The sequence below is a fragment of the Mustela lutreola genome, chromosome 14 (assembly GCF_030435805.1).
Source record: "Mustela lutreola isolate mMusLut2 chromosome 14, mMusLut2.pri, whole genome shotgun sequence".
Lineage (NCBI taxonomy): Eukaryota > Metazoa > Chordata > Mammalia > Carnivora > Mustelidae > Mustela > Mustela lutreola.
The window spans coordinates 72,850,712-72,921,217 of NC_081303.1; the positions used below are offsets into that span (position 1 = coordinate 72,850,712).

Consider the following 70,506-nt stretch of genomic DNA (forward strand, 5'->3'; position numbering starts at 1 on the left):
TGCACGGTGGTGGAGGACGTGGTGAGCTCAGAGCCCGACAAGACACTCATTCAGTGGCCGGCCGGGTCAGCATTCCTGCTGTCATCACGACCCGACGGCCAGACCACGGCGTGCTAACGTGGGGTGCTCGGAGCGCTCACTGCCCGACTTCCCCCCATCCTTGCTCGGGGGAGCTCTGTAGCTGCAAAGGTCCCTGCTGAGGCTTGGGTCGCAGAGCTCCTCTGTCTCTCCTGACACAGCCTCTGCCTGCAAGTGCCCTCCCAAGCCTCCTAGAATCTTCCACTTGGCTCAAACAAGCGGCTTGTTGGGGTCCGGAGGCTGGCCTGCTGGAGTGCCCCAACATTTTGCTCTTGAACTGGTGACCCTTCGTTACTCCTGGGTGGACGACGCTTGCCCACAGCTGGTGGGTCACAGAGCCTGGGGGTGAGCTGCCAGGAAAGGCCGCCGGCGACCGCCTCCCACGCCACACTCTGGTGTGCTGGGGCCGGACGCAGCTGCTCGCTGAATAGCCAGGAACTTGGCGAGCCACTGGTTAAACTACTGATAGTTTGGAATCCGCTGTGGCTGCAGTATGTGCACCCCGGAAGCTGGCAGGCGCTGCTCAGAACGTCCTCTTCTCCCGCAGTCGGTGGCCCACCAGCGCGCCCCGGAGCACACCCGTCTCCTGAGACTTGCTCACTGGTGGGGAGGCTACGGGATTCTGAGCTAGACGTGTTGGTTAACGTGTCTGCATTTTTAGAAAATTAATTCTTTAAATTAGAGAGTAGCACGAGGCTGTTAGGAAAACTTTGAATGACTTAAGATGCGTGAAAATGGGTCTTTCTCCCTTTGTGCCTCCAGCTGCAGAGGCAGCCACTGTGCCGGCCGGTCCCTCCGGAACTCTCCTGTGCGCAGAGAGGGGCAGCTGCCGCATATACGTAGGGCTTAGAAACAGATTGGTCTTGAAGCAAGACACCGCCTCGTCTTCTTCCCACCTCTGCTCTGACCTGGCCCCTGAGGACTGCCTTGGGCAGACACAGTAGCTTTCTGGTCACTTCCAGACATTAAAAACATGCTCTTGTCCATTTAGCTTCAACTTAAATGTCACATCCAGTTCAAAGCTCCTCTCACCCCACGTAGAGCACTGGCCTGTGGCTCAGAAGCCAGTGGTGGGCGAGGGGGAGTCTTTCTCCCTCTGCCCACGCTTCTGCGGACACAGGAAGAGGAGTAAAGTTCTTCTCACTCAGTGGTGGCCTTGCAGTTGTCTGTGGCTGAGGCTGACCGATACGTCCTTGGAGGGGGCTGTCACAGGGCGGCTGTCACTGTGCAGTTCCCTGCTGGCTGGTTTCCAGGGTCCCTCACTCCACTCCTGCCCCTCCAGGTACCGGTGCAGCCCCTTGGCTCTGGCGGGCAGCCTTCTTGGGTGGATCTTGTCAAACTGGTCGCAGTAGGGTGACTCTCCGGAGTGTCCACTGAGCTGCTAGGAAACCGGAGGAAACACGGTCACCCCCACTGAGGGGCAGAGATGGGCCTGCCCACTGCCAACCCCTCTCCTGGACCCCCCACCCGCCCTCATCCAGCCCCAGCCAGCACGGAGCAGTCACAGTCTTGGGGAGCTGGCGTGCTTAAGCTGCATGCACCCAGGCAAGCCTGCGGGGGGCCGCGTTCAGCCAGTACTCAGCAAGGGGGTGAGTAGCCAGGCTGCATGTCCTGGGGGAAGCCCCAATCTTTGTGAGTTTATCCTCTTGGGTCTTTCATTTGTTGGCTTCTAATGGTGGAAAGAGAAACATGACAGGACCCTACTCCTGTGAGTAACCTGAAACTCCCCGTCAGGAGCTGGTCTGTTCCTTTCTAGGCTATGGTTGGGCAGGTCTGGGCTGCAGGGCAGGTGTGGCTAGAGCTGGGCAGATATGAAGCCAGGGCGCGTGTGGCCATAGCTGGGCAGGTGTAGACTGCAGGACAGGTATAGCTACAGCTGGGCAGGTGTGCACTGCAGGACAGGTGTGGCTACAGCTGGACAGGTGTGCGCTGCAAGACAGGTGTGGCTAGAGCTGGGCAGGTGAGGGCTGCAGGACAGGTGCGGCTACAGCTGGGCAGGTGGGGGCTGCAGGACAGGTTTTGCCATCTTCTCCTCAGTTCTGCAAACTGAGTTGGCACCTCGTCTTAGAATGTAGGATCTTCACCACCTACTGTTCTCAGTTCTGGGGCTCAAGCTGAAGCCTAAAGACGACATCTATCATTTAATTAAGCAAATGGGCTTGTTCCAGACATATTGTGCTACCATTTGCTTTCCTTACCAGGCAAAACATTATATCGTGGGCATATTTCTTCATCATTACGCACAGATCTAACTTTGTTGTTGTTGTTTAAATGTATCTTATATTTCCTCACACATTTCTCTTTTTGTTCTCTTACGTGAGCAAGCGGGTCTGAAACCAGGGTTTTTAGAACTGCTTAGTATAGCAACAGTGCTGCTGCTTCTTCCTTTTTAAGATTTTGCATTTCTTTATTGCTGCTGAGAGTCTTAAGAAAGGTTGGGGAACCTGAATGTGCCTGTGTTCCTTATCCTGCCGTAACATAAACCCCTTTATCCCAAGCAGTGTAGATATTTAGGAGGAATTGTCTAAGTGACTGTATCGGTGTGCGGCGAAGTATTTAATGAGGCCCCTCGTGGACATTTCACTGTTTCGGGCTCTTCCCTGTTATAGACAATACTGCACTGAACAGCCGTCTTATGTTCTTATGTACGAACTCGTTGGTTTTAAGTAAACAAGGCATCCCAACAGCAGACCCTCTCCCTTAGAACACTTTTTCAGAAACCTCATTCAGCCAGAGGCAGACAGAAGGCTGGAACCAGGGCTGGAGACGACCCGTGAAATTTCTGGACTCTGTTAACTTTCCCTTTTAGCAGCATCCTGCTTGAGTGGCACCCAGTGGACTTGAAGCCCAGGCCACAGTCCACTGATCCGAAGCCGAAACGAGGCGCGTGGCACTGAGCGCCCAGGGCCGGGCCCACAGCAGGGGCCCCCTACCTGTCTGTGTACCCTGACGCGCGTGACCCGCCCTCGTGCCATGGCAGCCGAGACGCAGCTGAGCGCGTGATAGTCGGACGGACGTGATCGCACCTCGCAGACCAGACTTCAGCAGGACACTGGTCACCGAGGTAGGTCTCCGCAGCTGAGCGCACCTGGTGTGACGGTGGGACCCACGGTTCTCAGGGAGCCCTCGGGGCACAAGGGAGGAGGGGGCCACCCAAAATGTGACCGAATGTCACTCTGGGCCAAGTCCCACCTCAAGAAACAGCAGGCTGCTAGAACAACGCGGCTGACGCGTCTCAGACGCCAGCCGGGGGCACGTGTCCCTCCGGGGCGGCCTCCTCTGGGCCTCCCTTGCCGGGCACTGGGTCCGTGACTCCTTCCTTCCTTCTCTCTCTGCTCCACAGCCCTCGCTTTCCGCCTGTGTCTGCGGGGCTCGCCTCTGCTCTTCTCTGCCCCTTTAGGCCTCTCCTGACTGGTTCCCCCGGCCCGTCTCTCACACACACCCCTGCAGGCTCATGACCTTGTGCCCCGGGAGGCAGAGCTCCATGGGCACCTTTGGCAATTCTAGGGGATAAAATTCCCCATTGCCTTACACAATAGAGTGAATAGTAACGGCCCCTTCTCCAGGCGGTCACAGCCCAGCTCTCCTGTCAGCCCGGGTGGCCGACACTCTCACTGGGTACAAGAACCAGAGACGCAGAAAGGCAACATCTTCGGACGTCCTGAGACCACGGCTCGGTGGTGCCCGTCCAGGATCAGCAGTGCCCCTGCCGTGCTCACTGGCTGCAGCTGCCCGGGGAGGGGGCACAGGTTCCGTCGACAAGGGGTCCTGGAGGTGCTGCAGTGGGAGGCTGCTCACTGACCGCCCCCTGGCCGGGGTGTCTCCTAAAGGGACGCTTGGCAGCGCCCCTCATGGCTGTCACAGGACCCCTGGCCAGCACACAGGAGGCCAGGAGACCTGCCCTCCCTGGCAGGCTACGATGCTGGTTCTGCAGCTGCATGCGAGCCTCATTCACCAGAGACCCTAGCTGCCCCTCTGACAAGCAGGCCATTGTCTCCGGGGACAATGATGTTCAACACCAGGTGATGCGATCTATGTGGGGTGCGTTTGACACAGACCTGGTAGTGGGAGGAGAAGGAGGAGGCGGCCGGTGGCCAAGGGGACACCTGAGCCAGAGGAGACGCAGGGTAAGGTGCTCCCTGCTTAGGCCTCTGTGCTCACCGGGCTCTGCCTTGAACTTGATCCGCGTTCCACGTAGCCACGGGAGAAGTGTTAGCATTCCACGTAGCCACGGGAGCCTGTAGGGACCGAGTGCCCCCTGCTGACAGGGTCGGGGGGGGGGCCCTTGCTCAGTGTTGCAGGAACAGCAGAGAGAAGGGGTCGCCGGCGCCAGTGAAAGGTTTAATAAGCAAAGAAGACCTCCTTGTGAGGCTTGTCCTGGGCAACAGGAAGATGAGGGGATCCCTGCACCTGCCTGGCAGCATCTTGGAAGTTTATATAGAGGCCCTGGCGGGGTCGGTCACATACACCCGCAGGTGCTCTCAGAGCCACGTCACTCTCCCAAGGCTGTGTCCTCGGGGCAGCCTCTGGGATCAGGGATGGCAAGCAGAACCCACATTCCTGGGACAGAGGAGGGGATGGAGGGCCTCGATCACCTGGTCCTGCCCGGGGGTCAACCGGCACTATACCGGTGTGATGGCATTCCCCAACGCTCTACCCCTCGTGACCAGTGCTTATTTCATTTTATTATGCTTTATTTTACTTTATTTATTAAAATTCAAATTTAGTTAGCCAACAGATAGTACATTCCTTAGTTTCAGATCAGATGTGGTGCAATGATTCATCCGTTGCCTGGAACCCCCAGTGCTCACCGTTCATTTGTTTCCCAGAGTCCAAAGTCTCTCATGGTTGTCTCCCTTTCATTTCTTCCCACCCAGTTTTTCCTCCCTTCCCCCGGGATCCTCTGCTCTGTTTCTTAAATTGCATGTGTGAGTGAGATCATATGATAATTGCCTTTCTTTGACTGACTTATGTCGGTCAGCTCAGTCCCCTCCGGTTCATCCACGTGGCTGTGAGTGGTAGGCATTCATCCCTTCTGGTGGCTCCGTGATGGTCCATGGCCAGGGCTCTTAATCTCACACTGTCCCTCCTTCTGCAAGGGGCCCTGAGGCATCAGCAAGGGGTTTCACTGGCCTGGAGGTGGCTCCTTTGGTGGTTCCCTGGATACAGCGGGGACAGATGCTTCAGGAACAGCACAGGCATATGCAAGAGAAAACACTGATTAAGACAATAATGGCCAAAATCAGGGCAACTTTCTCCACCAAGAGCGCCAGGATCTGAACTATTGATTTGTCGTGTCCCCTAGACTGGGCGTTGGGTCACTCAGGGTGTTCATGTGTGTCTTCATGCCTCTCAATAAAGCTGAAACATTAGCTCAATCATCAGGTATAAACACACAACATTCTGCTTAGATAATGGCCCAGGGGCCTCCCTGCAAGGCAGCAATATTGTCTAAGGCCATCTTACTTGGAAGGCAGCCTTTCTCCTTAGAGTCATCTCAGTGTTCAGTAAGGACAGAGTTTATTGGTTATCATTTAAGGCTTGCTGGGCAAATTTAGGAAGGGCTTCTATGTGGGCTACAGTGTCCTCCAGGTCAATGGAGGGAACAAAGATGGTGGACAAATAATCGAATCACTAGTAAACAGAACACTCCCCCAAAAGTGGCCTTGAGGAAAGGGAAGTTGGCTGTTGTAGGAAGTTGACCTGGTTGTATATACTGTGCGTGTTGGCTGGAGGAGGTAGCACTGTCAAGCATGAGGAGGACTGGGGTGTGGATATGGCAGACCAGGACCCCCACCTGCTCCTTTCTTCAGCGTATGCATGCTCCGTTCTAGGTAGGGTCCATTTCAACGGTCTGGCTTATGACAAGGCAATGGGATCCCAGGGAGCCTGAATGACTCTCCCTTGCCCAGGAGTGGGCAGAAGCTCGCCCATCCCAGTAGGATGTCTGCTGGCAAATTCCAGCAGAGGACTCCGTTCCCAGGTGAGATGGGGCTTGGTGCTCTCACCAGCTTGGCACACTGATGCATGGTGGCAGTGGGGGCAACAGCTGTATCCTGTGACTTCAACACCTTCATGCTGTTGGGTGTCCTGGCATGGGTCTGGCATGCGGGGGGGCGATCGGTCCTTCTGGTTGATCATTCAAATGTGTTAAAGCCTTGACAGCACTGTAGTCCCTCCTGCCAAGGTGGTTTTACCTATTGCTAATTTAAGCTGCTGCATTAATGTTCCATTCTTCCTTTCCATTAGCCCTGCTGCTGCTTCTGGTTTATAGGTGAGATGGTCCTCCATTCAAAGTCAAGTTTGTTTGCCCAGCTTGCACATCATGACCTTGGAAATGCACCCTCATCACTGTCTACTTGACAAGGACATCCATACGTGGTGCTCAGCTTCTCTAATCTCCTGATGATGATGGAGACGTGGAGACGTGGAGATGACGAAGCTTGGCGAGGCCAGAAGTGTTGTCCTCACAAACCAAGGCATATCTAGAACACTCATGCAGAGGGAGGCAGCTGCCGTAATCAATCTGCCAGTCCCTCACAGGTTGGGAACTCCAGTGAGTGGCCCCAGACCCCTCTGACAGTGGCCTTGGGTGATGTTTAGCACACATAGAACATGCTCTTACCACATTAACCAGGTCCTCCTCTTTCAAGGGCAGATGGCGTCTTTGGATATAAGTCACCCACCTGGGTACCAAGGTGACCACTTCCTGGGCATCCAGTCTGCTGTGTCTACTAAACGGTCAGTTGCTAGGGCTCATCCCGAAGCTAGGGCATCACCTTCCTGATTGCTTGGGGTGCCCGCGGCTTATGAACCAGACATGGAAGACAGCAGGACCACCTGAAGCCCTTGCAGGCAAACTCAAATGTCCCCCACACATCCTGATCCCGTAAGGGTCCACTCAGGATTAATCCCCCTTCATCTTCCCATTGTCCAAGCCACGGGGCTCATCTCTCTAGAACAGCCCAACTGTCTGGGCGAAGGAAGGGCTCATGGCCAGCGCTCACGAGTGATCACCAGCCAGACCCGCTCTGAGCTCAGCCCTCGGGCAACTATGGTTTGTTCCTGTTTTTATCCAGACGGTGTCAGTGTTGGGCTGAATAGTGGCCACAGCCCTTGTGGATGGATCGCTCAACTAGACAGTCGACACACCAGGCGTCGGCCGGAATCTCCCCCCTCCCGGGTTATAGGCTGTGATGGCCAGCGCAGGAATGGGGTGGGGGCATCCGGGGATCTGCACTCTCACGGGACCCAGTAGCGCCGAATTTCTAGAGACCGTGAACTGGTGCACAGGGCCCTCTTCTGCTGCAAACAGGAGTGTTGCTTAGTCAGAGAGGGGATTTGAGCCATGGCAGAGGTGCGGGGCTGGAACGCTCCACCCTACCCCTGACGGGCAGGCAAGTTCTCACCATGATACGCTGCCCTTTAGAGAGAAGCTCCAGCTGGAGGAGCGCTGGCCCACTGGTTGGAACGGCTGTCCTATGGGGTATATTGGGCTTCTGCCCCTTCCAGAGCTGGGACAAAAGTCCTGGGGCTCCGTCCCCTTCATTGTCTCTGCCTCACTGCCAAACCCAGGCCTTCCAGAGTCACAAACACTTCTAACTCTAATGGCAGCTCTGCTTGGAAGATGCAGGGAAGGAAGGGGCAGAGGGGCAGGTGAGAACTGTTGTTCAGGTTTTAAGGCTTTCCGCAGGCTGACCAACACAGGGCTAGGCTGTCAGTCTATCTGTTTAGGTGGGGCTCCCACCTACATGAGGCTAAACCACATTGACTTCCAGTTTATTTTTCCCAGACACTTAGTAGCCTCTTGGCTTTCTGAGCTCACTCTCTGAGCTCCCTCTCTGTCATGATCTTTCCCACAGCCCACATCCATTCCTGGCATTCGTCAGTTGTGCCCAGATCAGCAGAGATTGCCCAACATTGTAAGTGTCCTACCCCAGGATTGGGCTCAGCATGGGTATCAGTGTCCCACAGCAGGTGCTGGGACGGACTGGAGAATCTCGGCTTTCTTCACTGCAGAGTATGTACCCCATCAGGGGCCCAAGACGGATTGCAGATGTCCCGCCCCACTCCCAACTCCGTAAGAATTTGTTGTGCCTCCTCTACAGATGGGCCGGAAAGTGCTGCTCATTGGACCAAGCCTCCCTGCAGGACAGAAGAATCGAGTCCGTTAGGAACTGAGCACCTTGACCACCTGAGCACCACACAGGTGTTTCCAGAGGGCCAGGCGGGGAGAGATGTTGCTCATTCTTTCTGCCTCCTGCCCGCTCACAGAAAAGCCATCACCTCCACACTGCCACTCCCCGAAAGTCAACCAGGGGAGTGCTCTGTGGTCAGAGAGAGGTTGAAGGATGCTCCCCCATGAGATGCTGCCACACTCCACAGAGTGACGTGCTTGTCATACAGGATTGTGCGAGACCCTCTTTAGGCCTTGTGGTGGGGCTCTACTATATCCCCTGTGTCATTCTGGATGTCAGAAGCCCTGAGGGTTATGACAGAATGTGACCTTGGCCATGACAGAGACAAAGGAGCCATCAAAGGAGGTCCCTGCTGCTTCTACAAATACAGTGTCCATCTCTCTACCTGCCTAATAGGGATAGGCTAGGTCAGCAGTCGGCTTTTAATATACAACATCCCACAGTCCTGACTTTGCACCCAGAAGGATCACCCCTAGGCTTTTTGGGAAGAACTTCAGACACCATTCTTCTATACAATCATCCTGAGTCCTGAATGTCCATAGCTTCCACACGGCAGTCTTCCCGGAGCCTTCAGTACCTTCCGTGCTGTCACCATACCCAACAGCAGTAGCACCAAGGAGCGATCCTTTCACAAGGCCACCACAACAAGTAGCTAACTGAGATCCATAGGACCAGTCTCCGGGTCCTCACTGAAATGATCTTATGACCCTCTGGGGACGCTGACCCTGGTTTGGGAATTACTGGTTGAGATGAACAAATGGGAGTGGACTTCTCATGGTGTTATGTACCCACCCACTAAAATTAGGGCGGTTGGATGCACCACATCATTCTCCCTCTTAACAGGGATCAATGGTTCACCCTCTAGAAATATGGGGTGCTCCTTCCCAGAACTTCTGTCTGCTGCTCTGAACAAGGAACATGTGTCATTTCCTGAGACCACAGCCAAATTTCCCCTGCTCTGGGGAGGGGACCTTAGAGAATGGTTGTGGGGGGAGGACACAGAGATCACATGGGGATCACAGATTGAGTACAAGATGTCCCAGGTTGGGTCTCCAGTGCAGCAGTCCCTCACATGGAAAGTAGCATGTAGGAAATTTATTAGGGAGTGGTCTCAGCATCGAGAATCATCATGGGAAGGGAACAAGCTCATGCAGAGGGAGGAGCAGATGGTCAGCTTGGAAGCATCTCTGTGAAGATCTCAGCCAATCCCAGAGACAACCTGAGGCTGGGACAATCTCTCAGAGTGGCCTTGAGTCGTGTGAAGGAGCCTTGCTCTCATGCCCCATGTTCTCCAGCCTTTGGACGCACTGCTGTGGAAAAGGACAGTGATCCTGAATGACACGGTCAAGGCACGTTCCAAAGAGGGCTGATGACTGAGCACTCTGCAGGTGGAAACCTCAGCCACGGGGGAGATCAATCCTGCATTCTGACACAGGAGTTGGGTGGCTCATCCCAGCATCCGCTGCAATTTTGAGCACATTTCTGTGGAAGGGGCAGAACCTTGCCTCCCTCCTTAGGAACATGTGGCCTCCAGATTTCAGAAACTCCAATTTCCCCAGGAGAGTGAGTGTGGGCAACTGTGGTGGGCATCATCGGGCATGTGCCTGGGGCTCACTGGGTAGACATGGCAGGGAGGATACTGTAGGATACTAACCCTCATGTGAAGGACACCCCTGAGGGTCTTCAATCCCTCTTTCTTCTCATGTTTCCATACTTATCTCAAGCCCAAATGCATCTCCATGACACTGTCTCCTTTCTGCCCTAGTCTTTCTCCTGTAGTCCTCCTGTTTTGTGAACTATGGCTCCCAGCTGTTCTCCGCATGGTGTTGGGGACCACTCCTTGTAGCCTCTGTGGTCAGCTGATGGGCCTCTGTGGGCCAGTATGATGCCCTATGGAACAGAGAAGGTGACCATGTGTCCTGTTGGTTTGGATCTGAGGTAGGACAGTGAGCAACCCCTGCAGATGTTTCTGGTGGCCTCCCCCAAGAGGAGCAAAGGATCGTGTGCCAGAATCATGTGCCAGGTTGAAAGCTACCAGGGCAGGTACAAAGAGTAAGTTTACCTGCTCTATCTACCAAACAGGCCAGATACCTAAGATGACTGGGGATGTGGGAGGGCTCGCCACCCTTGCCTCTCTCCAATTAATTTATAAATTCAGTAAAATCCCCATAAAAATCCCATTGGACAATTTGAGCAATTTAATATACCTACTCTATCATTTTTATAGAATAATAAAAATCTATAAAAGACTTTGGTAAACATTTTTGGACACAAAGATAATTTTGACAAAGAAAAACAAGGAGGGGTCTTATGTCATCAGATATTGGAAGAGCAATAAAGATATTGCCAGAACAATAAAGGTGGTATAATGTATGTGTAAAATCAAGCAAAACAAGGAACAAAACAGAGAGATCCTAAGCAGGCCCCATGTACATATGGAAACGGAAAGTTGACCCCACCAGATAATGGGGATGGATGACCTCTTTAGTACATAATGTTGGGCCTACTCTCCAGAGGGAAAAAAGTCAGACCTATACTTAATATCAAATGTAAAGTTGGACTCTGGTAGACCTGATCCATGAAAAACAAAAGACTATAAAATCAAGGGAAGATACTCTAGGAGATTTTCGTCATGACTTTGGGGTTGGGAAGGGCTTCTTACACAAACACAAATTAAAAGATGAAAAAACAGGGGCACCCGGGTGGCTCAGTGGGTTAAGCCTCTGCCTTCAACTCAGGTCATGATCCCAGAGTCCTGGGTTTGAGCCCCACATCAGGCTCTTTGCTCAGTGGGGAGCCTGCTTCCTCCTCTCTCTCTGCCTGCCTCTCTGCCTACTTGTGATCTCTGTCTGTCCAATAAATAAATAAAAATCTTTAAAAAAATAAAGATGAAAAAACTAATGAATTTGCATGAAAACAAAAAATCCTGCTCAGTGAAAGACCATTTGGACAAAGCCCAAGGCAACAGAATGGAAGGTAACATTCGCAAAGTATGGAACAAGCAAAGGGCTTATTTAAGGAAAGCAGTAACTCGTGGATATCAACTAGAAAAAGACAAAAATAACATTAAGGAAACGGGTAAATGGTTATTTCATAGAAGAGGAAACCCCCCAAATACTTAGTTACTGATAATTATGGAACAAGAAAAATGGAAGAAGAACACCGAGAGATCTCTCTTTAGGTCCATTAAGTTGGCAAAATGAAAACACTAAATAACACCAAGTTTTGCCTGGAATGTCGGGCTAGGGAACGTGCTTACACTGTTGGCAGCCGTCACGATTCGGATGACCCCCTAGCTTTCTTTATTGCTTAAGGTCCACTCCTGGGTATGTATCCAGAGAAATTCTTCCATGGTCCAAGACAGGACAGGAAAGAGGGGTTTGTTGGAGGTTGTCAGAGTCTGAAGTCGTGACAAGTTGGGGGTAAGGTAGGTGTCCATGTCTGGGGGACCAGAGAAGGAGACAGTGGGGAGCCAATGTGCAGAAGTTAGGAGCAGCAGACGAGAGGTACACACAGCCACATGGATAGACCAAAAGAGAGCACCCAGTGAAAAACAGCGCCATTCCTTACGTAAATAAAAAATCTAGGTTCACAGAACATCATACATTTAAATGAAGGGAACTCCCCAAACCCATCAGAATATCTGGATGCTGAGGCATGGGTGGGGGGATAGAAACTAGAGATCCAGACTATAAACAAAGAAAACTGGAGAAAGTCGGTGTGGCCGCCACTGGGAGTGAGCCATGAGGGATGAACTCTGCCCCTGAGCTGCCCAGTGAAGAGGGAGGAAAATAAAACACAACAAAAAAGGAAAGAAGCTTTAGGAAGAGAAAATGTAATATAGAATAAACAAGCCATATAAAAAAGAGAGAATTTTGTATTTGGTGCAAAACCAAAGCTCAGCCCTGAATTCTGAACATCACATGCCAGGGACTTGCACAGAGGGAAGTGGCTTGGAAAGTCAGAAGTGGAAGAATTACAGAGGCTCGTGGAGGCAGGAGCCTGAGGGCCAGGGAAGAGCCTGCCATGATGGGGAAGCTCTGAGCTCACCCCCGTTGGAGCCACAGACCATGGCGACCACGCGCTGACCCGCGGACCGCAGGGCGTGGAAACAGACCGGTGCAGGGAGACCTTGAGGGTCCACGGCCGACCAGCGCTAAGGATGCGTGAGACCCGAATGGTGGGTTGAGGAGGGAGACCCCAAGGAGAACATGCCGAACTCTCGATCTTGGGGACAGAGAACCCACTCTCTGTTCAGTCCTTGTAGATGATCCATAAAACCTGATCATGTCTGAGGTCCCAAAGGACACTTTAAAAATCATGAATACTATTTATTTTACAAATCACAAAATAAGGGGGACAATCCTTTCATGATGTACTTTTTTTTCCTTAAAAACCCTGCTTTAATTCAGCTTTGAGGTCAAAGAAGAACATAAAACTGATGTTGCAGACCAGCCAGTAACAGTCATCGAAACACAGAGCAAGAAACCGGCACAGCATTGCCAGGAAAGCTTTCCACGGAAAGAATCAAAAGCTACAACCCAACCCTCATTATGAATACCTATGCAAAATCCCCCATAGGAAGCCATCACGTGGATTTCGGCAGGGAATTAAGACACACCACGGGCAAGGAGAGTTGTGAGAACTGATCGTTATTAGAGCGTCTGCTAAAGTAATTCATCACATTAAGTTAAAGAGTAACAGAGAGATAGTTTAAAAATTCAACATCTACTTCGGATTAAACAGTAAATAAAATTTTTACTAATTTCGGGCAGAAGGTAATTTCTTGATGTTGTAAGTGTGTATATCCTAAATTAAATCCAGCCCCACGGCTGATGGTGAAACTCACACAGCACAGTGGTAACATTTGGGAACAAAGCAAGGGCGCCTCGTACCCTCACGGTACTTAATGTTGTTCTGGACAGTGCTTCCGGGGGTAGAGGGAGACGTGTGCCCAGCGTAAGCAGAAGGAAGCAGGGTGTCCCCTCTGCCGACAGGACGGCACACCCGGAGACCCGAGGAGAGTAAATGGCAGGGTGAGCGATGACAAAAGAATTCTGTGCGAGTCGGGTCCACAACCAGCTGGTAAAACCCAATAATTCACGGCATATTAAAATACACATCTGGGGGGGTATCGAGGGGGCTCCATCTATTAAACGTCTGACTCTTAATTTCAACTCAGTTCACGGTCTCAGGGCTGTGGCATCGAGCCCCGCGTTCGGCTCTGCATTCAGCCAGAAATTTGCTTGAGATTCTGTCTGTCCCTCTCTCTATGCCCCTCCCACTGCTCGTGCTCTCTCTCTCTCTCTAAAATAAATAAATGTATTTTTAAAAAAATAAAACAAACCTCTCTCAAATATGATAGGATAAAAATTCTAGATAATGGGCCCAGTAGTTTAAAAAATCAAAAAATAAAATTGACAAGAAATAGGTAGAACTTAAAGGATTAAAAAAATTTTTTTGACTCTACGGATAGATCTAAACAATGATGTGACAGAGCTTGGCCTTTGGCTGGAAGATTACTCTGTAAAAATGCCAAATCCTCCTAAAGGTAACTTACTATTTCAACACAAACCTAATGCAACCACAGTTAAAATACCAATATATCCTCTGAGGCTCTACTAACAATATAAGGAAATAACACGCCAAATCCAGCCCATATTATGGGCTCAGTAAATTACTTATCAACACAGACATCTAGTCTGGAATATATGTATTTTACGCCCAATATTCTTCTCCACATATCCACCCAGATTCAAAACTCAGTTACTCATTTCTAAAAACAACCAGCCACTCAAATATGTGTTGAGACTCGGACATTAGCAAAGTTGAGGGACAGGGAGGGCCAGTCCCCGCCTGGAGCATGTGGTTTCTTCCTACCTTCACTCTGTGCACCCAGACCCAACCCCGATCGAGGTCCACAGCAGAACAAAGGGTATTTTTGAATCGGGATTGTCCTTCGTGAGAGGGCCGTCTTAGTTTAAAACCTGTGACACACACACACACACGCACGTGTATAAAATGTCTGTTAACACAGCAATGTTCAATTTAATAAGCAGTATCGTGATGTGTAGTTTACAGTACAGTAAACTCAGAAGTGTACGTCACTCAAATATATTCATATATTCATAAAAATGCTTTAGAGGAATCAGCATATTAACAGCAGTTGCTTCCAAATATTAGAATCCTGCTGATTTTTCTTTTCTTTTTTGGTCAATGTGTTTTATATTTGTACCTTGAGAAAGTGTTTCAAGAAGAAAACTTTTAAAAGCTAGTTCCTTCCCAGGATGCTTAGAATAGAAAGGATGGGGCGCCTGGTTGGCTCAGTCGGTTGTGTCTGACTCTCAGGTCACGATCTCAGGGCCGTGAGAGCGAGCCCCGCATCAGGCTCCAGAGCGAGCCCCGCATCAGGCTCCTTGGTCGGCACGGGATCGTTTTGAGATTCTCTCCCTTTACTGCATCCCTTTCCCCGCTTGCTCTCTCTTTCTCTCTAAAATAAATGAATCTTTAAAAAAAAAAGAATAGAAAGAAAAGTCCCACATTTCTAGCAGAGGTAGGGCCCGTCTCCATTCATTCCTCGTTGTTCTGTCCTCGGGAGCCGCTACGTCTCTCCAAGGAGACTGTGATCCCCAAAGATCTTTGGGAAGATGCTGGAAAACCTGGCATCTGGGCCAGGGTGTCACCAAGTTTGGTTCCTCTGGGAGCTGGGTGTGGCCTGGGAGCAGGTGGGGTGGAGTCCCTAGTGTAGGTGGTGCTTCGGAGTCCTGCTGAGCGGCCTTGGGGGCCACTGGTGCAGGGTTCGGGTCCGTCCAGCGCTGAGGCCCAAAGGGAAAAAAACTTGCCAGTCTTCAAGAATAAACGAGGCAAGAATGCTGCAGAGAAAAGTAAAAAGGTGGTAAGGAGGGGGTGATCTGAGGAGGGGTTGTCCAGACAGGTCAGGGGGTCTCCCCCGAGAAGTGAGGCCCAGGGGAAGGAAGAAGGCCAGCCAGAGCCCCAGACCCCCCCTTCCAGGAAAGACCGTCCCACATACGCCGTCTGGACATGCCCGGGATTCCTTCTAGCAGGCAGGTCTGCACGAGGGGTGAGAGTTTGATGGTCCTAATGCTGGTCCTAATGCTGAGAGATCGCAAGTGTCAGAGAAGTTTGCTACGGGTATGGCTGGTGAGTGGGGGCGGGGCATGCCTGAAGCCCCACACAGCTGACCCCAAATCCTGGATCCCTCCCATACCCAGTGCTGACGCCATGTCCCTGAATGAGCCACAGGCCTTCACATGCTCCTGGCGCTGGGCCTCAGTCACTGCTCCTGAGACTTCCCTCCACAGGGCTCCCTGCTCCCCGACCCCCGGACGAGGGGCTGGGCTGCTCCAGCAGAGTGGGGGCTGGGACTGGGCCAGTCTGGGTCCTCCAGCCTCCACCTAGTCACAAGCTCTGTGGAGGTTTTGGGCTCAGCGCCCAGTTTTCTTTAACCTCAGGGAGCTCTGTCCTTGACGGATTGTGGCCTGGTTTCCTCGATGGCCCCAGAGTCTTTCCGACTCCCCTCCGGCCTCCCCAGGCCCGTGTCCCATCGGAATCCCGGGTCGGAAACAGCACCCGGCTCAGCCCCAGCCGGCAGGCCTCCGACTCCGGGACTGATTCTGAGGAGCAGGGTTGTTTGGGGAGCGGCCTCCGAACCCGCGACGGGATCACAGAGCAGTATGGGCGGTGTGGCCGGGCTGAAGTCTCTCACACGCTGACATTCGGGGGCCTCGTGCCCTGTCCCAGTACGGCGCCCCGACTCACAGCCATGAAGCATCCGTGTTCGGCCTCCAGACGCAGATTCGGGCTAACAACGGAACGCACGGGAGAGCCCGCGTGACCTGGACTAGCCTCCGTCCGGCCTGACCACGGCCCCACGGAGAGCGGGTGAGGGGCCGGGAAGGAGGGGCGGCTGCGGCGGACCGTGGGGTGGCCCGGAGCTGGCGCGGACAGTGGAGTGGAGGCTCTCAGGGCCGGATGGCCTGATCCCAGCCCAGGCCCGGCCCTCACGCACCTTCGCACACGGCCCCCGCGGCCCCGCGGTGGTCGCAGTGGAAGGTCTCCACCTGCTCACACTCAGCCAGGGCCGCCTGCATGAGCACCGGCGGGTCCTCGCCCACCAACGGCGGGTACAGCGCGCCTGCGGGGGTGTGATGGCCGCTCCGCAGCCCAGCTCCCGGCACAGCACGGCCACGTCCGCATGTCCCAGCTGCTGTCACACACGGTGCCCCCAGCCGCTGCCCGTTCCCCCCCACCTGCCCTCCGCAGCGGTGGGCGCCGTTTGCCAAGCGGATTCTGGGCGGAGGCTCTGCAAACGCGGGGTCGGAGCACATCAGAAATGCGGGAGGCAAACGGGAGAGGCTGTTTGGTGGGGGGGGGCTTGCTGACGTGGGGGTGCATCTTCCAAGGGCAGCCCCCGCCTACAGACCCCTGGGAAGAGCATTCTGAGCATTCTGAAGATCACGGAAGGTAGGACACAGGGGTTTGTGTTTGATTCTCCAGAGCTCAGAAAGGTCTTGGAAAAACAGAATGAAGGCTAGAACTAGGTCTTCCCTACAGAGGGAGCCTGGGGACGCCAGTATTCCGGTGGCTGAGCTGCCCCAGTTCTTCTGAGAGCAGCTTCAGGCCCCGCGGGTGTCCTCACCCACCCCAAGCCCGCTCCTTCTGCAGCGGAGGACGAACAGGCCACAAGGTTAACCCACACTCTGCCCATCTCTTTGCTTGTTTTTCCAAACTGGAGCGACCTGTAAGGAGGCCTTTTCTGGAGGGTTTGCAGCAGAGAGGAAGGATGGAGCCCAGCGCTGTCAGGGAGCAGCCCCCTTTCTGAAGACAAAAACGGTGGAGAGACAGAACAGGAAGACGGGGCATAGGAGCCAGCCCCGCACTCGGCCGCGTCCGGTCCCCACTCTCTTGCCTGCGGCCCTCGTGGTTTTTCTGGCCCAAGCCCGTTTGTATAGCGTCTCTATCCTTTGCAACCAAAGTGCCCATCTGACACGGCCGGTTACCAGACTCACGGCGGAGGCCCTGCAGGATCAGTAAACCTGGGGAATTACAGGTACCGTGTGAACGAGATTCTCAGAGACTCACAGACTGAAAAGACAGAGCGTATGTAAGGCGCCGTGAAGACGGACGACATAACAGGCTTCATCCAGTAGAAAAATAAACAGCGAACTTTGTATATCCCAAACAGAACATTCATGTTCTTCTCAAATTCCGCATAGAGAAACGCCTGAGTGGTTCGGTCGGGGAAGCATCTGACTCTTGGTTTCGGCTCAGGTCGTGGTCTTGGAGTGATGGGATCGAACCCCGGGCCGGACGCTGTGCTCAGTGGGGATCTGCCTGAGGATTCACTCTCCCCCTCTGTGCCTCCTCTCCTTGCTCTCTCTCTCAAATAAATAAATACATAAATAAATAAAATAAAGTCAAATTCTGTATATAACATCCACAAAAATGACAACTGTGTGTGAAGCCGTGAAGACATCTTAGTTCCCCAAAGTAAATGTCGTGCAACCCCTGTTGTTCAATCAAGTTTAACCACGAGGACAAAGAAGAAATCTATTGAGAAATCAATGAACTAAAGGATAAAAATGAAATCTATTCGTTGTTTTAAGTCCCGAGTTATAAGAGAAATGAAAACCCATATTCCACATACTTTAGAAATTAAGTGAAAATGTTAGACATCAACACTTGTAAGGGGTAATGAAAGAAGTACTTGGAAGAAACATATGTTTTAGATGCATTTACGACATGCAAATAAAGAGGAGTAAATAATTATTTCCTTGAGAACTTAGCAAAGGAGCAACAGGAAATAAGCCTAAAGCCCCCAGGAGGAGGATATGCGGAAGGTGGGGGAGAAGATGAACCAGACCTGAAGGAACTAGAAAACCAGAACCCACATAGATCTGAGTCACAAAAGTGCCCCCGAGTCTTGAAAACGAGCCATTACATAGACCCTCGTGGGCCGGTCCCATCAGGAAGGAAGTAGCTCAAACGTATCAGAAGTAAGGGGACGCGATCTCGCGAACCTGGAGGCCGTCTGAAAAGTGCGTGAGAGGAGCGGCCGACAGCATGTGATGACTTTGAAGATCTAGACAAAGCGCCCATCTCGTTGGGTGAAACCATCCAGATTAGAAAATTGGGAAAGACTGGTAGGAAAGCACATCTGACACTGGGGTCAAGATCTCCCAGGCTCGGGAAGTCCCTGCCGCTGGTTCTAGACCCGTCTCCAGCAGTAGGTGAGTCCAACACAAAACAGTTGAAAACAAAACTGCCACAGCACGGTGACCACGCAGAGCTTCTGAAATCACGCCTCTGTGGCTAACCTCTCCCGGATGCCAAAACCAGACAGTCGGGTCACTTCTGCCCACGAGGACCCGGTGACTAAGAAGGACTCGGCAGGAACCCGATGACTTCCCAGAGCAGGACCGCCGCCGTGCACGTCTCCACAGTGATGCGTTAGAGGGGACACATCCCGTGACCACCGCTCTGCTTCCTGACCCTGTCCTCCAGATCCCCCTGGGCACCCAGCGGCCAAGCGACCTGGGAAAGTTACCAGATCTAAAGCCCATTTCCTCGTCAGTGAATAGAGCATCATTACAGAGACCGAGTGACATAAGCCTGCTGAAGGTTTGGATCCCAGAGTCTGTTTGTTCACGGTTTTTCCACAGTTTCCTGAGTACTGAAGAGGCGAGTTGAACCTCCCGCTCTCCGCGGGCTGTGTGCGTGCAGGGCTCCTGTCCCCTGCGGGCCCCGCATTCCCCGAGACCAGCGCAGCCGGTCCAGCACAGAGCCCTGCAGACAGGGACTAGCCCCGCTCCCGCGGGAGCATCAGGCCCGGGTTGGGGTGCGGACGGTTATGTCCCGTGCAAAGCAGAGCCCAAGAGCTGAACACCAGCTTCCCGACAACAGGATCGTCCAGCAGAAAGGATGCTTGGCATGACCACCCCATGTCCTCTAGGACACAGAGACAAGTCCCACCTGTGACGCTGAGTGTCACCGCCTCGCTGCACTGGGCCCCCAGGCCGTTGTCAGCCTCACAGGAGTAGTTTCCAGAATGTTCTGCGGTCAGAGAGAGGTTGAAGGACGCTCCTCCTCCAGAGGGAGCCGAGCTGCTCCCCAGGATGACGTCCTCGAGGTAAAACCGGTACCGGATCGGGAAGGAGCCACTCTGGGCCTCACAGCGAAGCTCCACCATGTCCCCCACCACGGCCCGGGTCCCGGGGGCCCTGAGGGTGAGGACAGAGTGGGATGCTGGGTCTGAGGGAGGCAGGGGCCACCGTCAGAGAGGGTCTCTCCTGCTGCACAGACTTACAGCCCGTGCCGTCCTTGCCCCAAGTCCTCACAGGGTCCATCCAGCCCCTGAGGGACGCCTCTTGTCCCTTTGTCCCCTCCTGGAGCTCGCCTGCCACTGCCCCGCCACCTCACAGATAGCCGGCCGCGTTCAGGTGGTTTCTTAACCTCCTCATGGCCTGTCCCTCGTCATCCTTGGTACAGCCTCACTGCCACAGAAGGAGACTGCTCAGTCACTGGCTAATCAGGAGAGCGACACTCACCTGTGACGGTGACGTTCAGGGCCCCGCTGCGGGCGAGGCCGAGGCCGTTGTCCGCTGTGCAGTAGTACCACCCTGTGTGACTCCCCTCGGCAGCAGGGATCTCCAGCTCTGCTCTCTGGGAACGCTGACGTGTGCTCCCCAGACGCTCCCCCGTGTCCTCTCTATGCCAGGAGAACGTGGTGTCCCCTGTGCCTTCAGCCACAGAGCAGACGAGGACCAGACGCTCCCCTGCAAGCACGTGGCCCCCCTGGGGCAGGGTCTCCAGGAGCACGGCAGACACTGGGACACCTGCGTGATCACGAGAGGACAGGTGAGGGCAGGTGAGGGCCTGGGGTGGAGGTAACGTCCCCTGCTGGGCACCCAGGCGGTGGCACTGCTGGAAGCCAAGTGTAAGCAGAAGAGCGTTTGGTGAGGAGGGTTCACGCTGAGGCCCCTGCGGCAGGACACCTGAGACCCCACACCCTAAACTGTGGCCCCACTCTTCCTTCACACTCACCAGCCCTTGATAATGACAGGCCATAGTGACCTTGCTTCTCCCTCATTCCCAAGGCACTGGGACGGCGGGAGAGGGGGACCACAGGACAGTGGCACAGGGAGACAGAGGGACAGGAGGACGGTGGGACAGGGGGATGGCAGGACAGTGGGAGAGAGGGACAGGGGGATGGCAGGACAGTGGGACAGCAGGAGAGGGAGACAGCGGGACAGGGGGACGGTGGGACAGGGAGACGACAGGACAGCGGGACAGGGGGACAGTGGGACAGGGGGACAGCAGGACAGGGGGACATCAGGAAAGGGCACGGCAGGAGGAGCACGGGCTGGCTCTGCCACTTACTCACCGCGTGATCTCAGCGGGTCAGTGCACCTGTCCGACCCCGCGTTTCCTCCAAGAAGCAGTGTGGAGCCCCGTCCCAGCCTGACAGAGCTCTGCTGGTGATGAAGGGAGAGCCCCATCCTGCGGCTGTCTCAGGGTCCGGCACCCGGCAGCCGTCGGCAGCACTGCTGTCCCCCACACGGCGTGGGGCAGGGGCGGACGCTGGCGCGGTGTGCCTGCGTTCCTGTTCCAGCTGGGTGACCCCGGGCAGGTCACGTGGCTGCTCTGGGCTTTCAGTCGCCGGGTGTGTGACATGGGGACACTGATGAACCACATTACAGATTCCCCAGGGCTCTGCGGGGCCCCCAGACCTGCTCGGAGCAAGGCCTGCACTTGGAACACCTCCTGCAAGTCCTCCCTGTCCTGGGGTTCCTGGAACCGAGCCCAGCAGCCCATCAGGCCTGGCATTTGGGAGTGCTTTTCGGGGCTGGGGCTCTTCCTGCCATTGCTGCTGTTGCCCCCCACCCCGGGCTCTCCCAGGGCAGGGTGTTCGCGGCTGGGGCAGCTCCCTACAGACGGACGCCACCATTATTTACCTCTTGTTCTCGGAGTGTGACACAAGGTGCTCCAGGAGAGCTTACGATGGTCGCTTTGCAGACCGGAAGAGCAGGGCCAGGGAGACCGGGCCCCCGTGGCCACTGACAGCAGAGTCCAGGGGAGTCCCTGAGACCCTGTACCCACCACGCCCGCAGGGACAGGGGAGGCACAGCTGGCGTCTCCAGGGAGCCCTGCTCCTCTCCGTGTGACCCAGGGCCCCGCCAGCAGCCCCGCCCCTGGGCTCACTCGGCACAAGCCCATAGGACCGAGGACTCAGCTTCAAGACGCTGTGGGACGCCGTGGCCACCGCACACCAGTAGTATCCTGGTCCTCCCTCCATATGGCCAAGATCTGAAACTCCGATGCGTTTCCGTCCGATCTCAGGGTGTGTTCATCCCTGAAGAAGGAGGCGCGAAGCTGCGTCCCCGACCTGTCCCTGGGAAGCTGGGTGTCACAGGACAGGGTCACTGAGCTTCCCTCGGTGGGCTGCGAGGGCCTGACGGTCAGTGTGGGAGCCGGAAACAGCTCTGGAGGGAGAGACGGGACAGAGCAGCTGTCGCGGAGGCTGCGGGTCCTGCGGGAGGTGCCCTGTCTCCTCAGCCCCACCGAACAGGACACACAGACACGGACTCAAGGTCACACAGCCACCACCGCCAGGACACACAGACACGGACTCAAGGTCACACAGCCACCACCGCCGTCCCCTCCCTGGGTAATGCGCCACACCCCGGTTCCCACCTCATAGGCCCTAGAACAGCGAAGCCTCACCTTGGACCGTGAGCCGTACAGACCTCGTCCTCTCTGTCGTCAATCTGTAGAAGACCAGCTGGCGGACCTCACGCGACAAGGAGCCGCTGTCACTGGGGCTCGCGTTTGGGGTGGTGTAGCCTGAGGCGTGGTAGTGAGTGGCCGGCAGAGACTCATCCTTGTAGTACATCACCTCCCCTGTCATGCTGCCGCTCACCCCAGAGCACCGCACCACGACCTCGTCTCCTTCGTAGACATCGTGGGGCAGGTCAGTGCTCAGCTGGTCTGCAAGACGCCAGACGCCGGCAGGGCCAGCCGCACCCCTGGCCCTGGCCGCACGCCCAACTCCCGCTCTTGTGGGGCAAGGGTGACGCACACACACGCACACGCACACGTACACACACGCACACGCATGCACGCACAGCCCAGATCCCCTGGAGCCCTTCCTGACATCGTGCGTCTCCCATGATCCTGTGAGTGTCATGTCTGTTTAAAAAGTTTCAATCCCATTTCTGGACCAAATACTGATTTTTAAACCGTAGTTAGATCTCTGTATCCACTCAAGGTGACCTCCTGTCCCTGTGACAGTCAGGATCAGCTTCCTCTGCATCTCTCCTTCCTCGGAGGCTCAGCCCAGTGGGTACAATTCAAAGACCTTCCTGTCGTCTTCTCCCTGATGAAACAGTCCAGCCGTCGGGACACTAGCCCCGGGGCTGGCGTCTCAGTCTCTGCAATGAGCCCATCCCGAATGCCTTTTCCAGAGGCTTCTGAGAATCCTTTGCTGGACGGCCCCTGTAAGAAGGGGTGGGCTTCTCTGCTTGCTCAGGTCCGTGCCTCCCCTTGGAGGACAGTGGTCCCCAGAGCTCAGGGTGGCTTGGTGTTTGCCTCTGCCCCAGCAAGGGCAGGAAACGCATAGGGGGACGGGCTGGACGTCGGAGCTGGAAGTTTGTGCAGAGGAAAGGGCCAGCCTTGCAGCCGCGGGCTTTAGGGGGCAATATTTCAGCCGACCACTGAGCTAGAAATTCAATTTATATACTTATAAATCAATTTGTATTTGTTCAAGTACCAATTTAGAACCGTACTCCTAGGGCTGGCTTGCAGACACGTTTGCCATTCTCATAAAAAGTCTAATCCCAGGGCTGACCTTGGCCTGTGCGTTCCCCGTCGGTGGAAAGAGGAGCAGAGCTGGACATGGAGGAATTGGACGGAGAAAGAAAGGAGGCCGGGAGTGTGTGTTTCGTCTGCGGGCTCTGCCCTGTGGCTGTGAGTTTACGGGAGACGGACGGCGTCCTGGCCTCAGGGAGCTGCCTCAGAAGTCAGACCACCCTCGCGGGGGCCCTGGGTCCAATCTCCAAAGTGGGACAAGTGGGACCCGTAGAGAGAGGGGACTCCCACATTCTATGAGACATTTTTTCATCTTTTGCATTTTCTGTTCTTGCACATGCGTTGCAACACTCGCAGTATTTCCCTCCAGGGATCCCTGTCTGTCTGACACGTTGAGGGCGCAGGCGCAGAATTTTTGTACTTAAGAAGCTCAGAGCCCGCTCGGCCGTTTGAGAGTCTCACCGTGGGACCAGGAGGCGGGCGTGGCGGCGGGTCAGAAACACTGACAAAAAGAGACACGTCTTAAGCCCTCCTGGAGGCCAAAAGTTTTCTTCCTCCACATGGAGCTTGGGCACGGTTTTCAGTGATGATGACAGAGATGAAACCAGTCTGATTAAGGAGCGTTTGAGGAAGAAAGACGCGGGTGACGGAGCTGCCAGTAATGACAGAGCTAGAGGCTGGGCGAGAGGGGGCTCTGGAGCTTCTGGGGTCTGGAAACGGGATCCGGCTGTGAGACACTTGGGAGCGGGGCCTGGACTTCAACGTGTGACTGACAGACGCTCCCCAGAACCAGGCACAGTCCCCACGCACGCACCTCCCCGGGTCCTACGAGGCGGAGCCAGAGAACACTCTTGCTTAAAATCACCGCAGACGCGATACAGTTTGTATCATCAAATACACAATCATCGGGTATGTACGGATGCCCTCCACCTCCCCACCGTGTAGGAGGGTGAACACGTCTTCCAAGGAGGAGTTACAGGGAAAGTGTAACTGTCTAATAATAGAAGACAAGTTAGGCATGGTTCGTTTGCAGTCCGAGGGGACATTCAGGGGACGGCCCTGTGTTAGGCACAGCCTCTCCCTAGCATCCAGTTGCCTCTCTGTGGTCAGTGTGTCTCCCACCGTGGCCTCTGGTGCTGCTGGGGGTCGGGCCCAGGAGATGTGCAGAATGTTTACTCAACAGTAACTGCGAACGGTTCGCTTGCCCTTCCCGGGCACCTTTCTTCCGGTCCTAGGGCTCAACAGCAAGGAGAAAGGAATCCATTGCCTTGACGGGGTCCGGGGTGTAGCCCATTCAGCAGGCAGATAGCAGCTCAGAGACTAGGGACACCGGACTGCTCCTGCCCAGTGGGGTCCAGCCCCCACTCGCCCCACCCCAGTCCTGACCCCCGTCCCCACCGCCCCAGCTGAGAGGCCAGACTGGCGGCCCCTGCCTGGCCTACAGAGTGGGCCTCCCAGAGACTGGAGAGAGCAGAGAGAGGGTGACTCAGCAGACTGGGCGTCCAGAGCCGCTGCAAGGGAAGAGGCAGACCTCACCGCCGGTCAGGGCCTGCACGCTTCCTAAACCCTCCGCCCCCTCCCCACCCGGCCTCTCCGCCCCCTCCTCACCCGTGCCTTCTTCCCTCTGCCCCTCATCTCCTCCCCGCGCTCCTCTACTGGTTTTCCTCCGGCCTGGTCTGTTTCCTTCCTTCCCTCACTCACAAACAGCCTCCCCTGGAACCGACGGCTCAAGACCCAAACGCTTCACAGATGTCCTCCCCGAGCAGTTATTGCACGGAAGCTCCATGCCGTCTCTGCTCCTCTTGCAACTTCTCCGGTGAAGACTGACTCGCGCTGGAAACAGATCGTCCGCCTGCTGGCGACACAGAGGCCAGGCAGAGCCCGGGAGGAAACGAGGCGTCCGCTCACCTCCCGTGTGTGCTTCCCTGTTCTTGACCCGGCTCTGCATTTGTGCCCGTGTGCAAGGATCAGGCCCGGCTCTGCCTTTGTGCCCGTGCGCAAAGGTCGGGCGTAGCAGCAGGAGCCACGGGCGGATCTACAGCTGGCGGGACTCGAAGCCACTCCACAGGGAAAGTCAAGGAAAGGAAGACATCAGCCCCAGGCGTGGCGGCTGGTGTGGGCGTGGGGCTGGGACAGAGCAGGATTTCAGCGGGCTGCAAATAGAGTTTACCCTAAAAGAACATTCCTCTGATGTCCTGTTAAGAAGTGTTCCAATTTTCCAAGAGATCAACACCGAAATGAATGTTTTAAAGAGAGCAAAGGGCATGAGTCTTTGCAAAAGAGATGCAGAGTCCTTTGTCCTCCTGGGAACCTGCTCTGCCCAGTACTGGCCTGCGTGGTACCTCCTGGTGCTCAGCTAGAAAGTGGGCCCATCCCCACTCATCCGCCCGGAGACACAGGTGCTCAGGAGCAGGCTCTGTGATGCCCGGGCACCGGTGGTTCTGCCACAGCCGCACCCCAGCTCTGCTCCAGCACCCCACTCACCGAGGACCAGAAGCAGTGGCCACAGCAGCATGCGCCTGGAGGCAAGGCACTATCCCAAGGACAGTGACGGGCAGCTCAGGGGCCACTCAGTCCTGGAACACAGTCTCTCCCCATGGGCTGTGAAGCCGGGATTAGGCACCAGGAGGAACCACTGGAAAAGCCCAGTGAGATGAGGCCACGGGGTTGCCGGTGGGTCTGTGACAGGAAGGGACACGGCTATTGCCAGAGACGGGGCATGAAGGAGGTAGAAAGGCCTGACCTCGCTCTTCCTGTGTCTGGGGCCTGCGCAGAAGCCTAAGAGGTGGGCTGATGCCAGCTGCAGGGGTCATGCCCCCAGAGCACAGAGCAGCAGAGAGGGCGGAGATGCATCTGGGGTGTGCGTGAGGGACTAGCAGAGTCCTCAGTGGGGGAGAAAAGGTTACACCAGCATTAGAAGCTCCTTCCAGCAAAAATCCTTCTCTCTCCATATTGGAATCTGCCCATTTCCACCCAAGGCCATCAGTGGGATAAGATTAAGAAGATACTTAGAACACACAGAACATCTGCATCATCTCCAGTCAGCAACACCAGGGAACAATACTGAAAAAAAAATAATAAAGAAGACAAACGAAGACCTCCTTGCTAGCAATTTCCAAAGGTAGCTTTTTAATGCAGCTATAGACCTTCATGACGTCTTTCCCCTAAGTCAGTCTGCTCTGAGAATACGGAGCGCACACAGGACTTGGAGAGACCCAGAGCTTATCTCTCTGCTGATCTATATCTGGAGTCTATGGGGAGTGGGAAGCTGGAGGGGCAGCATCTGAGGGCCCAGACTCCGGGCCTGCCTCCTTGACTGTGTGGGAGAATGGAGGCCACCAAAAGGTCACACCACACGCATTCATATGCATGCTATTTTACAACCTTTCTGATGCTTCACCCTCTCGAAGTGTGGGCACGTTCATGTTCTGGGAAAACGTCTAATCAGCAAGAAAAAGAGAAGAAAGTGGTTAAGTCAAAGCAATGTCGGAGAAGGAACAAGACTGTGTGACAAAGACGGGGCAGGGGGAACGGCGGAATCAGAGGCAGGGAAGAAATGAAGTCCCTGGAACCTTCCAACCATGAACCAAGGATTTAACAGCAAGTGGTGACAGCTAAGCAAGAGATGGGTAGCAAGTTGGACGGCTGGTTGTTATTACATGCTCCTTGGGATCTTGCTACAGTGTATAGTCACTTTATGTCCCCCAGACACACAAACACACAAAGGGAGAAGGGCTTTTCAGATAAATCGGGAGATTCAAAATTTGCAGAAATAATCCAGGAACATCAGACAAGAGCCACGAGTCCACCGCTGGGCATCACAAAGGCTCGGCAGCATAAAGATGGACAATTACATATTTTCAAAGGACAGAATCCTGAAAATAGAACTTTCTTTTAAAAGCTTTTAATAAAAGAAAATAAATAAAAGCTTCTAATGGAGACAGTTTGCTTTTTTTTTGAGCACTTTTTGTGATGAGAGCTAGCCCGTCTCCTCATTGATTCCGCTGCAGTTTGAGCTGTGAGAGAGTCTGCGGTGCTCTTCCCAGTTGGTCCTCCAGACCAGAGAGCAGAGGCCGTCTTACGATTTCAGAGCAGGTTCCCCTTGTCTGCGGCATCCATCCCTCCCTTCGGGAGAAGACACCCAGTGGGGAAAGGGGGACTTCCTGGAGAAAAGGCATTCTTGCAATGTTCTTCAGGTCCACATTTCTCCTTTTTTTCCTGTAAATATCTGGTCCCTCTGAGTTTAGGGCTTTCCAGGTCGGATGAGCAAAATCTCACCCAGACCCAGGAGAATGAGCAGATGGCAAGGGTAGGGACTAAGGTGTCCTCAGAACAGCTACAATCTGCAGACCTGGGAGAGCTCATCCCTGAAGCGTTTGGCAAAAGGGGCTGGACAGTCAACGGTCATTGAGGCAGGCATCTGATAGGCTTCTGTCTTAGGGAGCCATCTTACCCGGAGGCTCACAAGAACTAAGAGAAGGGGAACCCATGAAGCTGTCCACACTAGGGGATGGAGGTTCTGAGATTAGCACAGGTGGGACTTCTCAAACTTTAAATCTTGCAGCCCTTCCAGAAATTTCGTGAACTTCTACCGTCTCACCTCCATGTCCCAGGTGGAGGAGATTACCAGAAGAAGAGGAGGAGTCACGAAGGCAATGGGTACCTTCTCTTGACAGTGGCCTTATCTGGAGGTCCATCATGCCTGCTGCAGCAGAGGGACTCTGGAGCAGATCCAGTTAAATAGGAAATAACCCCCCTCTTGGGCTCTTGGGAACTTTGGCAGGGAAAGTCTCTGGGTGGCACACTTCCTGTCTGATGTGTCGTCCCGACAATGTTCTCCTGCCCTCTACTAACCCAGGTCACTGATGCTGACATAGAAAGATTTTCAAAATCCTCTTTTCTCCTTTTTCTTTGGGGGGTGATGTTCGTGTTTCAAGATCCAGCACAGCCTGTGAAGGGTCAGCCTGGAGTCTGTGGTACATTTGGTCAGTAGATGATGGTCACGAGGAGCATCATCTCCTGGCTATATTCTGGTCTGGCCATCAGTCTAAAGTGAGTGTGGGGAGAGCCAGGGTATGGTCGGGGACCGTGAGAGGGTCCCATTTATAATAATATCCTAAACCCTCAAAGTTCTGATGCCACAGGAGTTCCTGTCTCTCCAGGACAGAGATGATCAGGAAGGGCTACGGACAAGCACAAAAGCTCTGGTCAAGTTCCAGAAGTGGTGTGTCAGGTGGGTATTGACCAAGAAAAGGAGGCCATTTTGGGATGTGGGGTCTTGAAGCCCCCATCCCAAGAGTAGAGAGGTGAAGGCAGAGCTGAAGGATTGAAGCTGATGTCCACGGCCATCACCTGCTCCCGAGGAGGAAAAGGGGTTCCTGTCAGCAAGGGGCTGCTGCCTGGGAACCAGCTGGTGGTTGGAAACCCAGCCCACATCTGTGTGAGGAAGTCCCCAGGGCCCTGCCAATCCGGGCCCCGGCACAACAAGACACAAGGTCAACTCAGACGGCACACGGGAGCATCTCTGCCCCAGGACCCGCAGGCCACGGGCAAAGGTGGTGGCGGAGTTCCAGAAAGCTGTGGCATTGAAAACGGGGCTCCTACCATTTCAACCTTCCTTGTCATGAATCTGAGCACACTCCCTTCCGTGGCCCGAGTCTGAGGTCTCAGGGGATGGAGCACCTCGCCTACCCTCGCCTCCACTCTGGTGTGCTTAGAGGCCTGTCCAGAGACTGTCAAAGTAAAAGGTGGCAGGCAACACCCAGAGGGCATGCTCTGACCAGGGCGAAGAGTCGAGGAGTCTGTGTGAGTTGGGTTCTCTTGGATTCCAAGCACAGATTCTGTGAGATCATACAGTATCGCTCTTTCTCTGTCTGACTTACTTTGCTTAACATCATGCTCTCCACGTCCGTCCGTGGGGTCCAAAATAGCAAGATTTCCTTGTTTTATTGTTCTCTTTGTTTGTCCTGTGTTCTTTATGGCTGAGCACTACGGTCTGTATGCACACAGCCATCTTCATCCACGCAGAAAGCCATGTGCGCCCATGCTGCTTCCGTGTCTTGGCTGCTGTGACGGATGCTGCAGTAAACTCGGGACGTGGACATCTTTTCCAGTCTGTGTTTTCATTTCCTTTGGATATATTCCCAGGACTGGTTCTATTTCTAGTATGTTGAGGATCCTCTATACTGTCTTTACCATCGGTCTCCAACAACACTAACGTCTTCCGTTACTGTGGGACGTGCCGAACTCAGGACACTGGCACTGGTGTGGTCCTAGAACTTCTTCAGAGCTGTCATGCATTTATTTGATTTACTGTGGGTATGTGTCTCTGTGTGTGGCTGTGCAATTTAAAGTGCGATTTAATCACGTGTGCAACTTCCTGTAATTATTGCAACAACGAAGGTACTTAGCTGTCCCCACTACACTGTCTAGCCCTCCACACGCCTCCCCAGTCCTAAGCTGCCATTCACCTGGTCTCTACCTGTACAACTATGCCATTGAACAAGGTGTTATACAAATGGAATTACAAGGCGCATACCCTTTTGGGGCTGGCATTTTTTTGTTCGGCCCAACTCCTTGGGGATCCTCCAAGTTTTTGCCTGCATCAATTGTCTGTTCCTTTATTTTTTTTATCATAGAATGCAGCACACTTTCCTGAACCATTCAATTCTGAATCTCCGAATCCACGTTTGGGTAGTTTTCAAGTTTGGGTTATTATGAATAAAGCTGCTGTAAGCATTTATGTACAAGTTTCTGCTAAAAAATAAGTCTTCGGTTCTCTGCCCACGAGTGTAAGTGCCGGGTTATATGGTAAGTCAATTTTTAATATACACTTTTTAAATCTGCTGAGTTATTCTCTGGCGTGGACCTGCTGTTTCTCACCCCTGGGCGTGTCCAAGGGACCTCGCCCTCCGCGTCAGCAGCAGCACGGAGTGCCAGACTTGGACTCCACTTGTGGCCACTCTGGCTGGTGTGTTGGGACAGCTCACTGGTTTTGTCGGTTTTTCTCCAGTAGCTGGTGTTGTGCTCTGGTCCTGGGCTCCCTTGCCCTGTGTGTGTCCTCTCTGTTGGATGTCTTCTGTCTTACATCCAGTCTTCAGTTTTTCTAACGGTTAGTTTTGACGTCTTTAAAAAACAGGGCCTAGGTACCAGTAAATTGTTGGCTATGTGGTTTGAAAATATGTTCTCCCAACCCATAGCTTGGATGTTAGGAGGATTCAGGGGCACTTGCACCCCTGTGTTCACAGCAGCAATGTCCACCATAGCCAAACTGGGGAAGCCAAACTGTTAGCCTTCAGTCTTATGGGGCCATCTTACCTAACAGGGGTCTCTGCAAAGCAAATGTTTTAACTTTTTATGAGGTCTGATTTATCCATTTTCCTTCTCATGAATGTTTTTTTAGTCTTTAATCTAATACATCCTTGCTTAGGAGGAGGCCCTGATGAGCTTGTCCTTCTTTTGTAGAAGGTTTATAGCTATACCTTTTATATTTAAGTCCGTGGTCTGTCTCCAGTAATTTCTGTATGAGGCAGGTGACGTGGGTTGGGAGTTCTGTTTTCGTTTTGGTTTTGCCTATAAATACCCAATGTGCCATTTGTTTCAAAAACGCTCCTTTCCCCTATTGGCTGGCTTTTGCCCCTTTATCAGATGTTAACTGGATATATTTGTGTGGTTCTCTGTCTGCGTTCTTGAGTCTGTTCCGCTGGTCTTTGTGTCTGTCCCTCTGACAACACTGCGCAGTCTTGCTTACTGTAGCTACTCAGCAACTCCTAACACTGGGGAGAAAGATCGTGGCCGCTCTATTCTTTTCCAAAACTGTTTTGCCTATTCTATAGACTTTCCCTCTCCACGTACCTTTAGGGTAAGCTTGTTTATGTCTACAGAAAGCTTGCTGAGATTCTGATAGCAATTTTGTTAAACCTACAGATCAGTGTAGGAGGAATGAAATGTGTACTACTGAATCTCTGAATCCACAAACACAATATGTCTCTCCAAGTACGTGGGTCTTCTTGGATTCCTTTTCTTTGCGTCTTGTAATTTTTAGCATGCAGATGGTGCACCTAATTTTGTTGGACTAATATCTAAGCCTTTCACTTCTCTTTGAGGGTATTATAAATAGCATGTGCCTTATTTTTATTTCCACTTGTTTGCTGTCAGTATGCAGAAATACAGTTGATTTTTGTGTGTCAGTCTTGAATCCCTTGACTGGATAGAGCTCACGTTTTATTTCTAGGAAGGGTTTTTTCTTTGTTTGTTTTTGGTGGATTCTTGGGGGGTTCTTGTATAGGCAATCATGCCACCTACAGATACAGGCAGTTTTTCTTCCCCCTCATTCGTGTGCCTTTTTATTGCTCTTGTCCTATTGTAGTGGCTATAACATCCTGTCTTATTGAACAAGAGTGCTGAGAACAGATTATCTTTGTTTTGTTCTTAATCTTAGGGAAGAAATACTTGGTACCTCACTGTTAAGTATGGTGGGACCTCTCGAGTTCCCCTAGATGCTCTTTACGAGGCTGGGTCTTGATTTCCACTTGTTTGAAATATATTTTGCTTTTTTTTTTCTAGTTTATTCATTTTCTAATTTAAATTCAATTAGCCAACATATAGTACAGCATTAGTTTTTGGTATGAGGTTCAGTGATTCACTAGTTGCCCGTAACACCGCGGGCTCATCACATCACCGGCCCTCCTTACTGCCCATCACCCAGTCGCTCACCCCTGCACCCACCACTCCGTCTGCAACCTTAGTTTGTTTCCTGGAGTCAAGAGTTCCTCATGGTTTGTCTCCCTCTCTGGTTTCTTCCCATTCAGTTTTCTCTCCCTTTCCCTACGGTCCTCTGTCCTATTCCTTATATTCCACATAGGAGTGAAACCATCTGACACTTGTCATCCTCTGCTTGACGTATTTCACTTAGCATAATCCCCTCCAGTTCCATCCGTGTCGATGAAAATGGTAGGTATTCATCCTTCCTCATGGCGGAGGAATATGCCTTTGTATATATGGACCACATCCTCTCTATCCATCCATCTGTTGAAGGACATCTCAGCTCCTTCCCCAGGTTGGCTATTGTGGACATTGTTGCTATGAAGACGGGGTGCAAGTACCCCTTCATTCCACTCCATCTGTATCTTTGGGGTAAATACCTGGTAGTGCAATTGCTGGGCCATAGTGTAGCTCTTTTTAACTTCTGAAGGAACCTCATACTATTTTCGAGGTGACTCTACCAGCTTGCATTCCCACCCATAGGGCAAGAGGGGTTCCCTTTCTCCACATCCTCACCAACATTTGTTGCTTCCTGTCTTGTTAATTTTAGCCATTCTAAATGGCGCGAGGTGGTATCTCATTGTGCTTTTGATTTGTATTTCCCTGATGGCAAGTGATGTGGAGCATTTTTACCTGGGTTTGTTGGCCATTTGTATGTCTTCCCTGAGAAATGTCTCTTCATGTCTTCTGCCCATTTTTTTGACTGGATTATTTATTTTTAGGGTGTTGAGTTGGCACATGCTTTGTAGATCTTGGATACCAGCCCTTTATCTGAAATGCCATTTTCAAATATCTTCTCCCATTCAGTAGGATGTCTTTTGGTTCAGTTCACTGTTTCCTTTGCTGTGAAGAAGCTGTTTATCTTGATGAAGTCCCAATAGATTATTTTTGGTTTTGTTTCCCTTGTTTTTAGAGACGTGTCTAGCAAGAAGTTTCTGCAGCAAGGATGAAGAGGTTGCCACCTGTGTTCTCCTCTAGATTTTGAAGGATTCCTGTCTCACATTTAATTTTTCAACCATTCTGAGTTTCTCTTTGATGGTGTAAGAGAATGGTCCAGTTTTATTCTTCTGCATGTGGCTGTCTGATTTTCCCAGCACCATTTATTGAAGAGATGGTCTTTTTTTCCTTTGGTTGTTCTTTCCTGCTTTGTTGAAGATTAGTTGACAATAAAGTTGAGGGTCCATTTCTGGGCTCTCTAGTCTGTTCCATTGAGCTATGTGTCTGTTCTTGTGCTAGTACCATTCTGTCTTGATGACAACAGCTTTGCAATATAGCTTGAAGTCAGGTATTGTGATGCCACCAGCTTTGGTTTTCTTTTTCAATGTTCCCCTAGTGATTCAATTCCTTTCTGGTTCCATAGAAATTTTAGGATTGTTTGCTCCAGCTCTGTGAAAAAAGTTGATGGTATCTTGATAAGGATTGCTTTGAATGTATAGATTTTATTGTTTCTTTTCTGGAAATCATTTCTAGTTTTATTACATTATGATTGGAAAACATATTCTGTATGACTTCAGCTATTTTATTCTTGTTAAGTTTTGATTCATCATCCAGGAAAGAGTCTGGAAATAGTGTATCATGGGGAATGTTCCGTGCACACTCGGAAAGATGGCACAGGCTGCTGTTGGGTGGAGGGACCTGGGAACGTCACTTCGTCCCGGTGCTCGATGGTGTGTCCAGTGGTTCCATATCCACCTTTGCTCTATCAGTTGCTCAGAGTGGGGTGCTGGAGTCTCCAACTCGTATTGTGGATTGATTTCCATGGATTTCATTTTTCCCCTCAGCTTTGTGATTCTCATGGTTTTAAAATACAATTTCAGATACCATGGAGCTTGTACCCTCTAGTGCTCTTTCAAAATTTCTCTGATCGTCCTTATTACCCTAGGCTCATTTCCTCATGTGAGCTTTAAAATGAGCTTATCTTGGGGCGCCTGGGTGGCTCAGTTGGGTAAGCAGCTGCCTTCGGCTCAGATCATGATCCCAGCGTCCTGGGATCGAGTCCCACATTGGGCTCCTTGCTCAGCAGGGAGCCTACTTCGAACTCTGCCTCTGCCTGCCACTCTGTCTGCCTGTGCTCGCTGTCCCTCTCTCTCTGACTAATAAATAAATAAAATCTTTAAAAAAATTTTTTTAAATAAATAAAATGAGCATATCTGGTTAAAAAGACCAAAAACAGAATTTTGCATTTTAGCAAAAACCATATCAAACTTATAGACATAAATAATTAACAATTACATAAATAGCATTCATGAACAATAAATACATAAACATTTACAGTACTCAGAGTCTGAGAACAGGATTTGCACTGCAGTGTTATTGAAGTCTTCTGTTATCTCGTTCATTAGAGTTTGAAAATGTCTTATCTAAGTTGTGCAATGTTTTACTTGGCTTATTGTGAGGTGAATAAGTGAGGTACCTCATCCTCACTTTTTTTTTTCTGTTTACAAATGGCATCTTTTATTCTATTTTGTTACTAATAGTTGGCTTTAACCCTTTCAAGGCTCTTGATTCATACTGTCAAAGGGCTTACTAGAACCGCAGTACAAGAATGTTCCTTATCCTGCTCTGAACTGACACACAGCTGAGCATGAATGAAATCCTCAAAACTGGCCCAAGTGACTTTCCATGTCCCATTAAAGTAAAAGTCTGGGTGCTCATGATGGCTATAAGATTCTGGCTATGGCGTCTGGCTCCCAGATACACTTTCTGTCTTTGTATCCCATTGCTTCCCCTCATGCTGCCAATCAATCACCATAGCTTTCTTTGCATTCCTAGGAAATGCTCAGCACTCCCCTGCCTCAGGGCCTTTGCACTGGCTATTCCTTCTGCTTTGATTACCCCTCCACCCCCAGCCAGCAGCATGGTTCATCCCTTCATCTGATCCCATGCCACCTTATCACTGAGGCCTTGCCTTGCCAGCTCACCCAACAAAGCAGCTCTTTCCTCATCTCCTTCACCTTCTTTTTAAAACAGCATTTATCAAAATATGAAACACCATGTATTTTATTTGTCTTGTTTTTCCCCCACCAGAATGTAAACTCCATGAAGTCAAAGGCTTTACCTTGTGTTTACCATGACATCACCCATGTCCAATGGTGCCTGCTCCAGGGACAAGGTCAGTAAGTGTTAGTGGAAAGAATGAGTCATATCTCTTACTGCACTGGCTTGGAAAGGGGTGAGCCAACAACATCTGTCAAACTCCGTGCTGCTTCAGATGGCCCTTCACGGGATGCCTCTGTTTTCCTTCACATGCAGGGGGTTAGGGGGAGGGTCTGTGCCTCGAGAGGAGAAGAGAGGACAGTTCATAGAAAGGGGCAGCAGAAGACAGTATGGCACATGCAGAGGGCATCGGACTAAATCCCCAGATGTCCAGAAGCACTGGAGAAATCAGTTCCTTTTCTCTCCCCACAGGAAGCAAATGGCTGGGTCCAGAACCAGCACCCAACGTCTGCATTTCTGAGGGAAGCTGCCATAGCTTCCCAGAAAAGAGAAGGATAATCCTGAGCTACGACAGGTTGTGTGATGGGGGAAGCCGGGGGCGCTGTGGCCCCTCTACTCCTTCCCTCTTTACTAGAACGGAAGGTGGTCCTAGTGGTCATTAACCCAGGCTTGCTCTTGGCTCAGGGTCACCAAACTTCCTTTTAGGCTGTCGTTCAGGGACAGAAACCACAGGCCATTAGCACTGCTTCCCCATCATGGACAAACACTGACTAAATGTTTGATGCTAAATTCAGGCTCTGTAAGAGTTCCTCGCTTAATAAATCTAAACTACCTCTAAGTCCTTCATTCAACCACGAATCAAAATATGCGAAGTAGATCAAGCTAAGGTGGTGATTGTAAGAGAATGTTCATTACTGGGGTATTCATTATGCTGAAAACAAGTCGCTCCATTTTAGGGGAGTGGTTAAATTACTTATTGCATATCCACAAAGTGGAATAATGTGTAACTCCATCTGAAATAGATTCATAATTTTTTATGTAGAGAGAGATACATGCTGTGTAGCTAAGTAAACAAAAAGAGATTCTAGGACCATCTGGGTGGCTCAGTTGGTCAAGCGTCTGACCACAGCTCAAGGCATGATCTTGGAGTCCGGGGATTGGGATCCTTGCCCAGCAGAGTCTGCTTGTCCCTATTCCTCTGCCCCTCCCCCCACCCATGCACTTGCTCTCTCTCTCTCTCAAATATATAAATAAAATCTTTTAAAAAGAGAGATTACAAATAGTGTTACAGTAGGATCCTACTACATGTTTATAAAGAAATTACTATTTAAAAACCAATATTGGGACTCCTGGGTGGCTCAGTCAGTTGAGCGCCAACTCTGGTTTTGGTCGAGGTCATGATCTCTGGGTCCTGGGATGGAGTCCCATGTCGGGCTCCAACTCAGTGGGGAGTCTGCCTGAGGTTCTCTTTCTTTCTCTGTCTCAGCCCCTCCCCCATTTGCATGCTCTCACTCTCTCTAGTAAATAAGTAAATAAATCTTTAAAAATACCTACTATTGACCTGTGTCAATTAATCTAGATATTGAAAACAAGTTTTATCTTAGGAAGAGAACCACTCTTTCAAAGGAGAAGAACACTACAGCATGCCCCTTGGCTCTGTTAGGGAATGTGGCCTCCCCTCTCCCAGCTCAGCACCCCATCCCGGGAGTGGGTGGTCCACAAGTGTGGTTGAAGTCCTTCTGAGTAATATAACAAAAGAAGTCATAAGCAATATGGAAGAATGATTATCAAAAATACTACACAATTGGGGCACCTGGGAGGCTCAGTGGGTTAAAGCCTCTGCCTTCAGCTCAGGTCATGATCCCAGGATCCTGAGATCAAGTCCTGCATCGGGCTCTCTGCTTCGTGGGGAGCCTGCTTCCTCCTCTCTCTCTGCCTGCCTCTTTGCCTACTGTGACCTCTGCCTGTTGAATAAATTAATAAAATCTTTTAAAAAATATTACACAGTTGTTTTCCTTATTATTCAGTTACAGTTGTGGATTGTAACTTCAGGCTGGAAATCCCTTCTGAGGGGATGGTTGTCTCACTCATGAAAAACGCAGCATGTATCCAGCACTTCACGTGTACAAAAGCATCATTCACATCATTGGAAGTGTTGGGTCCGCAAAACTCCTGTAAGGTGGGCATAGGAAAGCAGTTACAATTATCACTGGGGAGTGAAGAACTCAGCTCAGGGAGCGTCCAGGACTTACCCCAAACATCAGCCTTGGTAAATACTAACCACCATCTGTGTGTGTTTTAGAATTAGTAACTCAGCTTTATTAGTATCATAACTGAACACATAAATCTCAGTTAATTCTCAAGAGCAATGAACTGTCAGACCACCTGGGGTTCCTGAGAGCGAGGAGGGATAGAGCATTTCTCTACTCTTCCCACCTGCTCTATTGGGTCTCATCCAACCACTGCAGTATTAGTGGGACACAGACAGAGGGAAGGGCTCAAGCTAAGTCACTCCAACTGCAGTAGATCTTGACCGTGTCTCCCAAAACAGACACTCCCATGTCCTGCTACACTGTGGCTACTGGTCCAGATGAGGTACGGATCCCCTAGGCCCTTGGTGGGTCGGTGTGGTGCCTGCGGTTGCTGGAAACCCTGGACTGCCATTTCTTGCTGCAGCAGCCCCACTTGAGCCTTCAGATCCCTTCCGATTCATACCATATTGTCACCAAAATAACATGACAGGAAGTACTTCAGGAAGCATTGACTAGAAGTTCACTTTCTTTCTACATTTGTCTTGTACCAGCATCCTCTCTGCAGATTGTGTCAGTGGCACACACACGTGCATCCCTAACTGCTAGTCCTAGTGCAGGGCAGGGATTCTCCAGGACGAAGCAAGGTGTGCGAAAGACCTGACAGTGTGTATCAACAGCTTTGTACAGAATCTGGGGAGAAAGGGGAAGTCTCTGCTGGCACAGGTCTCAGAAGCTCAAGGAGAATAATTTACTCTTTCTTTTCACCCTCCACCTACGACCAACCTTTGTGCATCCAAGTAATTGAGAAAAACTTTTCTAGATCTTGTGATCTTCTGTGCCAACTGGTGCATATGATCCCCTTTAAAAGTTTTACAGAGGAAAATTGTGGAGAACCATTGAGAGTCACTCCTGGTTTGGGTGCCTGGTGGTTCAGTTGATTAAGTGTCTTCCTTCGACTCACATCATGATCTCAGCATCCTGGGACTTAGGCCCACATGGGGCTCCCTTTTTCTTGTGTGCTCGCTCTCTCTCTCTCAAAATAAATGGATAAAATATTTAATATTTTAAAATATTGAGAGAGTCAATCCTGGTTCTTCACTTACCATCTTGTTAGAGTTTCCAAGGTGACAGCTCACTCACTGTCACCTGGTGATGCTCTAGGCTGCTCCTTGGGCATTGGGAGCTATCAAGCCTTATCAAAGCGAATCCACAAAGAATTCTTTTGAATGGCGACTCTTGTTGGGGTGAATTGGTCTGGGGCCGCTTCCTTCTCTCATCAGTTGAATCTTGTGTGCCTGCATTTCCCAGAGTGAGCACTTTATTGTTCAAATCCTGGAACTGCCTCCTCTACACGCAGCTTTGATCATGATTTTGACTGGAATCAGATTGGGTATTTATGACATCCTCTGTTACCTCACTTACCCGAGCACTGCTTCAAACAGCTTTGTGTATTTTGACATTTACTTTTCTCTTGGGGGGAATATTTCTAAAATGGGATTACTGAACCACAAAGACTTTGAACAGATCTTTCCACATAGTGTGAAATTATTTTTCTGAGAAACTACCATTTTTCAACGCTACTAGCAATATACTTGTTTCCAAAAGACCTACTATTATGGCAATGTATCCTTTATGTGTATTTTTGTTAATGTAACTGCATTGCCTAAGAAAATACTGAAATATAAATATACATGCCTCCCTCTTGTTCCTCTGCCTAAGTAATTCACAGCCTGCTCTGCTCAGCATCCAGCACTGACAGAGAGATCGGAATGGAGAAGCCCAGAGCAGAGGGACTGATTTATAGAGAGAAGGCACAGAGGTATCTATGGAAGAAAATTCTCTGAACAAAAACAAAGAGAAGGCTAGAGACAGAAGAGATGAAGAGAGAGGAGAGCCAGGGGAACCAGCATTGGGAGACATATCTGGTCAAGTTTTAGAAGTAACAGATGCTATGCTGAGTGCAATTTTATGGGAAAAGTTTGTCAAAATGAAATATTGAGAAAATTTGGCTTTGTATTTTGGATGCAACTTCTTTTTACATATACTTAGGAAAATGATAACCTTCACCATGACTTCATAGTCTTTGGCCTGTGGTAAAAACAAAAAAGGAATATATCCTTTTCAAGTTATAATGATCTTCGAAATACCCACTCAAATTGGAAAGGATATTCACTGAAAAAGTTAAATTAAATTGAAAAAATAAAGACAAAGCTAAGTTGTATTTAATCTTATCTTTTGAGTTATATCAGCATGACATTCTATAAAACTGGAAGATACTACTGCAGTATACCGATAAAAGGAGGGTAAGATTTAAAAAAAGAAGGATATTGCAGAGAACACTGTGATATTAATAATGCTCAATGGGGAAATAACAGTTTTGACCCCTGGGTGTATCAGATGGGGAACCAGAGCTATGATGTTAAGTGAGTTGATTCATATGAAGTCTGAATTGTCTCTTCCAAAGGTCAGACTTGGCTTTTCGACTCAGCTTCCAAGGAAATAAGAATTTCCTTTTTTAAAAATTTAAATTCAATGAGCCAACACACAGTATACCATCAGTTTCAGATGTAGTATTCAACAACTTATTAGTGAATTATGACAACCAGGGCTCATCACGTCATGTGCCCTCCTTAATGCCCATCACCCGGTTAACCCATCTCCCCCACTCCCCCCCCTGCAACCTTCAGCTTGTTTCCCAGGGTCAAGGGTCCCTCATGGCTGTCTCCCTCTCTGGTCTCTTCCCATTCAGTTTTCCATCTCTTCCCCTACGGTCCTCTGCACTGTTTCTTATGTTCCACATAGGAGTGAAACCATCTGACACTTGCCATCCTCTGCTTGACGTATTTCACTTAGCATAATCCCCTCCAGTTCCATCCGTGTCGATGAAAATGGTAGGTATTCATCCTTCCTCATGGCGGAGGAATATTCCTTTGTATATATGGACCACTTCTTCTTTATTCATTCATCTGTTGAAGGACATCTCAGCTCCTTCCCCAGGTTGGCTATTGTGGACATTGTTGCTATGAAGACGGGGTGCAAGTACCCCTTCATTCCACTCTGTCTGTAAATACCCAGTAGTGCAATTGCTGGGCCATAGGGTAGCTCTATTTTTAACTTCTGAAGGAACCTCCATTCTGTTTTCGAGGTGACTCTACCAGCTTGCATTCCCACCCACAGGGCAAGAGGGGTTCCCTTTCTCCACATCCTCACCAACATTTGTTGCTTCCTGTCTTGTTAATTTTAGCCATTCTAAATGGCATGAGGTGGTATCTCATTGTGCTTTTGATTTGTATTTCCCTGATGGCAAGTGATGTGGAGCATTTTTACCTGTGTTTGTAGACATTTGTATGTCTTCCCTGAGAAATGTCTCTTCATGTCTTCTGCCCATTTCTTGACTGGATTATTTATTTTTAGGGTGTTGAGTTGGCACATGCTTTGTAGATCTTGGATACCAATCCTTTATCTGAAATGCCATTTTCAAATATCTTCTCCCATTCAGTAGGTTGTCTTTTGATTCTGTTGACTGTTTCCTTCGCTGTGCAGAAGCTGTTTATCTTGATGAAGTTCCCAAAGTTCATTTTTGCTTTTCTTTCCCTTGACTTTGGAAACATGTCTAGCAAGATGTTACTGTGACTGGGTTGAAGAGGTTGCTGCCTGTGTTCTCTCTAGGATTTCTTGTCTCACATTTAGGTCTTTCATCTATTTTGAGTTTATTTTTGTGTGTGGTGTAAGAGAATGGGTCCAGTTTTATTCTCCTGCATGTGGCTGTCTGATCTTCCCAGCACCATTTATTGAAGAGATGGTCTTTTTTTCCATTGGTTGTTCTTTCCTGCTTTGTTGAAGATTAGTTGACAATGGATTTGAGGGTCCATTTCTGGACTCTCTAGTCTGTTCCATTGATCTATGTTTCTGTTCTTGTGCCAGTACCATACTGTGTTGATGACAACAGCTTTGTAATACAGCTTGAAGCCACCAGCTTTGATTTTCTTTTTTAACGTTCCTCTGGCTATACAGTGTCTTTTTGCATATAAATTTTAGGATTATTTGTTCCAGCTCTTGAAAAACGCCATTGGTATTTTGATTGGGATAGCATTGAAGGTATAGATTGTGCTGGGTAGCATAGACATTATAACAATGTTTATTCTTCCAATCCATGAGCACAGAATATTTTTCCATCTCTTTGTGTCTTCCTTAATTTCTTTCATGAGTGTTCTATAGTTTTAGAGTATAGATACTTTACCTCTTTGGTGAGGTTTATTCTTAGATATCTTATGGTTTTTGGTGCAATTATAAATGGGATGAGTTCTTAATTTCTCCTTCTTCAGTCTCATGTTTAGTATATGGAAATGCAACCAATTTCTGTGCATTGATTTTGTATCCTACCATGTTGCTGAGCTGCTGCTGTATTTTGGGGTGGAGTCTTTTGGGTTTTCCACGTAAAGAATCATGTCATCTGAGAAGAGTGAGTGCTTGACCTCTTCTTTTCCAATTTGAATGTCCTTTATTTCTTTTTGTTGTCTGATTGCTGAGAGTAGGACTTCTAGTACTGGTTGAATGATAGTGGTGAGAGTAGGCATCCCTATTGCATTCTGACCTTAGGGGAAAACCTCTCAGTTTATTCCCTTTGAGAATGATATTCACTGTGGGATTTTCATAGCTGGCTTTTATGATACTGAGATATGTTCCCTCTATCTCTACACTTAGAAGAGTTTTAATCAAGAAAGGATGTAATATTTTGTCAAATGCTTTTTCTGCTTCAGTGGAGAGCATTATAGGGTTCTTGTCTTTTCTTTTATTGATGTAATCTATCACATTGATTGATGTGCGAATGTTGAACCACACCTTTCCATCCCCAGAATAAATCCCATCTGGTCTTGGTGAATAATCCTTCTATAGTAGTGTTGGATCCTATTGGCTAGTGTCTTGATGAATATTTTGGCATCCATGTTCATCAGAGGTGTTGGTCTGTAATTATCCTTTTTGAGGAGACTTTGCCTGCTTTGGGGATCAAGGTAATGCTGTTCTCATAGAATGGGTTTGGAAGTTTTCTTTCAATTTTTATTTTTTGAAAGAGTTCAGTAGATTTAGTTGTAGGTAGTAGTAGTAGTAGGTACTATTACTTTAGTAGTAGGTATTATTTCTTCTTTAAATGTTTGGTAGATTACCCCTGGAAAGCAATCAGGTCTTGGACCCTTGCTTTTTGAGAGGCTTTTGATTACTGATTTAATTTCCTCACTGGTTATTGATCTTTTCAGATTTTCTATTTTTTCCAGTTTCAGTTTTGATAGTTTATGAATTTCCAGGAATGCATCCATTTCTCCCAGATTGCACAATTTCTTGACATATATTTGCTCATAGTATGTTACTAAAATTGTCTGTAGTTCTTGGTATTGATCATGATGTCTCCTCTTTCATTCATGATTTTATTAATTTGGGTCTTTTCTCTTTTCATTTGAATAAGTCTAACCAGAGGTTTATTGATCTTAATAATTCTTTTGAAGTGCCAGCTAGTTTCATTGATCTGTTCTACTGTTCTTCTGGATTCAATTTCATTTTTTTCCTTTCTAATCTTTCTTATTTCTCTTCTCCTGCTTGGTCTAGGCTTCATTTGCTGTTCTTTCTCCAGCTCCTTTAGGTGTAAGGTTATCTTGTGTATTTGAGATTTTTCTAATTTTTTGAAGGAAGCTTTGCAATGTGCTTCCCTCTTAGGACCATTTTTGTTGTATCCCAAAGGGTTTGAACAGATGTGTTTTAGTTTCCATGAATTCTTAGAATTCTTGTTCTATTTCCTGGTTGACCCATTCATTCTTTAGTAGGATGTGCTTAACTTCTAACTGGGTTACTTTCAAATTTCCTCTTGTGATTGAGTTCAAGTTTCACAGCATGGCAGTCTGAAAGTGTGCAGGGAAAAATCCCAGTCTTTCGGTCTCTGTTGAAACCTGATTTGTGACTCCGTATGTGATCTATTCTGGAGAAACTTCCATGTGCAGTCGAGAAAGATGAATATTCTGTTGATTTAAGATGGAATGTTGTGTACGTATCTGTGAAGTCCATTTTATCCAGTGTGTTATTCAAAGCCCCATTTTTTTGTTGATCTTCTGCTTAGATAATCTGTCTATTCCTGTGAGTGGGGCATTGTGATCCCCTATTATTAGTGTATTGTTATCAATGTCTTTCTTCACTTTAGTTATTAATTGGTTTATATAATTGGCTGCTCCCATACTAGGGGCATAAATATTTACAATGCCTAGATCATCTTGTTGGATAGACCCCTTTAGTATGATATTGTGTCCCTCTTCATCTCTTACTACAGTCTTTGGTTTAAAATCTAATTTGTCTAATAAGAAGATTGTTGCCCCAGCTTTCTTTTGAGGCACATGAGTGTGGTAAATTGTTTTCCAGCCCTTGACTTTCACTCTGGAAGTGTCTTTGGGTCTAAAATGAGTCTCCTACAGATAGCATATTGATGGGTGTTGCTTTCTTATCCAATCTGATAGCTTGTGTCTTTTGATTGGAACATTTAGTCCATTCACATTCCAAGTAAATATTTAAAGATATGTATTTAGTGCCATTGTGTTGCCTGTAAAGTCCCTGTTTCTGTAGATTGTCTCTCTTTCTTTCTGGTCCATGTTATTCTTGGGCTCTCTCTTTACTTACAAGATCTCCCTTAATATTTCTTGCAGGGCTGGCTTGGTAGTCACATATTGTTTCAGTTTCCATTGTCCTGGAAGCTCTTTGTCTCTCCTTCCATTCTAAATGACAGCCTTGCTGTATAAAGAATTCTTGGCTGCGTGTTCATCTCATTTAGTACCCTGAATATATCATGCCAGCCCTTTCTGGCATGACAGTTCTCTATCGATAAGTCTGATGTTTGTCCGATGTTCCTTCCACTGTAGGTAAGGAGGCTTTTGTGTCCAGTTGCTCCCAGGATTCTCTCTTTTTCTCAAAAATTTTCAAGCTTCCTTATTATATAACAGGTTGTTGAATTATTTTTATTAATTTTGGGAAGGTTCTGCTCTAGCTCTTGGATATGAATGCTTGTTTCCTTCCTCAGATAAGGGAAGTTTTCAGCTATTATTTGCTCAAATATACTTTCTGGCCTTCTCTCTCCCTCTCTCTTCACCCTCAGGCACCCAAATAATTCTGACATTGGCATATTTCATGGCATCGTTAATTTCAGGAAGCCTCTCTTCGTAGGCTATTAGTTGTTTTTCTCTCTTTTCCTCAACTTCCTTCCTTTCCATCAGTGTGTCTACTAGATCACTTACTCCCTCTACTTCCTCATTCATCCTATTAGAACATCTAATTTAGACTGCCTCAGTTATAACATTTGTGTGTGTGTGTGTGTGTGTGTGTGTGTATGTATGCTCTAGCTTTTTTTTATTTTTTTATTTTTTTTTCAATTTATTTATTTTCAGAAAAACAGTATTCATTATTTTTTCACCACACCCAGTGCTCCATGCAATCCATGCCCTCTATAATACCCACCACCTGGTACCCCAACTCCCACCCCCCCGCCACTTCAAACCTCTCAGATTGTTTTTCAGAGTCTATAGTCTCTCATGATTCACCTCCCCTTCCAATTTACACCAACTCCCTTCTCCTCTCTAACACTCCTTGTCCTCCATGATATTTGTTATGCTCCACAAATAAGTGAAACCATACGATAATTGACTCTCTCTGCTTGACTTATTTCACTCAGCATAATCTCTTCCAACATTTTTTTTTTTTTGGCCTGATTAGACCTCATTTCTGCCCTAAGAAATTCTCTAGTGTCTTCTTTGCTTTTTCAAGCCCTTCTATTAACTTTATAATTGTTATCCTGAATTCCATCTCCAACATCTTACTTATATCCATATTGATTAGATCTGTAGCAGGGAACATCAACTCTGGTTCTTTCTTTTGTTGTGAATTCCTCCTTCTAGTCATCTCATCACCCAGAGAATAAAGGGTGAGCAAATGAGCAGAATCAAAAATATCAAGCATGACCCAAGCAAAATACACACTAGACAAATCTGAAGCAGTCAGATACCAAAATGGAAAAGTAAATGGAAACAAAATAAAACAAAAAGGGAGGGGGGAGAAGAGAATATAATCTGACAAGGTGGAGAAAACAGGGTGATCTACTTGTTCTTGAGTGTATTTTGGTCTCTGTGTTAGAAGACAGTAAATCCCAAAATTGCAAAGAAAGCATAACTTATGTATATATAAAAATAAAATTGGGTAGATTAAAAAATGCCAAAGATAAAGCATATATCTATAAATGTAGATGTAAAAAATAAAAGTTAAAAAGCAACTCAAAAACAAAGAGCTGTTAAAATAAGAAACTAGTTGGAAAGGGTAAAAAGAAATGAAAATTTTTAGACTGAAAGATAAATGAATCATGAGAAATATGGTGTCTGTACCCGCTCTGCTTCTTAAGGGGGATTGCTGCGTGTCACTCAGGAGTGTCTTTTACAGGTCACTCCCCTAAGAGCTATTGCTGGGTCATGGGTAATGGTGGATTGTCCCTGCATTCCAGATGTTGCAAGGTGCCCAGGCAGTGAGCAGTCACCTAATCCAGCCCAGCTCATCGTTTATGGCTAACTGAGCTGAGAGCCCCTCCTGTGCTTATTGACTATAAACTAGTTTCCCTGTTCCACTGCTTGGAACCTCTACCAGTTCAGGCATCCCCATCATTTCTGTGATTCCTGGGATCCTGAGACCACACTGACCCATCCAGAATTCTGTGCATTTCATCCCCCTCAGCCCCTTTCAGGCAGGGATGTTTCTCACTGGAGCAGATTTCTAAGGGTTAAGATTTGCCTTCCAGGGATATATCACTTTCCAGTAGCTAGCTTATGGAGGTTACCTCTCCCCTCTGTTTATCTTCTGACATCTCCTGTCAGATTCACTTCTGTGTCTCCTATCTTGCAGAAAGGGGTTGCTTTTCTACTTGTAGAGTTTCAGATATTTCTTTTTCTTATATCTCATGCTGAATTCATGGGTGTTCAGAATGGTTTAATAGTTACCTAGCTAAATTAGAGGGACCAGATGAAACGAGATCGCCTACTCTTCAGCCATCTTGCCTACTCCCCCACAAAATACAATTTTCTAGTTAGAGTCTTTTCTAGAAAGAGAAATGTTTTGGGTAGCCTTTCACTCGTCCTGTCATGTAAAACAGGGCCTCCTGGGGGACTGTGTGGCCCTTGTGTGCACCATCAAACAAGTTTCAAACCACAGTTCCAGGCCATGAGCTGCCAGCAACGAAAGAAATTCATGGTGGGGAGATGGTAGAGATAGAACCTGAGCTATTGTAAGATCCCTCCTTGCTTCCCCAACCTTCCAGGTTGAGCAACCTGGGAGGTAAAGATATATTAGGGATTAACTGAGGCTCTGCAAGTTCTACTTGATGCCCACAAAGTCCCCCATGAGTGTCACAGACTTGGTAACAAAGAGGGAGTTCCCAGGATGTGGGAAGGGAAGGGGACCCTAGCAAAGATCAGAGAAAAGCGACATCTGGTGGCACCAGGATTGGAAGAGGAAACTGACCCTCTTCCTCACTCTTCAAGAGGCAAGCAGAGTCAGACACCCACAACACAGCAGCCAGCTAGTCCTCTTAATGTATTTCCCATCAGGACTGTTACAAACTTCCAAAATATAAGGGCCCCTAAACCAAATTTTGGCCAACAATTGGGCTCAGCCAGAGAATACCAACCTGAAGAGTGGCAGAGAGCATCCATGAGTAACCAGTCAGATCAAGGTAACACCAAGGACAGGGATGAGCTTTGAAGTTGAAGGGACCCTGAGAGAATTAAATGTTTTCAACCTTGATAAATGATCACAATAATTTCCCTAAGTAAAAACTTGGCAGAGACTAAAGCTAAAGTGTTAAGTATTCAGTCTCTGCCTCATCCTTGCCCTCTGTGGGAAATCCCTTGTTTGTGCTGCTCAGTTGTATGGATCAATATAATCCAAGAAGATTATATTAGATCAGTATGATCCAATGTGAGTTTTGGAGTGTATTTGAAGGTGGATTGAGGACACATAAAAGACCTTGCAGATACTTATGGTTAAATATTGTTAATGTATTTGGTAACAACATCAACAAAAACTAAAAAAGCAGAAAACAATACAAGTTTTTGTTAATGAAAGTTTATCATATATATTTAAAGGGAGGATTAGAGCCTAATTAAATTTTCTACACACTTCCAACTGTGCTTATATATGTAAGTCCCAGTAAACTGTCTGACTAATAAATTTTTTCATGTACTTAAGTAATCACAAATCAAATAAATTACACTTAGAAATATGATGCCTATTACGCTCTCTGCAGTGTTTACAAACAGTACCATTCTCTTACAACTTTCAACTTAAAGCCACCATCCTATGGGGCAAATTCCTCCTCCATCATTAAGTGGTCTGGTTGATTTAATCGATCACCCAAGAAAAAAGATGGGGCATTATCATTTCTCTAAATGAATAGTTTGGGAAGTATACAGAGTATCATCAAGATGGGCTGGCAGGATCCCATGCTGCTGCTTATAATGCTTGCCCTGTGTTTACTCAAAAGAAGTTTCCTGTCAAAGGTTTAGAACTCTGACGCACTTATTTAGGACACTTGGTTCTCTAGAGTCCCTGCTGCCTGGTGTTTAATGTGTCTGGCAAGGGGGCTGCTGATTGCACATCACTGGCCACGCTTATAAATGCAGAGATACTCTTTATGCTCTGAATTGAATTAGGTGATCCTATGGATTCTATTTTTATATTATCAGACGGAAAAATGAGAGCTTGTGTACATTATTAAATGGAAGGAAATTGAGGACTATAATGAGGAGAGAAACAACACAGTATGATGCATCACTTCAAGATTATCAGATTTAACCCATGGAATATTAGGGAAAAGGTGTTGTTTTCAAGAAAAAAATGCCAGTAATTTAAAATATTTGGAGTTCTTTCCTTAGAATATAATGAAAATTCTTCTTTCTTAATTAGAAAAAATTTTAGAGAATTATGTGCCAAGCACATACTAGAGCTCAAATAAATATTGACTTTTTTTCCTCAAAACACCTCACACAATTCTATATCAATTATTGATTACACATTTTAAAAGTGGCACTCTCGTGGTTAATTTACTAGGGACTTAAATATCCAAATTATCTTAAAATTACAAATATTCAAAGTACCAAATATACAATGATTTCTCAACATAGTAGAGAAATATTAAAAATATGCATTTTCTTTATTTTGCCATATCAATTCTTACTTCTTTTTTTTTTTAACTGAGCTAAATCCCCTGATTCATGAAAAAACAATTTTAGCATTCTGATGTAATTTGAAGTTGCTAAATATTAGGAATTTGATTAATTGCTAGTTATGGAAACCTGAATGATGGTGGCTTTACAGTGTTAGCAATTTGTTTTCACTTCACTTGAAAAACATCTATTCCTACAAAAATGGAATCTTCACAAAGAGGGTCACAAAGTCTGATCAGTCACGCAGGGTCCCTTCCACTTCAGGTTTCACCTTTCACCCACGGTGTTCTCTTCCTCCTACTGAATTTGACACTTGTGTCCTTTTCATTGTCCTGGGCTCTTCCCAGCTTTCTTTTCTGTTTTTCTTAGCACATGGTTTCCATCCTAAAGGCTGTCTCCTCAAGATTGCAGCCACAATATTCCTATGGGAAGTAGGACGAAGAACAGCAAGGCTTCCATGTTGGGTTAGCCTCATCCCTGTTGAGGGTTATTCTAAACAGCTTCTGTCTACACACTATCACCTGGAATGCAACCACATGGCCACTCCTACCTGCAAAGGAGCCGGAAGGAAACTGGTGTTCATCTGTTACATCACTGCCCCTGCTGTTACTAGACAAGCAGGGGATAGACTCTTTGGTGGACACACCTGCCTTTGCCACACCTGCCGACCACCTAGGCTTTATGGCATGGGGGACTGATTACACCTGAGGTGACAGACATCTAGGGTTATTTTTTTCAAAACTGTGAAAACTGAGTTGATCTCTGTTTTGTAGTCTCCATGACAGTAAAGACTTCTATCCACACCCTATAAATGTGTTTGTCTTGCTACTCGCTGTCCCCAGATGCAAATCACATCTTGACCAATTTTTCAAGCCTGGTTTGAGCCTATGACCCTTTCCTCATCAGGTCCCCATCATGTGTCATTGCCAGTAGGTAGGCTTTAATTATTTGTATTCCAAAACCTCTTCATAGTGTTAGGTAGCAAGAGGACAGCAGGCATAGATATTTGTATAGCATTGATTGTTATCAGCATAGCTTTTATTTTATTTTTTTAATTTTTTATTTTTATAAACATATAATATATTTTTATCCCCAGGGGTACAGGTCTGTGAATCTCCAGGTTTACACACTTCACAGCACTCACCATAGCACATACCCTCCCCAAAGTCCATAACCCCACCCCCCTAGCATATCTTTTATTTTTAAAGATATTTTTCCTTTTTTATTTTTTATTTTTTTAAAGATTATTTATTTATTTATTTGAGAGAGACAGAGATCACAAGTAGGCAGAGAGGCAGGCCGGGGGTAGGGGTGGGGAACAGGCTCCCTGCTGAGCAGAGAGCCGGATGCGGGGCTCGATCCAGGATCCTGAGATCATGACCTGAGCTAAAGGCAGAGGCTTAACCCACTGAGCCACCCAGGCGCCCCAAAGATCTTTTTCCTTTTTTAAATGTTGGCTCCAACAAACCATAAGAGGCTCTTAATCTCACAAAACAAACTGAGGGTGGCCAGGAGGAGGATGGTAGGGAGATTGTGGTGGGGTTATGGACACTGGGGAAGGTATGTGCTATGGTGAGTGCTATGAAGTGTGTAAACCTGGTGATTCAGAGACCGTACTCCTGAGGCTAATAATACATTATATGTTAATAAAAATTTTTTTAAAAAATTTTTTAAAGGAAAAAAAAATGTTGGCTCTGTGCCCAGGGTAAAGTCCAACACAGGGTTTGAACTCATGACCGTGAGATCAAAACCTGAGCTGAGATCAAGTGTTGGATGCTTAGCCAAATGAGCCACCCATGCATTCCTGTAATCAGCATATCTTACACACCAGCTTCTGGAACTGAAGTCGGAGCTCCTAACTTTTTTCTAATGAAGAAAGGGGATTTGGAAGCACCCAAAGGTAAGATACGGAAGAGAGCTCTGGAAGGTAAGAGGAGGGACAAAGAGAATTAAGAAATTGGGACAGGAAGTCTTCAGTGAAATCAGAAAACTGAAGATCAGTGAAACAACTGAACGAGTTTGGGGTAAGAAGATGCTACGATAAACTTTCAAGAGTGATCTCTAAGGTGGAATTTCAAGGCAAGTTTTACTGTGTGCTCTATGTTGCAATATCCATCACATCTTATCCACTCTGGTCACCAACTCCAGAGATGGTCAATAAGGTTTGTGTTACTGTTCAAGTCTTCTGAATTTCTATATGTTTTGCAAGTGCCACATTGCCAGAATGGGTATTGAGAGAAAGCAGAGATCTAATCTACTGGAATTCAGTAATGTCATGACATGATACTCAATATCTGCTCTAGGGAATTCAGTGAGAACACAGTTGTAGGTGGGAGTTTCCAAAGCTGGGAGTGAAAGGGATTAAGAAGAGGCTGTCGATAAGAAGTTATCTAGATGAGGGAGAGGGGTGGGCGGCGAGGTCAGGGAAATCCAAACCTGTGTGAAAGTAGAGTTAGCTGGAGAATATTTACTTCTGACACAGATCAGAGGTGAGAAGCCATCAATATCAAGGAGCTTACCCAGTATGTTTTCTTCTAGGAGTTCTGTGACTTCAGGTCTTGCATTCGAATCTTTCATCCACTTTGAGTTTACTCTTTTGTAGAGTGTAGGATAGGCATCCTGCTTCATGCTTTTGCCTTTGGCTGTCCAGTTTTCCCAACACCATTTAAGAGACTGTTTTTTCCCTGTTGTGTATTCTTGGCACCTTTGATGAAAATTAACTGACTATACATGCATGTGCTTATTCTTGGGCTCTGCTCTGTTCCATTGATCTACGTGTTTATTTTTGTGCCAGTACAATACTGTTTTGATTACTACAGCTTTGTAATATAACTTGAAATCTGGAATTGTGATACCTCCGGTTTTGCTTTTCTTTTTCAAGATTGCTTTGGCTATTTAGGCTCTTTTGTGGTTCCATACAAATTTTAGGATTCTTCATTGCTGTTCTGTGAAAAATACTATTGGTATTTGATAAGGATTGCATTAAATCTACAGATTGCTTTGTTTGTTCTTCCATTCTGCGAGCACAGAATGTCTTTTCATTTGTTCATATCTTCTTCAGTTTCTTTCTTCAGTGTCTTATCATGTTCAGAGTCTAAGTCTTTCACCTTCTTAGTAAAATTTATTCCCAGGGTGTTTTGTTGTTTTGTTTTTGGTGCAGTTGTAAATGGAAATATTTTCTTAAATTTTCTTAAAATTTCTTAAATTTAAGAAAACATTTAAGAAAAAGTTTTTCTTAAATTTAAGAAATTTTCTTAAATTTAAGAAAAACTTTTTCTTAAATGTTTTCTTAAATTTTCTACTTTGTTATTAGTGTATGGAAACAGCAGATTTCTGTATATTAATTTTATATCTTGCAACTTTACTGTATTCAGTTATAGTTTTGTTGTTATATGCTTTTGTTGTTGTTTGTTTTTGTTTTTTTGCTGGCATATTTTTTTAAAAGATTATTTATTTATTTTACAGAGAGAGAGGGGTCACAAGTAGGCAGAGAGGCAGGCAAAGAGAGAGGGGGGAGCAGGCTCCCCACCGAGCGGAGAGCCTGATGCGGGGCTCAATCCCAGGACCCTGAGACCATGACCTGAGCTGAAGGCAGAGGCTTAAAACACTGAGCTACCCAGGTGCCCCTTTGCTGGCGTATTTAAGTTTCTCTATATATGGAATTATAACATCTCCAAATAGTGTGACAGTTTTACTTCTTCCTTTCCAATTTGGATGACTTTTATTTTCTTTTTCTTGCCTAATTGCTCTATAAGACTGTGGGATTTCCAGAACTATGTTGAATAAAAGTGGTGAGCGTGGACATCCTTGTTTTGTTCCTGATTTTAGAGGAAAATTTTTCATTTTTTTACCATTAAGGATGATGTAAGCTAAGGGTTTATCATAAATGGCCTTTATTGTGTTGAGGTATATTCCTTTTAAGCCCACTTTGTTGATAGTTTTTATGATGTTGATAGCTTTGTGAGCAGATGCTGAATTTTATCAAATGCTTTTCTATATCTATTGAGATGATCATATGGTTTTTATCCTTCATTTTATTAATGTAGTGTATCCTCTTGCTGGGTTTGCTGATATTGAACCATCCTTGTGTTCCTGGAATAAATTCCGCTTGATGGTGGTGAATGATCCTTTTAATGTATTGTTGAATTTGTTTTGCTTATTTTTTTCTTTAAGGACTTTTGCATCTATGTTCATCAGGAATATTTACCTGTACTTTTCTTTTCTTGGTAGTGTCTTTGTCTGGTTTTGGTATCAGAGTAATGCTGGCTTCATTGAATATATTTGAAAGCTTTCCTTCTTCTATTTTTTGAAATAGTTTGAGAAGAATAGGTATTAACTCTTCCTTAAATGTCTAGTAGAGTCCACCTCTGAAGCTGTCTGGTCCTGGATTTTGTTTTCTGGGGAGGCAGGAGGCTCCTGCACAGAACTGGTGGTGGGAGGAGACAGCTGCAGAAAGTGCTAGTGTACCAAATTAGCAACTGATTCTTTGTTTACTATGGTCCTGTGGGTCTTGTGAATTATGGCCCTGTTGGCTCTCAGAGCTCATTGATTTGGATGCACACCCCTTGGGTAGAAGCCATAACATTTGAAGTGCTAGATGTGTAGTCCAAACCCTTTCCTCCTCAGGGAGAAGCTGGAAGTTGGAGGTTCCCCCTTGAATGTGGGTGCTGTGCCACGGGAGGGGTTTGTGGTGAGTGTGTCTCAGCTTCTTCTATCCATATTAGTGTGGGTATTTTCTGAATTGCATAATGTGTAGGAGCCACTGACTTGTTTCTGAATTTCTCTCAGAAGGAATCCATCCACATAGAGTTGTATACTTGCTGTGTCCATGGGAGGAGGGAAATTCAGGAGCCTCCTATGTTGCCATCTTGGTGATGCTCAAAAAGGATTTAAGTCAAGCTGGCCTGCAGCACCTTCACAGTTGATTACAAACTCCAGTCCACTGGTTTCAGTCTTTGAACATGTCCTGAACAGATGGTCTAGCATTCATGTATCCAAGCCTTAGGGCCTCTGCCTATAATGTGACCCTATGAAAAATCAGATTTATGAGCAAAAGAGGCACTACTAATGATTTTGTAGGGGAGCTATGAAAGAAGTTAGAGAATTTACAGTACTCTCATACAACAAAAAATAAAATCAAGTAAGTTCCAGTTAAACATTTTAATTCTTCCTATTGTGTTTCTTCTCAGTCTCACATGAGGTGATTCTTGGTTCTACCTTTACAGGTATAAGATATGTGTGTGTGTGTGTACCTATGTATCACTCTGTACCTGCATTAATATACATCTATGTAGAGTTTTCTCCATTTATACAATGAGAGTTTTTAGCCAACTTCCTTATTATCCACAATTACTGATATTTTTAGATATCAACAGTTAGTATTACATTAACTGTTTAAAATATTAATTAATCAGTTATGAATTATAATTTATATTATTTTAGTGATTATTAATGATTATAAAGAATTCTTAGTCAAAATATTAATTAATTACTTAACCAAAGAGAAAGGACAAATACTCTAATAGTTACAAGAATATGCTAGAGCTATGAATTTAAAATGTTATTCTAGAAATATTACTCTTACACAGTAGCATTCAAGGTATACTGTCTTTTAATACGGCATTTATGTCTTTATGGAAATAATTGTCTTGAACCCGTCACTGACTCCTGCCCTCCTCCTTTTAGAGTCTCAAACATGCCTATACACAAGACATAATCACTGAATGTTTCTAGTTAACTTAATAAGAATTTTGATTAAAAGTTTGTTACCAGCTTCAAGGGCATTGAGAGAGCAGTGACAGAGAATGTCCACAGTCTGTTCCTCCTGGTCTGCTTTCTCCTTCTGTGTGCCCTCAGCCCTACCCTCAGATTATTGTCATCATCTCCACATTCCATTCCCACTGTTTTGGGGAATGGGTGATGTGCTCCAGAAAATAATAAAGAACAAGAAAATAAGGGAAACAGACACCCCACCCAGATCCCATGGAATTGGATGGTGTGGACACTCAGAAGAGGATCCAGAGACTCTGGAGAAGAGACACCTGGGCTGGACAGAACAGAAATAGTTCCTCTTGGTCACACAAATTAATGAAGATTGTCACCTTCTGGGTGAGGAAGAATTGGAATTTTACAGTACAGTACATTCCCACAATTGAGTAGGAAGCACAGCAGACTGTGCGTGTCACTTGTTCCAGACTGCTCATTTCGCCAATAAGATTATGTCCTCTGTGGTGAGACAGGATGGTAACCCCTGGGACACTTCCCAGTCCAAGGCTGGGCCATCAGACTGATCCTCCTACCTTCTTCCCCTGGCCCTGTGTTGCAATATTTATTCTTACATTACCAGAATAAGGGCTTTTTAACATGGGAATGTCTATCTTCCACAGGAACTAGGTTTAGGATCAGGGATGTTCAAGGAATGAGCTTTGCGTCAGAGAGGCTAATGAGGGCTACTTAGCACGAGGAGGCAAACTGGCCTTCCCTGATGGGTGTTTCTCTGAGGTGTAACCCCATAAACTACTTGCTTTGCTGTCATTTTTAATTTCCCATTTAAAAGAGGAACTCGAAAGTGGATTAAGCAAGATTAAATTAAATATTTATTCAATAAAAGGCAGAAACGAAAATGAATCATTCTAGCAAAGAAAGAAAGAAAGAAAGAAAGAAAAGAAGGTCTAAATCCTTATCAAGAAAGCTACTTGCAGGGGCGCCTGGGTGGGTTAAAGCCTCTGCCTTCGGCTCAGGTCATGATCCTAGAGTCCTGGAATCGAGCACCGCATCAGGCTCTCTGCTCCGCAGGGAGCCTGCTTCCCCTTCTCTCTTGCCTGCCTCTCTGCCTACTTGTGATCTCTGTCTGTCAAATAAATAATAAAATCTTTAAAAAAGAAAAAAAAGAAAGAAAGCTACTTGCAAAGGTCCAAAGTATCTTGCCGGAGGTTGCAGAGTTATTGACCAAGTACATTAGCACACTCAGGAGTACTGTCTCTTGCCTGTTACATCCACATTACCTTGTACAGGCTGGGGGATCCCTATGGGGTCTCCAGGAGGAAAATCTGGTGGGAAATAAGTATTCTGTCCATGTGGGGTTTGCATGATCAAAGGAAGATATGAAGCGCTAACAGCATACTGAGGTCCACGTGCCCCCCAAGCACATGTTCTGAGCCTCTGCACTGTGATGCCTCTTTGTAAGGATGGTTCAGGGCAAGTGGAGAAGAGCATGGGCCCACATTCTAGGCAGAGCACACCAGAGACATCAGGACAGCCTGGGGCTGTTGTCTTGCCTGCAGGACATGGACAGCCAGGCAGGATACAGAGGAGGAGGGTGGCAGCTAGGTTTACAAGGCTTCCTCTCTGTGGGCCACAGTCTTCTGACCACCACCCCCTGTCCTCCTCTCTCTGGGATTTCTCATTTCAGGTGCCTGAAGAATGAGAGGACTCTATGGCTTCTCTGTTCTCCTGTGGGGGGCTACAGCGCCAGTGTCCTGCCTGCCCCTCAGCACGCACACTGGCCCCCAGACTCACAGGTTGTTGTTTGTTTTCAAAGAAGTTTTTAGGAACTTTTTCCTGACACTGATGAGAATGTTTTTGTAGTCCTGAGACTTGGGGACAAAAAACAAATCATTAGTAATGATCAACAAACATTAATATTGATAGGCCATGTGACTAAATACCTATGATTATGGACAGCTCATGTTCTCTGGGATGACCTATTCTGTCTTTAGATTTTTTTCCATGATGAATTGCAAACAAATCTTTTCCTATACTTTCCACATATAGGTCTTCTTATCTCTTCAGGAATCTCACAGAACGATTTTACTCTAAATGACTGAAGACTGTGCTTACACCCCCTCAACCCCAAGTCTCAGATGTATTCCTCATTTTGAGTTCCTTCTCAGTCCTGGACACTATAGGGCGAGGGGGGCAGAGGAACATACGAGAAGAGCAGAAGGGGATCAGCAGCACTAGTTAACAGGTGTTGACAGTTATACACGGAGGAGTGGCCAAACCCACCAGAAACCTGTGTCCTAGATCAATTACTTTTGGAAAACCAACCCAAGAGCAACCTAGTCATTCTGGCAACCACCTCAGAATACTAGTTCTTGCTTTCTCCACCCAGAAAGTACACCGCAGTGACTCTGTCTGTGGGCTCTGTGACACCTGTCCCAATGCCAGACCTATGTAAGATAGGTGCACATTAAAGCCTTGTCTCCCAAAGAGTGACTGCAATGAGTCTCCTGGAGAAATAACGTAGCCATCATTATGGTGGTAGACTCCTGTAGACTTGGTATCCAGTTAGAGTTTCAGATTTTCCTTTGATTATGCAAACCCCACATGGGCAAATTACTTATTTCCTGTCAGTTTTTCCTCCTGGAGACCCCATGACCTTTATCCCCCAGGCCATACAAGGCAATGTGAGCATAGTGGGAAAGACATGATGTTTCTCATGGTTCTAAAGACTCAGTGATGTTCTCTGGCTGCCAGTAGTCATTCACTCATTTACAGAGTCAACAATCATTTATTGCCTGCCAAGCTCTGGAAATATGAGGAGGGGACAATGCAGGTAGTTTCCTGCTCTCATGGAGATCACTCATAATTGGCATACTCATTACTTATGGACGGGCTTCACCTTGGCACTAAAACAGCGGAACAGGTAGCTCATCCCTCAACAGAGTTCCCCAGAGAGCATCTTCTGTGCTCTGATGTACGTCATGGATCACCGTCCTCCAGACAACGATCCACTCTCACACAGCCTTGGGCTTCCCCACTCCTCACACCCCAACCCATCTCCCTGTCTGGACAAGCCTCTTACTGATAGCCTTTTCTCAATCCCCCAAACTCCCCCTCCTGAAACCCTCACCTGTGCTTCCTCCCAGTCCCCTGACCTGGGCCTTGTTACTGTCCAGAAGTGCTTCTCCTCTAAAACCTTAATCTCCAAATCTCCCAAACTTTCCCATCTCTGTCCTTCCTTAGTGACATCCCTTTTCCCGTGGCTCATTTCTCTTCTCACTTTTCCTCAGCCCATTTCCTGGCCTCCTCATGTCTCACAGGCCCCTTAGTTTGCTTTCCAGGCCTGCACCCTAGCTTGATCACCACCCAGCTTTCCTTAAGAGCCTCCAAATCCAGATCTGTGAGGCCCACATCTCATCCCGACCCTGTGACTGGAGCTGGAGAGGGCATAGTGGCCAGGTTTATGGTGCCCCTCACACAGGTGGGTTTCCAGCCCCCTGCTGAAAACAGTCACACTGATCGCCCTTACCTATGTCCCCTTCTTCTCCATGATAGTTTCACCTTTCACCACTCTTCAGAGACCCCTGTCCAATCTGGCCTCTCTGGCTCCCCAGTAGACTGTATCCCCCATGACACCCCTAGACACTGTGCCCGTGACATCCAGTCCCCTACTTGCCACCTGTGGTTGCTGTCCTTTACCTGTATTCTGTCACATTTTTCTCTTCTAGAAATCTGAGAATGACCTGAAACCACTAATTACCCTCATGTTCATATCTAAAGAGCAAAGTCTTCTTATGGATTCTACCATTAACTAGGTCTGGCAGCCCTCACCCCTACCCCAACAGTCCTCACCGGCTTCTCCAGACATGGTTTCTTCTCCAGCCTCCCTGGGGCCAGACCTCAAGCTCCCCTTGAAGCTGCAGTCGGAACTCGAGCTCCCTGTGGTCACATCCCGCTGTGGCTCCCTATGCCTTTGGGGTAATGCTCTCTCCCTTCCTCGCTTCACACTCCTGACTTTGGTGGTAAAATATCATATTGGTGAGAAAGCTTTTGTCTTTATTTTTTCTTCCTTTTCTTTCATCCAGTTTTCCCAGGGGTGGGAGACATAAATCTGAACCTGGAGGCTGGATCTCCCTGCTGCTGGGTGGGCCAAGGGCCACAGGGAGTCCTTTCTCCTCCAAGTGCAAACTCAGTAGGGTGAGTCTGACTCCTGTAGCTGAACGTAAATGCACAGGATCTGGGATCCTAGTCACAATCTAACCAAGACCCATCAACAGGAAAGCTGGTGTTTTGAGTCTCTTCTGCATTCTGAGTCTGTTACTGCATCATTTCAGAATACGGAGAGTAAAGGTGTAAGGAATTAGTCTTTAAAACCTATTTGTAATAGACCCTTTACTATGTGTACCTTCATTTATGTATTTAGTTAGTTAGTTAAAGTTAGCCACCATACAGTACATCATTGGTTTTTGATGTAGTGTTCAATGATTCATTAATTAGGTAAAACACCCAGTGTTCACCATAACACCTCAAAACATCATGACATCCTTAATACCCATCGCCCTGTTACTCCCCCCCACCCTCCTCCCCTCTGAAACCCTCAGTTTGTTTCCCAGGGCCCATAGTCCCTCATGGTCTGTCTACCTCTCTGATTTCTCCCCCTTCAGATTTCCCTCCCTTCCCATATGGTCCTCTGTGTTATTGCTTATGTCCCACATATGAGTGAAACTATATGAAAATTGACTTTCTTTGCTTGACTTATGTCACTTCACATAATCCCCTCCAGTTCCATCCATGTCAATGGAAATGGTGGCTATTCATCCTTTCTGATGGTTCAGTAATATTCCATTGTCTACATGGACCACATCTTCTTTATCCATTTATCTGCTGAAGGGCATCTCAGCTCCTTCCACACTTCGGCTATTGTAGACATTGCTGCTATGAACATTGAGGGGTGTGTCCCCCCCTTTTTTTTTTTCACTACATCTGTATCCTTGGAATAAATATGTTGCCTGAATTCAAGTTATATTACAAAGCTATGATCACCAAGACAGCATGGTATTGGCACAAAAACAGACACATAGACCAATGGAACAGAATAAAGACTCCAGAAATGAACCCTCAACTCTTTGGTCAACTAATCTTTAACAAATCAGGAAAAAATATCCGATGGAAAAAAGACAAGTCTCTTCAATAAGTGGTGCTGGGAAAATTAAACAGCCACATATAGAAGAATGATACTGGACCATTCCCTTACACCATACACAAAGATAAACTCAAAATGGATGAAAGACCTCAATGTAATAAGGAATCCATCAAAATCCCAGAGGAGAACATAGGCACTAACCTCTTCAACATCCACCAGAGCAACTTCTTTCAAGATGCCTCTCTAAAGGCAAGGGAAACAAAAGTGAAACTGAACTTTTGGGACTTCATCAAGATAAAAATCTTCTGCACAACAAAGGAAATAGTCAACAAGACAAAGAGGCAACCCATAGAATGGGAAAAGATATTTACAAATGACACTTCAGATAAAGGGCTGATATCAAAGAACTATAAAGAACTTCTCAAACTCAACACCCAAAAAACAAATAACCCCCGTCAAAAAATGAACAGAAGACATGAACAGACACTTCTCCAAAGAAGACCTACAAATGGCTAATGGACACATGAAAAAGTGTTCAAATCATTAGCCATCAGGGAAATACAAATCAAAACTACAATGAGATACCACCTTACACCTGTTAGAATGGCTAAAATTAACAAGACAGAAAACAACAAATGATAGTGAGGATGTGGAGAAAGGGAACCCCTCTTACCCTGTCGGTGGGAATGCAAGCTAGCACAGTAACCCTTGAAAACAGTGGTTCCTCAAGATGTTAAAAATAGAGCTACCCTATGACCCAGAAATTGTACTACTAGGTATGTGTACTTGAAGACACTGGTATCCCTGACACCTGACCACCAAGCAGGCTGAGACCAGCCCTTCCAGACCAGCCTTCATCTCTGAGATGGATGACGCCATTTTATTCATCTCCATCCTCAGAGCCAAGCCTTTCCTGCTCCAAATCCCCAGGCCACTCACCCTTCACTTCCCGCTCAAATGTCATCACTTCTGTAAAGTCCCTGATTAACCCCAAGTAGAAGTAACTATTTCCTCCACTGTGTTCCCAAAGTGTCATGTACTTTCCTCTCTCACAGCTGCCTCCACACGCTGACACAGCCATGGGACCATGTCCCATGGAGTGCCAACTCCTCCATTCATGGGGGTGTTCCCTGCACCCCTCATATTCCCCTAGCACTCAGGCTGCTCTGAACTCTCTCCTGAAAACAATAATAAGTAGGTGAAGAAAAACAAGACTAAACAGAGAGGTCTGTAATGAACCAATCTTTATGCAGAATGGCCTGAATATTACAGAGAAGTGAAAATGTGTAGTTGTGGAAGGAAAACTACCTTGGGGGGAGCAGCAGGAGCATTGTCAGTGGATATAGTTGAGTATTCCCAGAGTCCAGTGCTCAATAGCTCTTGAAACACAGTGGTGCTTAATAACTAGGTGGGAGAGGCTTGGGGGCTGGGAAAACTGGGGGTCTTACTGCTAAACCATTGTCCATCATATACTGGTCCTAAGAATGACTTGATTTCATTACCACAGGGACCTTTTTCCACTCAGCTTTCAAAGATGGGCATAAACCAGGACAGGACAGGAGAAGAGCAGATCCATGGGCTAAGCCCTCTGCTTTGTGCTAGAAAAGCTGGTTTGAAGGGAAAGCCAGCCCTAGATGCAGAGATTGACACCTTGTCTCTAGATTATGGTGCCTCCAAGGGCAAGCTAGATGTTTTCTACTGTCTCTGGCTTTTCTCTTGTCCAGAGGTGGATGGAGCTGGGATATAGCAGAACCCAGGCAGAACAGCTTGGGGTTTTTTATAGTTTCCTTTCTTTTTCTGTGTTTTTCTGCCATTTCTGGTCACCTCCCTTCCTCTGGGGATATGCTGAACTCAGCAAGTCCAGCTCCACCAGCTCTGCCCCCTGTGCCCATTGGCTTCCGGTCATCTGGTCATCTGATAAGGCTTCTGATAATGCTTCTGCTGCAGACAGGACCTGCTCTGCTCTGTCCTGCTGGCACACTTGGTGGCCAAAGCTGACTATTGCTGTTCCAGGACCTCCTTCCAGCCTCAGACTTCAGCTCAGCATCTCCAGCAGCCCGGCTCATGGCCCTGCTCTTCTCCTTGATCCTCGGTGAGTACCTCTGTCCCTGCTGGCTGAGACTCAGAGTCTTCCTGGAGCTCTGATCAGGAGTGTGCTCTTCCTGCCCAGTAGGTGCAGATCCTGCTACCTTTCCAGGAGAGGCTTCACCTGCTTTCCTGCCTTCTCTGTGTCTAGTTAAATTCCAAACTCAAGCCACTTAATCCATACCTAATTTATAATCTACTTTGATCACCAAAGCTTTTTCTGTTTCCCTTTATTTGCACCAACAAATTTATAATAGTTCATCCCATTTCCCTTTTTACAAAAATTTCCATTAATCTTTTCTTTATAAGAAGACAACTGAACCATGGGTAACAGCGGGTAGACAAGAAGAGGAAGAGCACTGCCCGACAGACACTTTCACAGGTTATACTGTCCAGCTTCCCCTCAAAGGTGTTCCATATAACGTTGCTCTAGTGTCCCCCCAGTTTCTTATCACCCAGATTAAGGTACTGTAAATGGGGATTTCGGAGTCAAAGGACCCGGGTTTCAATCCTTGTTCTTAAATTTCTTAGCTGTCTGAATTGTTAAATTGCCCTCTCTCTCTGGTATCCTACCTTCGTCTGTGAAGTGAAGATAATAGTATGTTCTTTGGAGGTCTGTTAGGAGACTTTTCATGAGATAATGAACTTGGGGCATCTTACAATCCTACACGGTCTCTTCCCTAATCAGTCACATCCATTTTATTGTCTTGATGATCCCATGCATCACCAAGGCTCACACTGGCATTTAGGTGCTCTCGGTAGGGTGCTGCCAAGTTCCCAAACACCAGTACATTCCCTGTATCACCTGACAGCCAGCTCTACCCTCTCAGGAGCATCCTATCACCTCTCCCCACTTTCCTTCAGCCCCATCTCCTTCACGAAGCCTCTCTGGTCTGGCTACCCATCATCACCCTACTCCAGAATGTTCAACTTCCTCTTGGGCTCTATCACTTTCAGACCCGCATACCAGGCATGGCACATGTGGTTTCCATTGTGTATACGCAGGCTTTGTGCTCCTTACTAGATGTGTGGGGTGCAATATAATCTTGAGTTTTAGACAGTTACAGACAAGGTCATACTGAGTCTGAGAGAAGTCACGTCCTGAAGATTAAGGGCTTAGAGTTACTTAGAAATTATTGGGAAATGAAGAAAATATTCCAGAATAAGAAACTGAAATTTTTGTATCTGCCTTAAAGGCTCTAGACCAAAGATATTAGCTCCTTCAGAAATATTTCATAAGGTGCTGGGGAGCGAAGAGCATGACTGTTCTGCAGTTCAGAATGCCTAGGACCTTGGGGACCACTGATGGGCACAGAGCACAGGACTCTGGGTGGCATGAGATGGGAGCCTAATGCATAGAGGAGCCTGATCACCCAGGGGTCCTATAGGGAGAAATTATGATGTCCTTACGATGTGCTGAGTTTGGAACCAAATTTAGAGCTGTTTTCTGACCTGTTGAACCCACAAGCTAACAATGGTTTTCACGTTTTTAAATAATGGGGAAAATCAAAAGAAGAATACTATTTTGTGAAAGGGAAATTGAAATTTCAGTGTGTATAAACTAAGGTTTATTGTAACGTGGCCATGCTCATTCACACACATATACACACGTTGTTGTGCTCTCATGTTGCGGTGACAGGGCCATAGGGTAGTAATAGACCAGGTAGCCACAAAGCCCAAATTGTTTGTGATCCGGCCCCTTCCAGGAAAAGTGCGCTGGCAGCGGCCTGAGCACAGTGCCAGTGACACAGACAAATCCTTCGGTTTTCCTGCTTTCCGCTGCCCCCATGGTGTCGCTGTCTTCTTCATGAGAGCCTTCTCAGTGGCCTCCAGCATGACTTGCTGGGGAGCCCAGAGGCTGCACACTGTCCACTCCAGGCAGTAATCAGTTAACATAATTGACTAGAATAGAAAGTGAATCTATCCGTGCCTGGGGCAGAGCTACATCACATGTACAGAAAATAGGTTGGGCTGTGGTAGAATTGGTCTCTGTGGTTCCCAGTCAGTGTCCCTGTGTCCTCTGGGGCTGGTCATTGCAGGAGATTTCTCTAGGACTGACTTTGGAAGCTCTGTACCCAGCACTCTAGCTGCCCCACAAAGTCTACCAAAGACTTTCTAGAGGGTTGTGTTATTTGAACAAAGCCTTGGGATTGACGATATGATCTCACTCGTTTGCTTCTTCTCTCCTCAGCCATTTGCACCGGACCTGGTCTCTTAGGTAAGACTTTTTGGGTTCCTGAGAGGGAGGCCTCCAAGTTCTTGAGATGGAAATCTTGATGCTTACTCAGGACGTGGGTAGAGGCTCTAGTTCAATAGAACCTCAGTAGATTTCCTCTCTGGTATCTCAATCCATCCTCTCTGTGGATGGGTTTCCACCTCCAGAACCTGGAAGGGATTTGGGTGGTGTTTCCTGCAGGGGATTCCCTCCCACTTGGACTCTGTGGCCTAAAACTCTTGGCCACCTCCAAGTAATAGATGGTTTTGTTTGGGGGCTCAGAAGGTACCTCTCTCTCGCTGGTGTATCTGGGAGAGGAACTTCCTTTTGCCCTGCTTGGCTCTACCATTTCCAGGTCCCTATGCCAACCTGCATGGCTCCTTTGAACTAGAAATGCATCTACTTGTGTGCAGCATGTGGTTTGGCCAGCAGCAGGCAGGCTAGATTTCAGTCTCCACTGGCCACCTGAGTAAGGGGTCCTTGGACCATGCATAAGCTGCACAGAGAATGGGTCTGTCAAGAGGAAGACTGTGATCTCCAGACTCAAGGTGGTTGGTCCTGGACCATCAGCTTCTTATACATTATTCCATTGGTCTTTCTCTCTTGATGGTAGAGACTTTACCAGAGAGGGACAGCCATAGACTCTGCAGTGGACATGGGGGACCCCACACCAGCAGAATGTAATTCAATTATTTCAAAATTGCTGTCTTGGGTTCTCAGTGCATCAATCAGATTTCATGGTCTTTTTCCCGTGGCGTCCAGGGCTGTCCTAGCTGTCGGTACAGGGACCACAGCTCTACAGCTTTCCCACGGCCCAGGTCACTGCTTCTCCAACCCCAGCCCTGCTTTCGAGCTGTCAGCCAACAAAGTAGGCTGAAGACACTGCCCGGGAGGCAGCTGTCCCAATGACCCCTCTGCCCTTCTCTCTGGCTTTCAAATCTCTTCTCAGCTGGGTTTCTTTGACACTTGGGCTGTTTCTTTCTTATGTGCTTCTTCTTTCTAAGGGGGTCTTCTAATCCTACTTTCCCTGGAAAATAAGACTCATTTAAAACCAGAATTTTACAATTCAAAACCAGATAACATGTGCATCATCATGATAGCTAGAGTTTCCTGGGGTACACAATAATGCCTGTCTAAACTCAAATCTTGCAATGACCCAAATGCTATTTCTGAATGATTCTTCTTGAGTTATATTTGTACCTTATAAATGTAAGTGTGCAAAAATGAAAACTTTTCTTGGTTTTCTGTAGTTAAATTTTAAAATCTATTTCTAGTCTCCATTCTACTCATTGCTTCCCTCAGAAAACACATGGAAGAAAAGGAGACACAAAAACAGATGAACAACCCAAATGTCAACTTCCAATGCACTCTAAAATCAACCAGCTCAGGGCCTTCTCACTCAGAAGCTTCTTCTGGGGTGGATTCCAAGTTCTAGGGTGTTTGTGCAGAGCTGAGGCAGGATAGATGGTGGAAGATCTGGTCCTCCAAATTCATGTTCCATTTGTGCATGTTCCTGAGTCACCCACATGTCCTACGTGGTCATAGGTGACACTGCTTGAAATAAGGTAGGCCACAGACCAGCAGTCGGATGTGGCCCCAACATGTACCCCAGACCTGTCTATGTCAACTACTCCACTGCATGGAGACATGGACCATTCAGTTTCTCTGTAACATGCTGTCATCCAGGGGCTACTGGAGTCCTCGTGGGTTTGCTCCCAGACCTCTTAAACATAATGTGCTGGAGGTCAGCACTGCTCTGAGTTCATGAACCAATACCTGGAATATAGTATATATACGCCAACAATATAAAAGTGTGTTGCCTGCTGGGCTCTTTTCTGCTCTCCCACAGCCATCTCCACTCTATGTCCGTCTCTTGGTGGAAGAAGGAAAAAAATTTCCATTAGCCTTTCCACCCTCAGAGTTATGGTTGGGAAGCCGAATCATGTCCTGGATTCCTCAGAACTTATCTGGAGGCTCTGGGGAGGTCGTCTTCTACCCTAAGCCCTAGAACCCTCTAGACTAAGAATCTGACTAGTCAAGGCTCTGACCTTTCCTTCACCCACTGCTCTCTGCATTCGTCTGAGCTGGGTTCTTGGGCATGGGAAGATGTCATGAGAAGCAGCAAGGATGGGTAACGGGGGATCATGGATATTGGGAGAGAAAGAGAGTGAGGTTGTTCAGCCCAAATTATATCTAGAGAGCCTGCCTCAGTCTGGCTGCCATGGGGAGAGACAGAGTCAAGACAACACAACAGACCACATCTCTACACTTGTGTTCTGACCCAGGGCTCCCGCTGCTTAGCGGTGTGAGCATATAGACATAGGTGTCTTGAAGCGGAGTTTCTTAGCAGGGTAAGTTAGGAGTGGAGCAGAACCAGAACTTAGGGATGGGGTCCTGAAGAGCCCCTCCTTCCACTTCCCGTTCAAGCCCTCCTTTCTCAGCCCCCAGCATCCCACACCCTCTGGGAAGGGTGGGCGTGTTCTGAGATGCCTGAGTCCTCTCTCATCCTCCAGATGCCCAGCCAAGCTCTCATCGCTTTGGAGGGCCTTTGTCCAGAGTGCGGCTTGTGGGAGGTGACCACCGCTGTGAAGGGCGGGTGGAGGTGCAGCGGGCCAACGAGTGGGGCACGGTGTGTGATGACGGCTGGGACGAGAGCGACGCGGCTGTGGTGTGCCGGGAGCTGGGTTGTGGAGCGGTCAAGAAGGCGATCAGTGGTACTGCATTTGGGCCACTGACACAAGAAGATCAAAAAATCTTCGTCCAAGAATTCCGATGCAATGGCCTGGAAGAGAGCCTGTCTCAGTGTGAAAGGGAAGATTTTTTCGACTGCAGCCACAAGGAGGACGCGGGAGCTGTATGTGGGTGTGAGTACCATAGCCCTGCACCCTGTTCCACCCAACCTGTGGGCCACGCTCACCTGTCTTAACACCCTGTGCACTTCACAGGTGGCTAACTAGCTCCTCACCCTTTTCAACTGCGGGCCCTGCGGAGTCGGTATTTTTCCTGCTCTTTGATTGAGGTAATGAATTCAGCTTAGTCTCAGCTACGTGAGAGCCTGCTTCTCTCCTTCACACACACACAAACACACATAAATACACAGGCCACACACACAAACATACATACACACACACAGGCACATCCAGACCCATCCCCCACTAAGTGTTCGTTGAAAAGTGTAGCCTGTGTCGGGAGCTCAGGGGCATGTGTGGGGAAGAAAAGAGCTGGCAATGTATGATATATGTTTCCTGGGCTTCACTCCTCAGGAAACCAAGAACCATGCACACTTTTCCAGCTCCCAAAGATTCCACCAACGAAAGAGCGGGCAAGAGATGCTTTTAGGAAACCAACACGACACTTCGCCTTCTGGGCGTTAATAATCCCTTCTCTGCCTGCACTTCCATTAGACTGTGATTTGCCCGAGGAGCTGGTCCCTGTCTTCTCTTTGTCACCAAGCAGACTGTTGCCAGGGAGACAGCCAACAGATCTTTGGGCCTGATGCTGAGATCTCATTCCTACTTGTTAGAGAGATTGAAAGTCGGGAGGCACTAATCCATGGTACCCGGGTGATAATGCTAAAAATGAACCAGGAAGTTTGGGGCTCGGACACATTGTGTATGTCACTATTGCATTTTATTTTTTAAAAATCTATGCGATCCATCTACTTGCCTCGTATGAGGAACAAATGAGAATACAAATGTGAAAATAATTTGAAAAACTAAAAATGTTACAGAAATAATTAATTCACTTGGAACTGAAAAATGACATTCATTCTGTCGATTCACTCATCCAGCCCTTTCAACAAGCATCTGCTGGACAATGCCAAGCGCTCTAGCACGTTGGACTAGACACCAAGAGCAGAGGGATGTGCCCATGGGGCTCTATTCTGGGAAGACCATGTTCTTGCTGAACAGACACCTCCTCTTCCCTTTCCCACAGTCCCAGAGAACGTGCGGCTGGTCGATGGCCCCCAGCGCTGCCAGGGCCGGGTAGAGGTGAAGCACCAAGGGCAGTGGGGCACCGTGTGCAAAGCAAGCTGGAGCTTTGCCGCCACCAAGGTCGTGTGCCGGCAACTGGGATGTGGACGGGCCCTGCTGACCCGGAAATGCTGCAACAAAGCCACTCAGGGCCAAGGGCCCATCTGGCTGAGAAAGGCATCATGCTCAGGAAAAGAAAGCAGCCTCGAGGAGTGCCCTGCCGGGGCCTGGGAGAGGAGCAACTGCACCCACGATGACGACATGTGGGTGGAATGTGAAGGTAAAACCCACGAGGTCGGACGCTAGAGTCATTCCCGGGTCTGGCCGCACTGGGTTCCGGCCAGCCGGCATCCCCAGAGAGCTAGCCACGCGTCAAGGCACAGGGACAGACTCGCTTAGTTGTGCTGCTCGCCAATTCTCATCTATTTATTTATTTTTAAGATTTTAATTTATTTATTTGAGAGAGAGAGAGAGACAGTGCGCCCGTGGGTGGAGGGGGAGAGAGAGTCCCGAGGAGGCTCCTCTCCGAGCGTGGAGTCCGATGAAATCAAGAGTCGGGCACGTGACCGACTGAGCCACCCAGGCGCCTGCTGGTGCCTCTACAGACACTGACACGACTGCCTCCCTCCGTGCAGGAACGTGGTTTCGGCAGCAGGAAGCCCCAGAGGACTGTGAACTATTAGCACACTGAACTCTGCGTATCAGGCACAGAGCACACACCCTCCATTGTTGAGCTCTTTGATTTTCAAAAGCGATCAGAAAGTCATTATTAATATTAGAGTTTTAGGAATTAGACAGAGAAGTGGAAAATCCTGGTTAAGGAAGGGACTTGGGACACTCGGTCAGGCCGGGAGAAGCGGATGTAGGCAGGGGAGCTGGGCGGAGGGTCTCACGGGCTGGTGGGATCTGAATCTAGAGCAGGTCCTCTGTCTGTCCCCTGCTCGCCTCCACCGTTGCTCCCTCCTGTACCTGCAGATCCCTTTGAGCTGCGGCTGGTGGGAGGAGACGGCCGCTGTGCCGGGCGGCTGCAGGTGCTGCACAAGAGCCAGTGGGGCACCGTCTGTGACGACGGCTGGGGAGAAGCAGCGGACCGGGTGGTATGCAGGCAGCTGGGCTGTGGGCCGTCCCTCTCTCCACCTGCTAAATCCCGGAGAAGATTTGGCCCAGGGACCGGCCGCATCTGGCTGGACGACGTGGCTTGCTCAGGGAAGGAGAGGTCCCTGGAGGAGTGTCCACACAGGTTTTGGGGCCGACACAATTGCAACCATGCCGAGGACGTGGCTGTGGTCTGTGCAGGTAAGTCCTGGAGCAGAGTTCACGGGGACGTCATGGGGGGAGGGGAGGGAGGGCGGCCCCCGCCGCGGTGCTCACCTGCTCTCCACGTACTTCAGGGGATACTAGTGAGGCATTTCAGCAATAAACAGAAGTAAGGATGAAACGAATAATGAGTCCCATACCACAGACTTACTGATGGGAGGGCAAGAGAGGTTTTAGAAACCACACCCTTATATGAAAACAGGAACAAAAGTGAGAATTAGAGAAAATAAACAATTTTCCAAAATCATAGAAAGTTGCTTTGAAATGATAGAACATAACTAAAGTGACCAGTCCTGACACTGAAAAAGACCCCAACCCTCTCACCCAGAGTTTAAACCACGGGAGACAGTCCCGCCTCATTCTATCTGACGTCTCTCCACTGATTTTACGTGAACCTGTGGGAATGGGGCTGGGGTGGAGAGGCTTTTTGGAAATGCCCAGGAGACAGTCTTTCCAGACAGTGGGGGGACTGTAGGCCTCTTCAGGGGACAGGAGGAGGAAGTCCTGCCCCAACTTGAACCATGCAAGCTCAGTCCCTGGGGGCTGAAACCCAGCTCGGCAAGCGGCGAGCCGGGTGGGAATGCAGGGCTGCTTGGTTTAAGCACCCTGCTGTGGAGTCCGGTGAGGGCGGAGGCTGACCAAGGGCCGGATGAACAGCTAGTGCCCAGGAGAGGAGGGGTTGAGTCCTGGAAGGCTGCAGGTTGAGTGCTGATGCTGCCATCCTGAGGCTCTCTTAACTTAGACAGTCACTTAACTACTCAGGACCTCATTAATTTCATCTGTAAAATGGGAAGACCCTGGTGCCATTGACCGTGAAGAGTTCTTTGATCAAGTGAGGGCGAGACGTGTTCACATGCGGGAACACTGTGGCCGCTGGCTGAGCGAGCCCTGGGGAGGCTGCACCCGACTCCACCTTGGTTCACTTCCGTGCGGGACGTGTGTGTGATTAGGGTCTGGGAGGGCTTCTCTTTCCTGTTCTGGGCCCAATATTCTTTCCTAGCCTCATTGAGCTTGAATGAGATCACCCTTTCTGACGTGTCCATCCTTACTGTACATCCTTTTCTCTTTGCAGAACAGTAGCCCGGCCTACCTGATGGTTGACCAGAAGCCCTCAGTCCCAAGTGTCCCCTACTCCTCAGGGACCCTGATTGGTCTGGCCTGAGCCCCGGGCTGCAGGCTGTGCCTGCTCCCGCTTTGCCCCCAGCATGCACCTGCACCCTGTGCCCTGCCTTGCTCTAGAGCCAAGCACTCCCATCACCGCCTGGAGACAGGAGCTGTTGAATGCTCTCTGCCGGGAAGACAAGCTCACAGTCCCCCTCTCCTCGCCGTGGACCCTCCACACTGGCTCTGGCCTGTGCTGCCTCTTCTCACCCCGCCTGGGATCCCCAGCCCTGTGCCCTGACCAGTATGGGCCATCGCTGGGCGTCCTCTTTATCTGTAGAGAGCATGAAAGGAAGCAGACCACTACATGGAACTTGGGGGAAAGCTTAGAAGCATTTCGCCCTGTTTCTCATGCTTCAGGTGATCGCAACCACGGCTGGCACCTCACTGCCCTTCTGCTTCTTGGTGACAGCACATTCTTCCGGGAGCAGGGCAGTGTCCTGTAATTCCGGATGCTTCCATGGTACCTGGAAGCCACGGCACGCCCCCCTCCCAGTATCGGCAATAAAGCCCCTCTGGGGACCGTCTGCCACAGCCAGCCAGCGGGGTTGCTCTTTACCAAGGAGAATCGCACAAGTGTTTTCTAACGGATCCAGGGA

At 48.1% G+C, this 70,506-nt stretch overlaps 2 protein-coding genes, 1 long non-coding RNA gene and 1 pseudogene across 3 annotated transcripts; 2 read left to right on the forward strand and 2 right to left on the reverse strand.

Annotated features, from left to right (window-relative positions):
• Window positions 1-2,956: 2,956 nt before the first annotated feature.
• Window positions 2,957-9,737, forward strand: LOC131814760 (uncharacterized). Its single transcript, XR_009347438.1, has 5 exons — window positions 2,957-3,142; window positions 5,913-6,061; window positions 6,328-6,634; window positions 6,737-6,819; window positions 7,941-9,737. It is a non-coding gene; the product is annotated as an uncharacterized LOC131814760 (long non-coding RNA).
• A 6,261-nt stretch (window positions 9,738-15,998) lies between these two features.
• Window positions 15,999-19,756, reverse strand: LOC131814485 (soluble scavenger receptor cysteine-rich domain-containing protein SSC5D-like; annotated as a pseudogene).
• On the reverse strand, window positions 19,698-22,451 carry LOC131814486 (Fc receptor-like protein 4). The gene is made up of 4 exons (XM_059145412.1): window positions 22,421-22,451; window positions 22,020-22,283; window positions 21,548-21,778; window positions 19,698-20,131 (listed from the first exon to the last, which is right to left on the reverse strand). Exons 1-4 carry the CDS (start codon window positions 22,449-22,451, stop codon window positions 19,821-19,823), a joined length of 837 nt encoding a protein of 278 aa, XP_059001395.1. The 3' UTR covers window positions 19,698-19,820.
• Window positions 22,452-61,085: 38,634 nt separating this feature from the next.
• CD5L (CD5 molecule like) lies at window positions 61,086-70,445 on the forward strand. Its single transcript, XM_059145131.1, has 6 exons — window positions 61,086-61,247; window positions 63,432-63,458; window positions 65,969-66,319; window positions 67,392-67,709; window positions 68,405-68,725; window positions 69,819-70,445. Exons 1-6 carry the CDS (start codon window positions 61,220-61,222, stop codon window positions 69,824-69,826), a joined length of 1,053 nt encoding a protein of 350 aa, XP_059001114.1. The 5' UTR covers window positions 61,086-61,219; the 3' UTR covers window positions 69,827-70,445.
• The last annotated feature ends 61 nt before the right edge of the window (window positions 70,446-70,506 follow it).

What these genes read in the sequence shown, in the direction of transcription:
- CD5L (XM_059145131.1), top strand. Translation starts at nt 61,220, where the DNA reads ATGGCCCTGCTCTTCTCCTTGATCCTCG. An exon ending in CACCGGACCTGGTCTCTTAG is followed by an intron (nt 63,459 to 65,968) that starts GTAAGACTTTTT and finishes CTCATCCTCCAG; the next exon opens with ATGCCCAGCCAAGCTCTCAT. An exon ending in CATGTGGGTGGAATGTGAAG is followed by an intron (nt 67,710 to 68,404) that starts GTAAAACCCACG and finishes CTGTACCTGCAG; the next exon opens with ATCCCTTTGAGCTGCGGCTG.
- LOC131814486 (XM_059145412.1), bottom strand. Translation starts at nt 22,451, where the DNA reads ATGTCAGGAAGGGCTCCAGGGGATCTGGGCT. An exon ending in TGTACGGCTCACGGTCCAAG is followed by an intron (nt 21,779 to 22,019) that starts GTGAGGCTTCGC and finishes CTCTCCCTCCAG; the next exon opens with AGCTGTTTCCGGCTCCCACA. An exon ending in TGGTGTGCGGTGGCCACGGC is followed by an intron (nt 20,132 to 21,547) that starts GTCCCACAGCGT and finishes GTGATCACGCAG; the next exon opens with GTGTCCCAGTGTCTGCCGTG.